Source organism: Arachis hypogaea, chromosome 20 (genome assembly GCF_003086295.3).
Source record: "Arachis hypogaea cultivar Tifrunner chromosome 20, arahy.Tifrunner.gnm2.J5K5, whole genome shotgun sequence".
Lineage (NCBI taxonomy): Eukaryota > Viridiplantae > Streptophyta > Magnoliopsida > Fabales > Fabaceae > Arachis > Arachis hypogaea.
Genome location: NC_092055.1, coordinates 63,266,124 through 63,338,212, shown reverse-complemented (window position 1 = coordinate 63,338,212; position 72,089 = coordinate 63,266,124). Strand labels below are relative to the sequence as shown.

Here is a 72,089-nt window from a genome sequence, read left to right as displayed (position 1 = left end):
ATTCGTCTTAAATTTTTAAAAAAAATAGGATATATTTGATGCAAATCGAAAATTTCTGGGACAAAATTGAAACAAAATAAAACTTAGGGATATTTTTGAAACTTTTGTCAAACTTCACGGACAAAAAATATACTTTACCCAAAAAAATAATATATATATATATATATATATATATATATATATATATATATGTGTGTGTGTGTGTGTGTGTGTGTGTGTGTGTGTGTGTGTGTGTGTGTGTGTGTGTGTGTGTGATAAAAAAAAAGAAAAGAAAGAAATAAAAAGCAGAAAAAGCCAATATCTCTTTAAACCAAAAGGCAAGAGCAAAAAGCCAATAACCCTTTAAACCAAAAGGCAAGGGTAAAGGATCCAAGGCTTTGAGCATCAATGATTAGGAGGGCCTACAAGGAATAAAAATCCTGGCATAAGCGGTTCAACCAAGCTGTCCCTAACCATATGCTTATGGTGTGAAGGTGTCAAGTGTAAAGCTTGAGACTTAGCAGTTAAAGTCGTGATCCAAAGCAAAAAGAGTGTGCTTAAGAACTCTGGACACCTCTATCTGGGGATTCTAGCAAAGCTAAATCACAATCCTAAAGGGTTCACCCAGTTAAAGTGTATGTGGCATTATGTATCAGGTGGTAATACAGGAAAATAAAGTGCTTAGGGTCACGGCCAAGACTCTAAAAGCTGTGTTCAAGAATCAAAAGGAACTAAACTAGGAGAGTCAATAATATCATCTGGATTCTAAGTTCCTAAAGAAACTAACACTTCTGAGTTTCAATGGATAGTGAGATGCCAAAACTATTCAGAAGCAAAAAGCTACTAAGTCCCGCTCATCTAATTGAAACTGAGCTTCATTAGAAATTCTGAGATTCATTGTATCTTACTTTTCTTTCTCTCCCACTTTTTTTTTTAGTTGCTTGGGGACAAGCAACAGTTTAAGTTTGGTGTTCTGATGAGCGGATATTTTATACACTTTTTGGCATCATTTTCATATAGTTTTTAGTATGTTTTGTTTAAGTTTTATTATGTTTTCATAGGTTTTAGTGTAAAATTCACATTTTTCGATTCTACTTTGAGTTTATGTGTTTTTAAGCAATTTCAGGTATTTTCTGGCTGAAATTGAGGAGATAGAGCAAAAGTCTGATTCAGAGGCAGAGAAAACACTGCAGATGCTGTCCGGATCTGACCTCCTTGCACTCGAAAGAACTTTTCTGGAGCTACAGAAGTCTAAATGGAGCATTCTTAATGACTATGGAAAGCTATCTTCTAGAGATTTCCAGAAATATATAATAGTCTGTACTTTGCTTCAGAATTGAAGGCCCAAAACGTGTGTCCAACGCCAGCCTCCTGCCCTATTCTGGCGTCCAGCGCCCAAAGGAGAAGAGACCAGCGTCCAACACCCATAAAGGACCCCCTAGCCAGTGTTCAATGCCCTAGAGGCCTCCTAGCACGTGGATCTCATCAAAGCTCATCCCAAACACTCACCAAGTGGGCCCCGAAAGTGGATTTTAGCACTAAAAGACTCTTTTACCCTTTTTATGTAATGCTTAGTCATTCGTTTAGTATTAAAAGTGAAGACCACACTTGTTTAAGATCTCTTTCAGCATATTTCAAATTTTACATTGTGTTTTTCTATCAGTATAAGTTTCTAAACCTCCTAGGTTGCGGGGAGGAGCTCTGCTGAGTTTTATGAATCAATAAAAGTATTACTGTTTCTCTTTAATCCGTGTTTGTTTCTCGATTCTATGATGTATCTTCATTCTTCATCATTATCAATGCATTGAACTGGAACAAGGTTATCTCATTCTACATGGGTTCAGAGTGCATCGGACAATGATGAACCACTTGCTTGATTATACATCTCTTAGACGGCTAATCCACGACATCGTTGGTGACTTCTCGAAACATCAGTTCAGCCGAGGTATGGGAAGATTAGAGTCTTTATGGTAGAGGCTAGAACCTAAAGGCGCAGCATTCTCTGATCCAGAAGATTCGACCTTCTCTATGGCATTTTAAGTATGATCATTAAGGAGAATGGACTGTAGGAGCTTCACCCTCAATCAGAATGGATCCACACTACCCCTGGGGTTCAAATCTGGAGGAGTATTGGTGACCTCTCAACCGGTGTTGATCACATACAGCCTGCCGTAGAAGAAATCATTCATAGTTGAAGAAGACAGTAAAACCAGAGTTATTCAGAAGAACAAAGCATCTCCAAGCCATAACAATCTTCTTATCATTGCAAACATATCATCCTAGTTAAGTTCTCTTTATTTTCTTTTATGCACTTTAAACAACAAACCTACCTCTTCTATTTTCCTGACTAAGATCTACAAGATAACCATAGCTTGCTTCAAACCACAATCCTCGTGGGATTGACCCTGACTCGCTCAGGTATTACTTGGACGATCTAGTGAACTTGCTGGTTTAGTTGTACGAAGTGTGGGAATTTGTGCCACTAAGTTTTTGGCGCCGTTGCCGGGGATTGTTCGAGTTTGGACAATTAACGGATTATTTTATTGCTTAGATTAGGTATTGTCTTTAATTTTGTTAGAGTCTTTTATTTTCTTCCTTTTTTTCGAAAAAAAATTTCAAAAACATTTTCTTTTCTTTATTAATCTTGATTTTGGTTTGAGTCTTTTATTTTTATTCTTGTTGAATTTTTGAATTTCTTTGAATCTTTTCCTAAAAATGTTCAAAAATAGTGTCTTTTGTTTGAATCTTGTGTCAATTTTTAAGTTTGGTGTCTTCTTGTGTTTTTTTTTTTATAATTTTCGAAAATTGTGTCTTTGGTTTTCAAAAATTTTTAAGTTTGGTGTCTTTTGCATGTTCTTGTTTTCTTTGAATTTTTTGAGTTTTGTTCTTGGTGTTCTTTTTTATCTTCAAAGTGTTCTTGTTTTTCTCTTTATTTTTATCTTAAAATTTTTAAAGTTTGCTATATATCTCTGAGTTTTTCTTTTAAATTTTTGCATAGTAGGTGTCTTAGATCTAAAAATTTTAAGTTTGATGTCTTTTTGTTGTTTTTCTCTTTCTTCATTAAATTCAAAAATAAAAAATATCTTTTCTATCTTTATTTTAATTAATTTTCAAAAATTTCAAATAAAATTTCAGATTTTAATTTCAAATTATTATCTTATCTTATCTTAATTTTAAATTTCAAAATTCAAATCATTTTAAATCATATCTTTTTCAAATTCCTATCTTATCTTTCTATCTTTCTTTAAAATTCAAAAATCTTATCTTATCTTATTTCAAATTCAAATTTTAAAATTCAATTTCAAAATTTAAAATTTAAAAATTCAAATTTTAAATTTCAAAATAAAATCTTTTTAAAAAATCAAATTTCAAATCTTTTCTTTTAAAATTTGATTCTTCCTTATCTTATCTTTCTTACCTAACTTACCTTATCTTTAATTTAAAATCTTTTCTATCTTATCTTCTTTTAAATTTTAAAAATAAATATTTTTTAAATCTTTTTCAATTCTTTTAAATTCTTATCTTCTTTTCTATCTTTATTTTTCAAATATTTTCAAAATTAAATCTTTTCTAATCTTCTATCTTATCTTGTTTTCAAATCTTTTCTTAATTAGTTAGTTGTTTTTTCTCTTCTTTTTCAAAACCTCCTAACTAATTATTCTCTCTCCTATTTTCAAAAATTCTCTTCTATCTCTCTCTTCTATTTTCGAAACTTCATCAATTAATTTTTAAATCTTTTTAATTAATTAGCTTCTATTTTTGAATTGTATTAATAAATATAATAAAAATAAAAATATTTTAATTCTTGTTTCTCTTTTTACTTCTAATTTTCGAATTCTTCTCTTCTCCTTATTCGAATTCTTCTTCTCCTTCTTCTATCTTCATTGTTCTTTCCTTTCTTCTTCACATCTCACGGGGAGTCTTCTGTTTTTGAACATAGAACTCCCATTCTCCTTCTTTCTTGGTTCCTTTTTCTTGTTTATGACCAGGAATAGAGACAGAGAACCTCTCTTTAATCCTGATCCTGAACCTGAGAGGACTCTAAGGAAGTGTTTGCAACAAGCTAAAGCACAACACTCTGGAAGAAACCTCTCAGAAAATCTCGAACAAGAGGCAGAAAACATGGCAGCCGAACCTAATCATGAAAGAGAGGTAAGAAAGGTTCTTGATGACTTTACCATGCCTACCTCTGATTTTTATGGCAGAAGCATCTCTGTACCTGGCATTGGAGCTAACAACTTTGACCTTAAACCTCAGTTAGTCTCTCATTTGCAACAGAATTGCAAGTTCCATGGACTTCCACTGGATGATCCACATCAATTCCTGTCAAAATTCTTGCAAATCTACGATATTGTTAAAACCAATGGAGTGGATCCTGAGGTCTACAGACTTATGCTCTTTCCCTTTGCTGTTAGAGAAAGAGCTAAGATATGGTTGGATTCTCAACCTAAAGAGAGCCTAGACTCTTGGAAAAAGCTGGTCAATACTTTCTTGGCTAAATTCTTTCCTCTTCAAAGGATGAACAAAATCAGAGTGGAAGTTCAAACCTTCAAACAAAGAGAAGGTGAATCCCTCTATGAAGCTTAGGAAAGATACAAGCAACTGATTAGGAGGTGTCCTCCTGACATGCGCTCAGAATGGTCTATCCTAGGTATCTTCTATGATTGTCTGTCTAAGATGTCCAAAATATCATTTGACAGCTCTATAGGTGGATCACTCTACTTGAGGAAAACGCCTACAGAGGCAAGAGAACTCATTGAGATGGTTGCAAACAACCAATCCATGTACACCTCTAAGAGAAATCCTGTGAACAATGGGGTATCTCAGAAGAATGGAGTTCTTGAAGTTGACACTCTGAATGCCATATTGGCTCAGAACAAGATCTTGACCCAGCAGGTCAATATGATCTCTTAGCATTTGACTGAAATACAAGCTGCAGCTAGCAGCACTCAAGAAGCTTCTTCTGAAGTAAAGGCTTATGATCCTAATCAACCCACCATGGAGGAGGTGAATTACATGGTAGAACCCTAAGAAAACACCTACAACCCTTCATGGAGGAATCATGCTAATCTCTTATGGAAGGATCAACAGAAACCTCTGCAAGGTTTCAATAATAATCAAGGTGGAAGAACCCATAATAGGTTCAACAACAGGCCACCATTACCATATTCTCAAGGGAATATGGATACTCCTAAGCAGAGCCTTTCTGACTTAGCCATTCTAGTCTCTGATGAGAAGACTTTTGATGGTTTAGAATTCTCAAATGAAATCTCGTTGCAATATAGTTTCTAAACCAACAATAGTCCTTTCATACAAAAATTATTTTTGTCACAAGTAACAAACCCCTAAATTTATAAACCGAAGTATTGAACCTCGGGTCGTTCTCCCTAGGAATTACAATGAAGTGTCTTATTATTGGTTATGGAGCATGTTTTGGGGTTTTTGATAAGAGACATGAAATGTAAATGGCAATGAAAATAAACTAATAACTAAAAAGACCTTGGCAAGGTTTGGTGGTCAAGGATCTCTATCCTAATCACTAACCACAACATGAGAATTGGCAAGGATCAACCCTACTAAGTCATCCTCTAACTAATAAAGGAAAGTCAAGTGAGCTATGTCAATCCAAGACCATAAGTCCTAGTTCTCCACCAAATCAATTAGTGAGATCTAGAGTTAATGGCTCCCAATCGTCAATCACTTGGACATTAGTGACTCAAGAGTTCTTAAGTTACCTTCCCAAGCCAAGAGCACTAAAATCTACTCTAAAATCCAACCAAGAATTTTATCAAACACTTGGAAGGCATAAAAGGAAAGAATAGTAAAATTTCATGGAAAGTAAATCTACACTACTCAATTGCAAGGAATTAAACAACAATAAATCAAATGAACAATAAAGGAACATGAATCATAAATTGCATTAAAGGAAAATGGAAGAACAAAAATGCATCAACATAAAATTAAAAAATTACAAGAATTAAAAGCAAAACTAGAGAGAAAAGGTAGAAGGAGAAGAATTACAAAGAGAAAAGTAAATCTAAGCATGAAATTAACCTAGATATAAGAATTCTTAATCTAGATCTAAAACCTACTCCTAATCCTAGAGAGAAGTGAGAGCTTCTCTCTCTAAAACTAACTTTCCTTCCAAAACTAAAGTAATGATCAAAAGTATGTTAATTCCCCTTCAATACTTGGATTAAATAGCATCAGAAATGAGTTGGATTGGGCCCACAAGGCTTCTAAAATTGCTGGCCACGAGTTGCATTAAGTAAATTATGTGGCACCATCGGCGTGAGGGCGTACTGTGCACGTGCGCATCCCTATGCAAAATGCAACCATAGCAAATCTTATATCATTTCGAAGCCCTGGATGTTAGCTTTCCAACGCAGCTAGAACCGCGTCATTTGGACCTCTGTAGCTCAAGTTATGATCGATTAAGTGCAAAGAGGTCGGCTTGACAACTTTTGCGATTCCTTCATTTCTTCATGAGTTCTCCATTTTTACATGCTTTTCGTTCATTCCCTTGATCCAATCTTTGCCTCCTAAATCTGAAATCACTTAACAAATATATCAAGGCATCTAATGGAATCAAAGGTAAATCAAGATTAAACAATTAAGGACCTAAAAAGCATGTTTTCACTCTTAAGCACAATTAAAGGAGAATTTACAAAACCATGCTATTTCATTGGATAAATAGGAGAAAGGTTGACAAAACCCTCTAAATTTAACACAAGATAAACCCTAAATATGGGGTTTATCAGTCTCCAGCCTATCTAAGACCATTCTTAGTTTCATAACTGAAACAAGATCCTCCATCAGAAATTTGGAGATACAAATTGGTCAACTGAGCAAGAAAATCCCTGACACTCCTCCTGACACTCTTCCTAATAACATTTGGTAGGGAACCTAGCATTGAACACTAGGAAGGAGGTCCCTCCTGGGCGTTCAACGCCCAACTTGGCAAAGAAACTGGCATTAAACGCCAGTGATGGCACACCTCCCAAATGTTCATTACCTACTGCAAAAACTCCTATCCAAGAACTAAAAGAAGCCAATGCTCATACAGAGACCATAAAGGTTCCCTTGCATACACTCCTGCAGTGCATGAGTTCTGATGAATACTCATTCTCTGATGAGGATGAAGACACTAGGGAAGAGCAAGTTGTTCAGTACCTAGTAGCTCTCATGAAGTTGAATGCCAAGTTGTTTGGTATAAAGCATTTGGAAGAAGAACCTCCAGTTCTTACCAAAGAACTCCATGCTTTGGCTCAGCTGAAGCTACCTCAGAAGCTTTCGGATCCCAGACGCTACATAATCCCTTGCACCATAGGCACCATGACCTTTGAGAAGGCTCTATGTGACCTAGGGTCAAGTATAAACCTCATGCCACTCTCTGTAATGGAGAAGTTGGGCATCTTTGAGGTACAAGCTGCAAACATCTCAATAGAGATGGCAAACAAATCAATGAAGAAAGCATATGGCTCAGTAGAGGATGTATTGGTCAAGGTTGAAAACCTTTACATCCCTGCAAACTTCATTATCTTAGATACTGGGGAAGATGAGGATGAATCCTCATCCTTGGAAGACCTTTCCTAGCCACTGCCAATGCTATTATTGATGTAGCTAAGGGAGAACTAATTTTATAACTAGGGGAGGATCACATCTTGTTCAAGATGCCTCACCCCAACTCTCCCTCTAAAAAAGAGAGATAACTGTGAAACACTTAGTGTTCCAATAATATCTTTCAATGCAAAGCTGTACTAAGGTGTTGGGCAGCCATTAACAATCACTATGAACAAAGGTACTAAAAAGAAAGTACCTAAAGGCTAGACGGACAAGAAAGTCCCCACTGAAGGCCTCTCACCTGGCATGAGTTGTCTTCACCAAGAAGCCAGTCATACCGCATACAGTGAGTCATGTCCTATCTCTAGAGCATGTGGAGCTCATTCATGAGAAGACAGGAAGAAAATTCACTGTAAGGGGCGAAATTTTGAGCCCATATCAATCTCCGTAAGGAGCTAATCGTCAAGCTAATGACGTTAAAAGAGCACTTATTGGGAGGCAACCCAATCCTAATTAATTATTTCTATTTCTTTTAATTCCTTAATTTTGTTTTTCTTTAATTCATTTATATAGGTTCATGATCATGTGCAGCAGTCAAAACAGAGACACAAAAGTTCAGTAGTAAAAACAGAACACTCTGGATGGAGTATTGCTGGCGTCGAACGCCAGCCAGGGAGCACTAGCTGGGCGTTTAATGCCCTAAATGGCAACAAAGCTGGCGTTGAACGCCAGCTATGGGCATAGCCCTGGGTGTTCAATGCCCATGAAGAGGGCAGGGAATCTGAATTTCCTAGCTTCTTAGGACTAGTGGGTTCCACAGCATCTTTACCTACCCCACTTTTTCCCTCTTCTTTTTCACACTTCCCCATACACTCTTCCCTATAAACCCTAGCCCAATCACATCCATATCACTTCCCCAAAACCATTATAACTCCCACCAACCCTCACCCAGTTCAAAATCAAATTTCCCTTCCATTTACCCCACCCATGACCGAACTTTAACCTAGCCCACTCCTATAAATACCCATCCCTCTAACCATTCATACACACACCTTTCATACACATCAAAGCCCCTTGGCCGAATTTCTTTCTCCCTCCTTCTTCTTCTATTTTCTTTTTCTTCTACTCTATTCTTTTCTTTTCTTTGTTTTTGCTCGAGGATGAGCAAAGCTTTTAAGTTTGGTGTTGGAAAAGCGTTGCTTTTTGCTTTCCATTCCCACTTATCGCACCCAAGGTTGGAGAACCCTCTAGAAAGAGGAATGGAAAAACAGTAGCCACCACCTCCGAATCTTGGGAGATAAAAAGATTCATCACCAAAGCCTACCAAGACCACTTCTATGAAGTAGTGATAGAGAAGAAGGTGATCCCTGAGGTCCCTTTTAGGTTCAAGAAGAATGAGTATCCAGAAATCTGAAGAGAGATCCAAAGAAGAGGTTGGGAAGTCCTAACCAATCCCATCCAAGAGGTTAGAATCTTAATGGTGCAAGAGTTCTATGCTAATGCATGGGTCACGAAAAACCATGACATTTGTGTGAACCCAAATCCCAAGAATTGGAGCACCATGGTCTAAGGGAGAATCTTAGATTTTAGCCTGGAAAGTACGAGGTTGGCGTTCAATATGCCTCTGATGCAAGGAGACCCACATTCTTACACTTGGAGAGTCAATTTTAATCAGAGACTGGATCAAGTGCTCTCAGACATCTGTGTGGAAGGAGCACAGTGGAAAAGGGATTCCCAAGGCAAGCCTATTCAACTAAGAAGGCTTGACATCAAGCCCATAGTTAGAGGATGGTTGGAATTCATCCAACGCTCTATCATATCCACTAGCAACTGGTCAGAAGTGACTATTGAAAGAGCCATCATGATCCATTGCATCATGATTGGAAGTGAGGTGGAAGTACATGAGGTGATTCCTCAAGAGCTGTACAAGATAGTTGAGAAGCCTTCCACCAAAGCAAGGCTTGCTTTCTCTCATCTCATCTGTCACCTATGCAATTCAGCTGGAATTGTTATAGAAGGAGACATCTTCATTGAGGAAGACAAGCCCATCACTAAGAAGAGGATGGAGCAAACTAGAGAGCATGCACAAGAGCCTGTGCAACCGCCTCAACATAAAATCCCTGAGATACCTCAAGGGATGCAATTCCCTCCTCAAGGCTATTGAGACTAATTGCATAATTCTCTTGGAGAATTAAACACTAATATGGAGCAATTGAGGTTGGAGCATCAAGAGCATTCCCACATCCTCAATGAAATAAGGGAAGACCAAAGGGCCATGAGAGAAGATCAAAGGGCAATGAGAGAAGAACAACAGATACATGGGCGCGACATTGAAAAGATCAAGCACTACATTAGATCCTCAAGGAGGAGTAGTAGCCGCCATCACTAAGGTGGATTCGTTCTCTTAATCCCCTTTTCTTATTTTATTTTTCTGTTTTCTGTTGTGTTGTATTATTTGTTCTCTTGTTCTTATTGCATGATCATTTCCGTCTACGCCTTTAAGCTATAAAATGTTCCATATGTCTCTCACCATTACTTAAAAGATAATTTTATTTGAAAAGAGTTGAGAGATACATAAATTTCAAGTTATATAATAAGAATAGTTTAATTATTTTGATGAAATGGCATTGCTTTAGTTTTCTAAATGTATGACTAAACAGTGCATATTTGAAATTGAAATTAAGAATGTTGGCTCTTGAAAGAATGATGAAAAAAGAAAAGTATTATTGGGAATCTGAAAAATCTAAAAATTGATTCTTGAAGCAAGAAAAAGCAGCAAAAAGAAAAAGAAAAAGATGTTGCAAAAGAAAAATAATAAATAAATAAATATATATATATATATGCATGCAAAAAAAAGAAAAGAAAAAAATAAAAAGGAGAAAAAGCCAACAACTCTTTAAACCAAAAGGCAAGAGCAAAAAGCCAATAACCCTTTAAACCAAAAGGCAAGGGTAAAAGGATCCAAGGCTTTGAGCATTAATGGTTAGGAGGGCCTACAAGAAATAAAAATCATGGCCTAAGCGACTCAACCAAGTTGTTCCTAACCATATGCTTGTGGTGAAGGTGTCAAGTGAAAAGCTTGAGACTGAGCAGTTAAAGTTGTGATCCAAAGCAAAAAGAGTGTGCTTAAGAACTTTGGACACCTCTATCTGGGAATTCTAGCAAAGCTGAATCAAATCCTAAGGGGTTCACCCAGTTAAAGTATCTGTGGCATTTATGTATCCGGTGGTAATACTGGAAAACAAGGTGCTTAGGGTCACGGCCAATACTCTAAAAGTTCTGTTCAAGAATCAAAAGGAACTAAACTAGGAGAGTCAATAATATCATCTGCATTCCAAGTTCCTAAAGAGACTAACACTTCTGAGTTTCAACGGATAGTGAGATGCCAAAACTATTCAGAAGCAAAAAGCTACTAAGTCCTGCTCATCTAATTGAAACTGAGCTTTATTAGAAACTCTGAGATTTATTGTATCTTACTCTTCTTTCTATCCCACTTTGTTTTTTTTAGTTGCTTGGGGACAAGCAACAGTTTAAGTTTGGTGTTCTGATGAGCGGATATTTTATACGCTTTTTGGCATCATTTTCATATAGTTTTTAGTATGTCTTGTTTAAGTTTTATTATGTTTTCATAGGTTTTAGTGTAAAATTCACATTTTTGGATTCTACTTTGAGTTTGTGTGTTTTTAGGCAATTTCAGGTATTTTCTGGCTGAAATTGTGGAGCTAGAGCAACAGTCTAATTCAGAGGCAGAGAAAGCACTGCAGATGCTGTCCGGATCTGACCTTCTTACACTCTAAAGAGCTTTTTTGGAGCTACAGAAGTCCAAATGGAGCGTTCACAACGGCTATAGAAATCTAACTTTCAGAGATTTCCAGAAAATAGTTCATACTTTGCTTCAGAATTGAAGGCCCAAAACTGGCATCCAACGCCAGCCTCCTGCCCTATTCTCGCTCAAGTATTACTTGGACGACCTAGTGCACTTCCTGATTCAGTTGTACGAAGTGTAGGAATTCGTGCCACCAACACGCTACACCAAGAACAATACAAATAACCATTTGGGTACCAATAGAAATAACCATCCGCTAGCCTATTGAATCGAACATCCAACCTAACCTACCTATAACTAATTATACACACCACACCAATACCATTACAAAATAACCATCCGGGTGCCTAGTGAAATGAATATTTTGAGTCCCTCAAATGGAAACTAGTTAAACCAAAAGCAATTAAACAATTACAAAAGCTAATATTAGGGTAACCATCCGCACACATACGGAGTTGAATATCCAGGCATCTTCAGCCATTGTTAAATGTAGTCAAGTCAAACTAGTCAACATGAATAACCATCTAGTTCAGGAACAAAATAACCATCTACAACCCTAATCTGTTGAACATCCGGATTATGTAACAAGTAATTTCGTAATAAAGAAAGTAATCACTAATGTATTATTCCAATAACTTGAACACAACATGAATTCATTCAACATTAGCCTACGAAAAGTCAAAATACATAATAAATAGAAACACGTCGGCCACGTGCACGTAGCAAGAAGCCAAAATCACAGAATACCAGTTTCATAGACATTTGACCATCAACAACTCAGACTACAAAATAACCATCAAACATACATATTGAGTTGGAACACCTAACAAAAAGGACCTCTAATATAACATAGCAGATTCTGTATCCAAAACAGTCTAGGTATTGCCGAAAGAGTTTAACAGAGACATGAATCCACTAACTCCTTGCGAAATAATATGCCGAGCGGGAGCATCCAAATCTATATTTTCACAAGATTCTACACGATTATCCTAAAAGAAACAAACTCAAACGAAAACAAGTCACTATCGACATAATCAACTAAAAACTAAAGGTGAAGCTTTAAATTAATTACGATACCTATCTGGCCTGAACTCTTCCGCATTCTCTGCATGGATTTCTTGATCCATTTCTCCAACTCATATTCAAGCCGTTTACCTTTTGGCCGACCCTTTGTGGTTATCTTTGATGGACATTGAATGTCCTCTGTGCCCACCACAGATCAAGTCTCTGTGGTGATGCTAGTGTGTGCATCAGCGACATTCTTATTCCGCGACCTGGCACGGTAATCAACTAGCTTGACCCTTGCATCGTCCAGAGCAGCATGCAACATGTCTGCTTCATCGTCACCATTCACAAATTCCTGTGCAATATTGTAGAAGTGTGCACACAACCCTCTGAATAAGTTGTGGCTCTCATCCAAACGTCTCATGTCGTGATTACTTAATGTAGGTGTGCTTGCGCTTTATGTTCTTGCTCTAACGAGGGAGAACATAGCAGGAAGGCACTTTATTCACTTTGTAAAAGGAAAACACTACAAGACAGTGGCAACACAGTATACCTGTACTCTCGAACAAGTTGTACTCACATCGAACCTCGTGAGTCGAATGGTCAAAATGGACGTTATAAGTAACATACCGGATCTTCTCATAGGCTAGTATTTCCTCTTCCACTTTCACCCAAGCCGAGTCACCCTGTTCATAAACGGCACGAATATTGCAATCAGCCTTCTTACCAAACTCCATTTGGACATCCTTGAACATGTCATTGGTGTACACTTGTTAAAATTGTCTCTCAACGGCTGAGCTAGTTGCACATTGGATTACTCCTCTCGAGTCTGCAACATCGTCCTCCAGTTCCTTCTACTCCTTGTTTCCAAGCACATTGTCGAACTCATGGATGAACTGAAGTAAGCTAGTCTTGAAATGTAAGAACCCAGCAAAAAATACGTGCATACTCTCACTCCTTTACGTACTTCGCATAACAGCCCAAAATTGACCCTTGAAAATAATCGGCACTCACATGCGTTGGTCCTCAAACAGGTCTACACAAAACAAAACACCCAAAAATAGAACCCCGCATAAGGAACAGATTTCCAGAACAGAATACAAGAACATGACAACATCTAAGCAATTACGATACATGATTTAACTTAAAAGACACGAACCTGATAGCCATGTGTTGTGATGTAGGTTGAACTCATCAATGAATTCAGCCCAACCATCTTCGAAATCCTCAACCGACCGAGAGTTCCTTATAATGTGATTCAGCTCAGCATTCAACTCTTTGAACCTAGCATAACCTTCGAACTTATACGGTATCTTTGTCCTTATATTCCAGATGCACCAACGGTGGCGTGTATTGGATAAAACCTTCCTAATTGTACCAAACATGGACCTACACTAGTCTGTAATGATGCCCTACGGTGCAGTTTCTATGCACTTCAGCCATTACATGAACACCCACTCAAAACTCGGGATCTCCTTGCTGCCTAGCAGAGCACAGCCTAGCAAAGTGGACTTACCATGGTGGTTCACACCGACAAAAGAGGCGAACATTAAGCCATGCCTAAAGGAAAAACAACCACATTTAGGAACATCCAACTAATACAAAATAACAAAAAAAGTAAAGAACGTCAACGTAAATAAATTTTACCGATTTGTGCTTATGTGGTATCAAATAACACCACGTCTCCATAGTATTCATAAGACGCCCTGCACCTTGCATCCACCCAACTGCACTCCTAAACTTATAATCGTTGTCCACATTCACTGCATAGAAGAAGTTTGGATTTATCTCCTTCATTCGCATGAAGTAATTCAGCATCTCATTGACATCTATGTTGATATTAGTGGGTCAAAGTCTTGAGGGAATGGATCCTCTCAATTTTTTTTAACAATTGAAGGAGTAAAGTGTGATCTCACACCATTAATTTTATAAATGGGACCAAGAATAAATATGAGAGAGAGAGAGAGAGAGCAATGAAGGGTTAGAGATCACACTTTACACTCATTTTTTTAAACAATTGAGAAGATCCATTCCCGAGTCTTGATGAGATGTAATTCCTGACATCCTTCTCTGAAAAGCCCAGGTTCAATGGGCCACTAACCTCATTAGCCAATGCTAGAAATATCTTGTTGGGCCGAATGCCTGCAGTTGAACATGGGTGCGAGTGCCTCAAATCAACCTTCACCAAGACCCAATCTTGCTTCTCCCTGTCAAACTTTGCATATATCCTTGCTCTGCATCCCACGGCTGCAACCAAGTTCTTCCGTGTGGGTGCTTTGACACGAGACCCACGGAAACCCTCCCGATTACAATGAATAGATTGGTTACTCGGTTTGACGTTAGGATTTTTTGCCAGTAAAGAAGTTCAAAAAAAATAGTCACGTTGTAGATATAGTCTCTAAACCGACAGAAATCCCTTCGTACAAACGTTTTGGGTGTCACAAGTAACAAACCCCTTTAAAAATTGTTAACCGAGTATTCAAACCTCGGGTCATCTTCTCAAGGAACTGCAAGGAAGTATGATCTTATTATTGGCTATAAAGGTTGTAATCGGGGTTTAGAAGGTGAGAAGCAAGTGATTTAAATGACAAGTAAAGTAGATGGCAATTAAAATAAATAAATACTATAAAGCAAACTTCTGGCATGGTAAGAGAAATTGGAAGTCTAACTTAGTTATCTCTCTTAACAATAATGAAAGTTGAATCTAAATTCCACTTAGTTAACCTTTACTAAAGCAAAGGAAAGTCAAGGGACTAATTAGTTTGACCTTCGAATCCTATTTAATTCCTAAGAAAAAGTTGGGATTATTGAAGTTTAGTTCAATTAGCAAGATGGCGATTATCAGTTATGTTGAGTTTGATAATGTTGAGTTACTGATTTCTTAACCAAGATCAAAAGGGGAAAAAGTAAAATTGTTGGAATGAAAAAATGTCCTTAGATGGAAAGCAATGGTAACACAAATTAAAGAGAAAGCAATCAATAACTAAAATACCTCAAATAATCATTAATTCAAATCATAACATGGAATAATTCATAAGCCAAATTGGCAACATTTATAGATACGAATAAAAGCATTAAAGTAAAAGTAGCATGGAAACATAAATTAAAGTAAATACTAAACCTGGATCGAGAGTTACTCTTAAAAACTAAGAGAAGTCCTAAATCCTAATCCTAAGAGAGAGAGGAGAGAACCTCTCTCAAACTAAATCTAAATCATGGAAAGTGAAAATTGACGAGCTTCCTTTGAATGGATGCATTCCTACACTTTATAGCCTCTAATCTGTGTGTTCTGTACTTGGATCTGGGCCAAAAGGGCTTTAGAAATTGCTGGGGGTGTATTCTGTGAATTCTGGTACGTAGCCTCTGTCACGCGTCCGTGTGGGTCATGCGGTCGCGTCATTCGGAGCATTTTCTTGCCACGCAATCGCGTCAGTCATGCGTCCGCGTCCTATGCGTTCTACTTAAGGCGCGCGGTCGCGTCAGTCATGCGGCCGCGTCGCTGCTTCTTCGCTTCTGGCACGCGATCGCGTCGTCCATGCGATCGCGTGGATGCCAGTTTCTTCAAAACTCCGTTCGCACTTTCCTTCCATTTTTGTACGTTTTCTTTTCCATCCTTTAAGTCATTCTGCCATAGAAAATCTGAAACTACTCAACACACTAATCACGGCATCGAATGGAAGTAAAGGTAATTAAAATAATTAATTTTCAAGCTTAGGAAACATGTTTTTCACATACATCACATAATAAGGAAGGAAAAGTAAAACCATGAAATTAATATGAATAAGTGGGTGAAGGATTGAATAAATCACTCAAACTAAGCACAAAATAACTCATGAAATATGGGTTTATCAACCTCCCCACACTTAAACAATAGCATGTCCTCATGCTAAATCCAAGGTAAAGAATAAGGTAAGGTTAAAGTGGTGGAATGTTATGCAATGCAACCTATTCTAAATGTATCTACCTAAATGAGTCATGCAATTCCAATTTATCCACTCCTATATAAAGCTTACACATAGTCAATTTAATTCACATTCTCAAGGAGTCATATATATATATATAGCCAACCCTTAAATGATAAAGAATTTTTGCAAATGAGATGGGAAATAAAAAAATTGTACAAACTTGCAAAACAATTAGTAAATTAAGCACAGATATATGTTGATGAGTTATTGAACCCTCACTGGATTTTTGTGTTTACCCTCTAGTCACTCAGTGTTTATTGGGTTTATTCACTCTACTTTTCTTTTTATTCTTACTTTCTATAACTTTGTTCTTCATCTAACCAATCAACAATTATAGAGTACAGTCATACCAAAAGTCATGAGGTCTTTAATTAAGGTTGTAATGGGGCCAAGGTAAAGGTAAGGATATATGTATAAGGCTAAGTAAGCTAATAAGTGAATCCTTAACTAGACTAAGATCTCACCTAACATACATATTTAGTAGAACAAACTTCTTTACCAATTTTTCCATATTATCCCACTTGTTGTTACATGCTCATGTTTTAATTTTATTTTTATCTCATGTGCATTGCTTTTATTGGGGAATTCTTTTGTATCCCCTTTTATTAAATGCTGAAAAAAATAACTTTTCTCTTTTTTTTTAATGCACATGGTAATTGAATCACTTTGATTTCTCATGAGCATGCTTCCCAAATTTTCGGAGTTATTTTATTTCTTTCAACTTTTCTACCTTTTGTTTCTATCATCCATGTTCCCAATAGGTTTTCCATATTTTAATCTATTCATAATTTTCTATCTTAAGCTAACCAAGGATTCAACTTGGGATTTTATCTTGTTTTTCTGCTTAAGGCTAGTAGTGTGGCTAAATAGAATAAAAGGGATTTTAAAGGCTCAAGGGGGCTAACAAGGGTGATGTGAAAGGTAGGTTATTTTGGGATAATTGAGCTAAAATCAAATGATGGACTCAATCATTCTTTTGGTATGTATCTATATTCTATATTCTATAATTGGACATATAGATTAAAGCAAAGTAAAGAACATCAGAATAAAAAGAAGCGAAACACACAAGAATGAAATTATGGTTTGAATGCAACCATACAATTAAGCTCAAGACTCACAGGCTGTGTGTTCTCTAACTCAAGCATCATATATCATTCATATATGTTATGCAGGTTTAGTTAAAAATTCCCATTATTCTCAAAAAAAAAAATTATTTAGGGTATCCTTTAAAGTTTTAATGTTCCTCCTTGATGAAATGTTGTCAACTTAACTATATGATGTAATGCTATATATACAAGGTTTATGGATTTAAATCTGTTATGTTCAATTTCCTAGCTTACTTCCTTTTTATATTTTTCAATTTAAACTATGCTATCTTATCCTAAAAAGGGTAAACTATACTAATTAATCCACTAATAAGTCAGAATTGCAAACTGAACTAAATAACTAAAAATATGAACTAAAAATGCAAAATGCAGAAATAGAGTAAAAATACATAAAAGTAGCAATGTATAAGTACTCAGAAAATAACAGTAAAAAGAAAAATACAGAAAAATATCCAAAATAAAAGAAAAAAAGAGATGTAGTGGTTCACCAAAATAAAACGCCAGAGATGGCGACCTCCCCACACTTAAAATGAAGCATCGTCCCTGATGCTCAGTCAAGCCGGGTGTGAATGGGTGTCATCACTGGTAGGGATGGTAGCTGGAGGCTCTGTGGTGGTGGTGGGCTGAGCGTCTGGCTGCTGTAGAGGTGGTGCTGACTGGATCGAAATCTCCGGATCTGCAGCCTCGATCTGATGCGTAACCTCCTGATGTGGTGCAGCCTGCTCTGTGCCTGCCTGCGGATGGGTCTCCTCCTGGGGCTCATCTTCCTCCTCCTCTGATGGCTCTGATGGTGTGTCGGGCTCGGAGGGGATGTCACCACCCTGTCGGATCATCAGCTTTAGATGCGAATAGCGTCGCTGGCTGCGCCGCTCCAATCTCTCATACCGGCGCCGGTTACAGCGCTCCATCTGATCAAGCTGTCAGAATAGGCGGTGCACGAGGCGGTATACGGGCTCAGAGACAGGTAGAGGTGCAGAGGTGGCAGCAGGGATAGCAGGGGTAGCCATGGATGAAGAGGGTCCAACAGACGGTGGGGCTGTCTCATCAGTAGCAGCGAAGGGTGGTGGTCTGTAGCCCAAAGCTAGGAAGTTCCTGCTGTGAGGAATGATCTTCCTGCAGTCCGCCGCTGGTGGTCTCTCATCGACATCCTCCCATGGCACGTCAGCTCGACGGCCTAGCCGTGTAACCAGATACGGAAAAGGGAGGGTGCCTCGGACGTGGACCCTGGCCATATAATGCCGGATAAAGCGTGGCAGATAAAGGTCCTTACCCTCCATCACACACCATAGAAGGGTGATCATAGCAGCTGGGATCTCCGTCTCATGAGTACTCGGCATCACATAGTTGCTCAAGATCTGGTGCCATAACTGAGCCTCATCATTTAAGTACGCCCTCTTGATCCCTCTAGGCATGGTGGTGTCCTGACCCATCTCCCAAGGAACCGTCGGGTCGAGAGCTATCCGTGCCTTCACAGCATCCCAATCAAACTGCATCAGGCGCATGTCCTCCTCAGCCTTTGTATAAACATGAGGCTGATCGGACTTGGCTGGGATCCGGAGAATGTCTTCTATGGCCTCCTCAGTGACCAGAATCTGCTTTCCTCTCAGGTTCACTGCATCGAGGGTGGTGATAAAGTAGTTGCAGTAGAATTTCCTGACCCAAGATGTATTGACCTCTGTCAGTGCTCTCTCCAGAAAGAACCAGCCTCTTTGCTTGATTTGCTCAGTGGTGTACTGCTGGAGTGCTTCTGGAATCCTCAGAGTTCTCTCCAGGTATAGATTCCTGGAGTTTGCAAATGCCGGATACTTCAGCTCACAGTATCGGTTTGCAAATTTTATTGATTCATTTGCAGGGAGCAGCTGGTCAGCTTTTTCCTGCTGTGTAAAGTTCTTCTCCCGCTATGAGGAATCATGCATTAGGTCAATGATGGACCGGGAGGAATCTCCTCTCTTGCGCTTGCCAGTAGCCTTGCCTTTTCCTTTCCTCTGTAAGGCAGACATCCTGAAAAATGGAAAACCAGGATATGGATAAAAATATAGAAGCAAATAGGCAATTAAACAAAGAAAACTCAAAGCGGGAAAGGAGAATGGGAAATAGGTAAATGAGTTAAGTAATGGTGTATTAAGGATTGTATAGTAGTTTAAAAAATTGGAAAGGAAGAATTTACAATCCAAAATGTATCAGAATTCAAGTTAAATAGAAAAAGTGTCATTATGCCATGGTTAGAAAGTTAGAGGAAAGTGAAAAAAAAATCAGAAAAGAGATTTTTGAAAAGGTTAGTATGGTTAGAATTTGAAAGAGGAGTTAGTAAATTAAAATTGGTGAGTCAGTAAAAAGTGGGCTAAGGTAAGTGGCATAAAGAAAATATTCCATGTAACAAGGATTCACATGTAGGAACTATAGTGACTCATAACCAAACAAGAAAAACAAGTAGATGCTGATTCAAATAGATATAAAGAAAGCAAAAATTAGAATCAAAACATCACAAATGCTGTTTATAAACTAGGAAATCAAAAAGGATAAGAAAGCATGCCCTGGCAATTATGAAATGGTTAGGTTAAAGCAGTGGAAAACAGAGTTCAAATTGCCAAACCGAAATATGAATGAAAACATTTTTATAGAAATTTGGGTAGCATTCCAGCTAAAGTTGGATTATCCCAGAAAATAAACAACAAACAAGGCAGTTCATATGAATTAAAAAGTCAAGCTGCAGGTACATATATATAATATAAACATGAAAATTCAATGTAAAGAGCAGCAATATACAAGAAATACAGCATATGAACAAGATTACAGCAACAGCAGATGTGCAAAAATGATAAAACAGAAGCAAGAACAGTGCAAATAAACAGACCTAGAGCCACTAACCATAACCTAATCTACCTAACAACCTAAAATTCACTACAACATGCAAGACTATCTATCCTAATTATGAACAGAAACGGAAAAAAATAAGAAGAACTACGAACGGATAAAAGAGATTGCGTATTGCGGAACCTGAAAGGCTGAATAAGGAGAGTAGGCAGGAAGGTGGTTGGGTGGTGGTGATGGTGGCGTCCGGTGGTTGGCACGGTGGCTGGCGGTGACGTCCGGCGCGGCGGCTGGCAGCGTTGGGCACGGCGGTTGCTGCTGTTAGGGGGTAGGGGCTTTGGGAAGGGTAATGGGTGAAATAGGGGAGGGGGTTGGATAGAGGAGAGGGGGTGGCGCGGCTGGGATGGCCGGCGGTGGTGGGTGGTGGTTCACGGAGGGCAGTGGCGGGAAAGGGGGTGGAGGAGTAAAAAAGAAGAAGAAAGAAGGGGAGGGGAAGGAAGGGTGTAGGTGGCGGTGGCGTCTGGGGGCGGTGGTCGGGGCGGTGGCAATGGTGGCTGGGTGGTGGTTGAGAGTAGAAGAAGAAGAGAGGGAGAAGAGGGTTGGGGGCTGCGCGACTGATAGGGTTCGCGTGGCTGGGGGGGTTATATTTTCAAATCTACGCGATCGCGTGGGGGACGCGGTCGCGTGGTGGGGGTGATAATGGGGTGATGCGATCGCGTGGTCGCACGATCGCATGAAAGGGGTGGAAGAGGGGATGACGCGATCGCGTGGGTCGCGCGATCGCGTCGCTAGAAATTGTGCTAAACGCACGACTCCAGCACCGTTTCAGCGCAACTCTCTGTCTCCTTCTGGGGTGATGTACAATCCATGCGACACGATTGCGTCGCTCACGCGGTCGCGTGGGATTGGTATTGTGCAAGTGACGCGATCGCATGGGGCATGCGATCGCGTGGGCCAATTTGTGCAAAACGCACAAGGGCCGCACGATTCCAGCCTAACTTTCTGGACGTTGGATATTTACGCCGATCTCCAGGTCACGCGGCCGCGTGGATGACGCGGTCGCGTGGATAGTGTTTTCGCAATATGACGCGATCGCATGGGGCATGCAGTCGCGTCGTGCATCCCCCTTTTTTTATGTAAGATAAATGCAGAATGCAATGATTAATATGAATGCTATGCATGATTCCAGGTTCAATAAAGTAAAATGAAAAGAAAATAAAAATGAAAGCAATTAACAAGAATTAAATTGAAAAAGAAGCGACCATACCATGGTGGGTTGTCTCCCACCTAGCACTTTTAGTTAAAGTCCTTAAGTTGGACATTGGAGGAGCTTCCTGCTATGGCGGCATATGTTTAAATTCATCCAAAAATCTCCACCAGTGCTTGGAATGCCAATAGCCTCCGGGATCCCAAACTAGGCATGCAAAGCTTCTGAACAGCTTTAAACAGATTGTTAGGCTCCCGGGGTGACAAACGTCAGAATAAACTCCAGGATCCCAAGCCTTGCTTTTAAATCCGCCTCCGTCTTGATCTACATGTCTCCATCCGAGTGGTTTAAAGAGTAGAATCTCACCATGGTGACCAAACGTTCTCTGTGATCCATGCAATTGAGCATGATACCAATCCGTGTACTTCGAGGTGAAGCGTGGAACCTTATTGAACCTTGTGCACCAACTCTGAGTACGAGCCATTTCCCTCTTACTCTTAAAGCCGCAAAGAGCTCTAAGCTGGCCATCTGTTTCAAGCAAACTATATTCAAGTGAATAAGTAAAGTTATAGGTTAAGGATTGTACCCACTTGAAGCTTGTATTAGGTGGTAATGGCCTTGGGATAGGTGTTTCCAGTGGTTCTGTAAGTTCTACTCCCTTGTGCTCTTCTGTGAATTCCTCCACTTCCTTGCAAGGTTCTACAATTATATCTGTGTCCTGGTCAAAGTCTTCTATGTCTTCCTCATCACTTGAGTCATAGATTGGAGGTTGAGAGAAATCTACCGCCGCATCGTCTTCATATTCACTTGGGGAAGATTCTTCGACCTCAGAGAATTCACTTGCGGATGCCAGTTCGTTACTAAGAGAATTTGACTTGTGACTATCATCATCAAGGGAATTTGTGTCCTGGGTTATTCCCTCTGATTCTTCATAAACAACTTGCCTTGGAGATTGTACAATATCCTCCTTAGCATCAACTGTAGCGTCCTTGATGGAGTTCTCCTCAGTTCTGGATTCCCATGGAGGTTTAGCATCTCCTAGATCTTCAACCAACTCTTCTTCTTGAACAATGACAGCTTCTTCTACTTGTTCTAGTATGAATTCATTCTCTGTCTTGTCCACTGGAGTTTCTGGTATCTCTTTCATACTACGCTCTTCGTTAGACTGTTCACATGGGGCTGTGGTTGATCCTTGTGTATTTGAGCGCCTAGAAACCCATTGAATTACTACTTGCTCCAGTTGTCGAATGGTTGTTTGAAGTTTATTTACTGTTTCCTTTAGGCGATCCTCTGCTTCTCGGGTTGCCGGATTTGGACATGATACATAGGAAAGTGGCGGTGATTGGGAGTGATTGGATTGGTACTAGGGTAGGGAAGGATCATATGATGGCGAATGGTGAAGAGAAGCTTGTGAGTGTGGTGGTTCGAGGTTATGTTGAAAGGATGGTTTATATGCACGGGGTGGGGCTTGTTGGTAGTTACAAGGTTGTCCACCATATCTTTCAGTTGGGTATGCACGGTAGAATGGTCTTTGTCTAGGATATCTCGGAGGGTGTTGCTGCCTAAAGGGTTGATTAGATCCTATTAGCTCCATCCATCCTTGATTGGTCTGACCTTGATGCATATTCCTGCTGTAACTTCTATTTCCTTCAACAAAGTTAAAACCAAACTCAAAGCGAGAGGGGTGAGAGTTCATGGTAGCAAATAAAGATAAAAAGGAAAAACAAAAATAAATAAACAAGCAAAAGAAAAATATTTACAATAACCAATAATAAGGCACACGTTAGCAGTTCCCCGGCAACGGCGCCATTTTGACGTTAGGATTTTTTGCTAGTAAAGAAGTTCAAAAAAAACAGTCGCATTGTAGATATAGTCTCTAAACCGACAGAAATCCCTTCGTACAAACGTTTTGGGTGTCACAAGTAACAAACCCCTTTAAAAATTGTTAACCGAGTATTCAAACCTCGGGTCGTCTTCTCAAGAAACTGCAAGGAAGTATGTTCTTATTATTGGCTATAAAGGTTGTAATCGGGGTTTAGAAGGTGAGAAGCAAGTGATTTAAATGACAAGTAAAGTATATGGCAATTAAAATAAATAAATACTGTAAAGCAAACTTCTGGCAAGGTAAGAGAAATTGGAAGTCCAACTTAGTTATCTCTCTCAACAATAATGAAAGTTGAATCTAAATTCCACTTAGTTAACCGTTACTAAAGCAAAGGAAAGTCAAGGGACTAATTAGTTTGACCTTCGAATCCTATTTAATTCCTAAGAAAAAGTTGGGATTATTGAAGTTCAGTTCAATTAGCAAGATGGCGATTATCAGTTATGTTGAGTTTGATAATGTTGAGTTACTGATTTCTTAACCAAGACCAAAAGGGGAAAAAGTAAAATTGTTGGAATGAAAAAATGTCCTTAGATGGAAAGCAATGGTAACACAAATTAAAGAGAAAGCAATCAATAACTGAAATACCTCAAATAATCATTAATTCAAATTATAACATGGAATAATTCATAAGCCAAATTGGCAACATTTATAGATACGAATAAAAGCATTAAAGTAAAAGTAGCATGGAAACATAAATTAAAGTAAATACTAAACCTGGATCGAGAGTTACTCTTAAAAACTAAGAGAAGTCCTAAATCCTAATCCTAAGAGAGAGAGGAGAGAACCTCTCTCAAACTAAATCTAAATCATGGAAAGTGAAAATTGATGAGCTCCCTTTGAATGGATGCATTCCTACACTTTATAGCCTCTAATCTGTGTGTTCTGTACTTGGATCTGGGCCAAAAGGGCTTCAAAAATTGCTGGGGGCGTATTCTGTGAATTCTGGTACGTGGCCTCTGTCACGCGTCCGCGTGGGTCACGCGGTCGCGTCATTCGGAGCATTTCCTTGCCACGCGGTCGCGTCAGTCACGCGTCCGCGTCCTATGCGTTTTACTTAAGGCGCGCGGTCGCGTCAGTCATGCGGCCGCGTCGCTGCTTCTTCGCTTCTGGCACGCGATCGCGTCGTCCATGCGATCGCGTGGATGCCAGTTTCTTCAAAACTCCGTTTTGCACTTTCCTTCCATTTTTGTACGTTTTCTTTTCCATCCTTTTAGTCATTCGGCCTTAGAAAATCTGAAACTACTCAACACACTAATCACGGCATCGAATGGAAGTAAAGGTAATTAAAATAATTAATTTTAAAGCTTAGGAAACATGTTTTTCACATACATCACATAATAAGGAAGGGAAAGTAAAACCATGCAATTAATATGAATAAGTGGGTGAAAGATTGAATAAATTACTCAAACTAAGCACAAAATAACTCATGAAATATGGGTTTATCACGGTTCCTTTGTCATCCTGTCAAAATTTGTATTCCATATCTTACTTATGAAATTGACTTTCTTTGCATAGCTCGCATAAAAATCCTGGGCCAGCTTCAAATGCTCAAACCGCATCTCAACTATTGGTATTTCGTCTTTGGCAAGAAAACTGTGATCTGGTAATTGTAAAATAGTTCAAAACAGACATCATTCGATGAACATGAGGATTAATGGTCGATTCAAACATGAGGTTCACGAAAAAACAACAATAAACTAAAGTCCAAACCTCATGAACAAGATCCGTGTCATCACTTCCAGACTCAGTAATATCCGTACATTCTATGGCCTACAATCAAACATACCCAAACAAACAAACTAATTAGATACCGTACTATTAAATAAATATCAACTAAAAAGATTTTACTAATACTTTTTCTAAGAATATCATTAAAAATTTATTACTGTACATGAATTAAAAGAAATCATAACAATGAGATGTCTACTCATAAAAAGTCTCACCTATCTAATTAGTCTTATATTAATTATTTATATAGAGCATGCATAGGTCCACCACATCTGAAGTATACCTACACAACCTAAAAGCAGTCTTCTTCTATATTTTGAAAAGTAAAAAAACTCATTATTAACTGCTGTATTTTCCTTACATATGTAGCCATATTTGTTTATGCATGCATGGCATGGGAGCATTGGGATGGGGATTCTAAACATTCTAATGGCAACCATGTGTAATATTTTCTCCGTTAACACTAAACATATATTGAACCAATTTCAGTATAACATATTAAAAAGGTAACATAATAGTTTATCGGCTCAAGTAAATAAATGTTCATCTTCATCTTCTTTAGAACTTGATCACTGATTTATTACCCTTTAACTAAGTACTATATTGACGGACCAAAACACCTAACAAAATATTCTGAATGAATATCATCATGATTTAAGAATGATGGGTTTAGAATTACCATGTCATTTATGTGAAAAATAAACATACTTCCCAATGCACCAACATACATTACTTACCTTGTTAGACTTTTTACCTTCCACATCACAAGAATTGAGATGGTTGCCACTTGAATGCGTGGTATTGTCGTCGGTGAAGGAAGCTGGGACATGACAAACCGGTTCAGCCAAATTAAACTCCATTGAAGTGGCTCTGAGAGGTCACGTACGTATGAAACGGCAGCCGCAACTCTCCCCTGTATTGGGGTGGATCAGTCGGAGACGAAGAGGCGGTGACGGTGGACACGGTAGGCTGCGGGGGGCTTCACGGTGCGTGGTTTCCTGGGATACGGGAAAAAAAAACTTCAGCGTATGGCGGTCTGCTCGGACGTTGGTGTGGAGGGAGGCGGCGTTGGCTGCGCTGCGATGGCTGGCTTCCAGGGCGGGAAAACTCCAACGAGAGTAAGAAAAGATCAGCGGCTAGTTGCAGAATCTCAATTCACCAATGAAGCATGTGCTGCTATAGGTAATGAAACGTGTAACTGTACAATGTGCAAACCCTAATTTTTTAAAATTTAAAATATAATTATTATTATAAATTAATTAATCATACTATTAATTAAATTTAAGATTAATTTATTTTTTTAATCCTATTCACATTGTCAAGTAATATTATTGTCTATCTGTACTTTTTCTTTAATTAAATTATTTAAAGTGCAACAAAAAAACCAATTCGTGACGAATAGAAGCTACATTTTAAATGTGGGGAGTAATGAATGGCTGCATACACTACACATCTTGAGCGCTGTTTTTGGGTATCACTTTTTTGGGTCTGAATTCTGAAAGAGAGTGAAAATATCAAGAGAATATAAGCAAACCCACCCAAACCCGTAATTTCTTTCCTCTTTCAACTCTTCTTGCTGTCTCCGAACCAGGTTTCTCATCTCCCGTTTCTTCTTGCCTGGGTTTTGCATCTTCTTATTGGGACAAAACAATGATCATCATTGATTGAGATTCATTGTTTGATCGTTCAATTTAATTATTTGTATCAGGGTTTCAATTAGATCTTCACTTTCCCAAGGATTCACCTCCTCTGATTCAATTATTCTCCTACTCAACTCACCTCAATCATTCTCCTACTTAATTGGTACTCTCTCTTGTTATTTTCTTATTTTATTTTATTTAGTTACCTACCTACATCTTTTCGCTTATAGTTTATGCGTGTTCAGTTATGTTCTTTTCCCAGCAAAGCTTAATTCTTTTCGTCTTGCTGGTTATTACAATTTCTGTTCAAGAACAGAATTTAAAAGGAAAAAAGGATTAATATTTCTCTTACGCGTTACTTTTCATTCTTGATTTGGTTTTGGATTTGCAGAACTTCTTAATTTGACTGCCAGATTTTCGTGTGGATTAAGTTCTACTAGACCTTAGAAGTTGCATAAAGTAAAGTCTTTTTGTTGTGGGGAATGGAGACGGTTAATCTAGGTCTTATCCAATTTATGTATAATGTTGTTCATTGTGAGGGTTGGGATATTCAATGTGGAGTTGGTTTCGTCATAGTGTTCTAATTGATATTCCGTGATTATATATATGCTTGAACTGAACTAATGGCATACATATGAGTGTTGCTGTGTTGGTGGGAAATCATTGTAGAAACTTGTTAGTGATCTAGTTTTACTTCCTTAACAGCGATTGATTCGCTTTGTGTTACTTATGATGTATCAATCAGCCTCAGCTTGCTTTGGCACTGTCGCAGCTCTGCTTTTTCACTTTAGTGGTTTTGGTTACAGGGAGGTAGTCTTTGATGATACCGCAGTGCTTACTAGTTTCTACAATTTTCGGATTGTTAACTGTTTTTGGGACTTGGAAAAAGTAAAGTAAAAAAAAACATGTTTTATTTCCTTGTTAACCTTTTGTGCAATGGGGGCATTTGTTTTGGGGGCTTATGCAATGGCCTTTTATATCACTGTGTTCTGATATGTTTATGGTGACTTGTTCTGTTTAATGATATCTCACTGTCTCCATTTTGTGCAGGAACCTCTGATTGCTTTTTCTTTGAAAATGATGGCTACTCCAACTAAACCAATGGCCATAATGTTGTCTGAATCTTTGGAACACAAGGGAAAGGATATCACTGAATTAAATGGTAACATACTTCAATCCCCTATAAGTCAACAGCCCCATAGCTCCTCTGATGGTTCAGTAGCTATTCTTTGGGACATTGAAAACTGTCCTGTTCCGAGTGATGTCCGCCCTGAAGACGTAGCAGGAAATATAAGGATGGCGTTGCAAGTGCATCCAGTAATTCAAGGAACTGTTATGGTATTTTCTGCTTATGGTGACTTCAACGCTTTCCCTAAGCGACTTAGAGAGGGATGTCTAAGAACTGGTGTTAATCTCATTGATGTTCCTAATGGGAGAAAAGATGCTGCTGATAAAGCAATCTTGGTTGACATGTTTTTATTTGCTCTTGACAACCCTCCCCCATCATCTATTATGCTAATATCTGGAGACGTGGACTTTGCCCGAGCACTTCACATTCTTGGACAACGGGGATACACTATAATTCTTGTCATCCCTTCTGGGGTGGGTGTTTCATCTGCTTTATGCAATGCCGGAAAGTTTGTCTGGGATTGGCCTAGCGTTGCTCGTGGAGAAGGATTTGTTCCCCCGGCAAAGGCTTTAGTACCACCTCGTGGAGGTTCAGTTGAGGTTGCTGGATATTTGATGGGGTGCCATATTAATGACAACTTCGAGGGACAAAATGAGGAAGAAGCAATAGTTTATAGAGGGATGTCACAGAGATTATATAACTCAAGGGATTTCTCTATGGTTTCACAATCTCTATCTGAATACAATTGTACCGCATCGAACATGGCTGGCTTACCGACAACTATGAGATCACACAGCCTTCCACCTGGGATGATTGATGTTTCAGGAATATCTATGCCTTCTAGTGACAATAATGAAGGCCAGCTTTGGGGCCCTATGTCTAGCGATTTAAATGTTCTCAAAGGCCAGTTGGTAAGGTTGCTTGAACTTTCTGGAGGGTGCCTGCCTCTGGCTCGAGTTCCAACAGAGTATCAGAAAGCTTATGGAAGAACTCTTTATGTATCTGATTATGGAGCAATTAAGTTAGTCAATCTTTTCAAGAAGATGGGTGATACAATGGCAGTGGAAGGGAAAGGTCAGCGTAAATTTGTGTATCTCAGAAACTTCAAGGTAGGCCCGAGCGCTCCCCCATTGGCTCTAGCAAAGAAAGACAAGAAAGGAAAGGGGCTTCCAGAAGAGAATATGAATACTGTCAACGGTGGTGGCTCTTCAGATGAGTTCTCAGATGAAGAAAGACTAGTCATGGAAGAACATGATGAGAGAAATTGTGTAGGAAAGGGCAGTCAAAGGAGAGCAGCTATCAATGACCGTGCTCTTGAGCAGTTCAAGTTCGAGCTTCAAGAGATTCTAGTCAGCTACTCGTGTCGAATATTCCTAGGTTGTTTTGAGGATATATACCAACAAAGGTACAAGAGACAATTGGAATATCAGAGACTTGGAGTGAACAAGTTGGAGGATTTGTTTGAGAAAGTCAATGATATTGTAGTATTGGTTGAGGAACCAGGAAGCAAGAGGAAGTTCCTTGCTCCAGTGGGGGGTTAGAATGCTAAAGCAAATTGTTGCCATGTGTTTTTAACTTAAAATATTTTTAAAAAAGAAGGAAAACTTGTTCTTTCTAGCAATCCCATCCTTATTCTAGTTTTATTTATTTTCCTTCTACATAGTAAAGATGATACGCTGGGAACATGTGTGTATTTTTTATTGTCACTGTCCCGCATGTATTTTGAATCTGTATTAAAGTTTCCTTGTCTTTAGTTCTTGACTCTGCAACCTACCAGCTACTTGGAAGAAATGTAAAGTAGTATCTTCTGTACTTCCCTTTTCCTATCATTCTCATTATCAACTTAGAATTTGAAGCATGATTCAAGTAGTTCATTTTTCAAGTTGTAGATTGAATTCTATCATAAATTATAAGATTCACAACTGGTCATCAAAGAAAGAATTAACAAGCATAATATATTTATGGTAACCATGAAAGTACTATATTCCTCATCTCCAAAGATTTTATACATGGACCCTTGGAACTAACAAATCCAAACATTTGAAGTTAGTGTGAAGTAAAAATGAGAAATTCCTGTCAACATGATGAAGAGCCCTGATGATTTTTTCTTAAACTGAGAAAATATTTGGCGGCGACTGCGGAGAGCAACTCTCGAGTAAAAAGGTCCTACTGCAATACGATCGAGACGTGCTTGAGGACGAGGCAAGGTATCTTCCATCGCCGCTGTTGAAAATCGCTTCATTCCGGTGCATTTTCCCCTTGCTTCTTCTGCCTCTCTGCTGACTTCCCTGACAGTCTTCATCATCGCCGGATTGTAGGAAACCACTGTGCATTGGTTCTGACGTCTCATAAAGAAGCCGAAGAACCTGTTTTATTGAAGGCCTTGCCCTTCCTTCTCTCTGGGTGCACCATCCTACTATAGACACTACTGTATGGAGTTGATCCAAGTCAAAAGACTCCCTCACGTTGGGATCTACTAACTCCAATAATCTGGTTTCGGATTCCATATACGGTTGCGCCCATTCCACCAAGTTCTTATTATCCTGAATAGCTCGCCTTCCTGTCACGATTTCTAGTAGTAACACCCCGAAACTGTAGATATCGCTTTTCTCGGTAAGCTCTTGAGTAACAACATATTCTGGATCCATATAACCTGGAATGCATGACATCAGTGGGGAAAATATTGAATTTCAGGGACATACAGCCATCTTCTAAAGCATGTAAATGAAAGATGAGGAAGAAAGGTCAGAAGAATTTTATACCTGGAGTTCCTCGGATTTCAGTGTTTAGAGGTTCAAAGCATATCGAACCATTTTTTGATGCCTGTGCAAGGCCAAAATCGGCTATCTGTGAAACGATGTGACACAGGAAAAATAAAAAAAAAGAATCAATTAACGCTTAAAAGGTGTCTATGCTATCTAAATATTACTGCATCATAAAATTTGTGCTGTTTTTGAACTATTCAGTTCTGAAAAAGAGGATGAATAGTTATCCCACCTTAGCAACAAAATTCTCATCCAGCAAAGTGTTGCTAGACTTAATGTCTCTATGGCACAGAGGAGGATCACAATATAAATGAAGGTACTCCTGCATGTGACGATGCAAAGGCAAAGTGTGATTCAACAATAAAAATACCAAACAAGAAGATATTAAAGCTTGATATTAAACTAATCAATCATATGTACCAATGCATTAGCTACGTCAATCGCAATTTGGATTCTAGTTCGCCAACTTAGTGGTGTTCTACCAGGAGCTGCACAAGAAAAAAAGAATGAAATGTAAGATCTGGTTCGTTAGGGGGAACAAGCTAATAGATTGAGCTGCATTCCACAATTCTCTAAGGCTATTATTTTGTTGAATAGATAATTGTTATTAGAAAAAGATGCAGAAGAGCATAATAGTAATATCTTAAAGTGTACTATTATTGAAAACAATATATAGATAGAGGTGTCCTTTTAAATCCAACCAAATAATATTCTTAAATGTACCATTGAAAACAATGTATAGATACTAAGAGGCATACAATGAAGATGATCTTTCAAGCTCCCATTTCCCATGTACTCATACATCAGAAACCTGCCATTAGAGATGCAAAAGAGCTTGATTTACCGATATCTGGTGTTAAGAAACACAAGCAAGCAGATAAAGAGATACCTCTCGTGTTTTTTTATGCAGAAGCCTCTTAAAGAAACAAGATGCCGATGGTGCAGCCGTGCAAGAAGTTCGATTTCTCGGCAGAACTCATCCTCTCCCTGCTCTGACACTCTGTTCATGCGCTTCACTGCTGCCACCAGGCCATCACTAAAATGAGCTTTATACACTGTTCCAAATCCCCCTTGCCCGATGACGGTGCTAAAATCCTCTGTTGCCTTCTTTATCTCCTTGTAGCTAAATTTTCGGAACATAGTTGAAGAACCTGGTAGAAGAATGGAGAACAAGGTAGAGCTGGTTATGATGTGTTTCATAAAGAAAAGTTTCAGAAATGAAGCAGCAGCTTCAAAACATAAACTTACCTTCCTGAAACTTCCATGTTGCAAAAGGAGGCATGGTTTTTGAAGAAGTTTTTCCGAAATCATCAGGATCGTCTAGCTCTCTGCTTTTTTTACGAATTAGAACTATCAAGACTATGAGCATCCCAACAGCAACAGCGGTGACGGCAATAGCAATACCTGGAACTAATGTCAAGTGATATGTATGGTGGTTTCCCTTAAAAGGTGCACCTAACAATAGTTGGCTTGGACTATCAGCAACCACTGGACTTGGAGAAGCCTCGGGACTCGGCAAGGATGGGGACGATGACACTAGCATCGTGTTTGCAAAATATGGTAAGTTTTACTCTATCACAACAGTACACAGACTTCATTGTATATGTTAAATAAATATTTAATAGCAATATAATTGGAATAATATAAGCAGTCATCTGTTGCACATTTTATAAAACTAGCCCTTCTCGAGATTTTTCGAGTCTAATTCAGCTGTGGAATAAGTTTTCCTACAGTTTTCCATTCATCCTTTGACATGCCAACCATAAGGGGATTTTGCAATCATTGCTTATTAAAGTGGGAAGATGAGGAGAATCTAGAATATTGCTTCACAATATATTAAGACTCATATACGTAATTATAGCATTAGCACATGTACAATCTCATGTATTCAAAGAGAGCCAAATGGGGAGAGCATTGCAACTATTCTATTGTAAAAACTTATAATTTAAAAATGTTCATACCAGGAGGCCCAAGAAGTCCTTGAACACCAAAGAAACAGCTTGCAATGTCAGTTGTAGATTGGTGATCAAGTTGGCTTGCAAGTGCAGCAAAAGTTGCATCACGACAAGTACTGAGTGTTATATTATCATTAATTCCCAAATGATGCAGATAACCAAAGCCTGCATTTAAGCACTTCCTACATTTTCTTTCCTCTCCAAGTGACACTTTGCAATTTTTTGTGACCTCCGCGAATCTAGGAGATTGCAGCATTTGCATGACACTAGTCCGTCCCTTACATTCATAATTCACAGGAATTTTGGTCCCAAAACCACAGAAAGCTGTTGCATTTTGTGGAACTCCATTAAGTTGTAACTTATCAGATATAGTTTGGAGGCAGGAAACAGAGTCATTTGGAGGGACCCCCAGGATGCTCGTTGAATTAGCGAAACGAGCAACAGAAATTGCAACATTAGCATTAATGTAGCGGCAACAGTTTCCCCTATCACCTTGGTTAGAACATAGAGAGGAAGCCAGTGTAAAGTTTGAAGCGGAAAAATCCAAAGGGCAATCTGCAAAAGAAGCAGCATATCAGCATATTAGATCACTAAACTGCATTCGGTATTCCTACGACTGTAAAGACAGCGAGCACATTTGAAAGATGAACAAGCATGTTAACTTGTTTTATTTTTTTATCCTTTTATTTTATTTTATTTCAGAACAATCATGCTAAATCAAATTAATATGCAAATGCAGTATTGCCATTGTTCTTAGTTTTGAGCACAAGCTACTTTGATTATCTCTTCTGTTTCCATTCAATAATATATGCAACTTGAACAATTTTATGTAACCTACTCTATTCATAATTCCCATTGGTTGATCTTAAAATATGAGAAAATATTGTAGAAATGTATCTATCTCTAGAAACCAAGTTAAATGACTGGGTTACTAATAAGGTAAGCAAAACTCTAATCCTGATGTTCATAGGCTTATATCTTTTTAGGCCAATAATATATATTGACATAGTTCTCACAAACACTTAAATGAATTGGAAGTTAGCCCATAAGATTGAAATAAACTTATAACATGAAATCTAGATGGCTTTTGAATTTGCTTAAGAACAAATCAAGAGAGTAACGAGGTTCTGAAAATCTTGAGCAATCAAACTGAGGACTAGAAATGGTTTAAATTTCTGACATCCCGCTTCAAAATTTAAATCATGGACAGAACACAATCCCTCTTAGACCTTATTATAAAATTAAAATTTACATAGAATAATGAGGGGAAGCAAGGAACAAACTATAAATTAATAATCATGTTAAGGCCCTTATATGGTTGCAATTCATTCTCTAACCAAATGCCTCAAATTTTACAAGTTTGGAACACTTCCATTTTAATGTAGCGTGTATGACAGTTAAAAAAGTAGTACAAAAGAGCATGGCATGCAGGGTCAATAATAAATGCGGTAAATAAAATGGTCCTGGTTTCTTTTCAGATGGTAACTCAAAGTCAACCACTACTAGAAGACCTAGTTTTTTAGCTGTTACTTTCATTTTTCAACACTGGTTTCTGCAACCAATTTAACTACCATTCTGGTCATAAAAGACTTTGCTATATAGCCAGAAATCCATCACATGCTTCTTCCAGCTGTTTTGCAAGTTAGCAACTTTATTAAGGAAAATATTACTCCATCCGTTCATAATAAATACCCTTTTGACCAAGTCATAAATACAAATTGCCATACCAAACAAACATAACAAACTATATGGAATTAGTTAATGCTACAAAAAACAACTAACAAACACATCATGTAGACCTTAGCTCCACAATTTCTTCAATTTTCCCCAAGATCGAAAAATGCCACAAAATTTGATTTTTTTTTTTTTTTCAACAATGGGTAGCAGACACTACACACAAGGGTAGGAGAATAATGAAAGGGGGGATGGAAGTTAAGAAAGGAAAGAACTTTAAGATAGAAAACTAACCAGCCATTAATGGAGGGAAGTGCATTCCAAGAAAAACCGCAAATCCAAAAAAGAAGGGAAGGCAGCAGAGCATGTTGGTTGAGCAGCTGAGAGAGAAGAAAGACAAGAAGAAGAAGAGAGAGCACAACATGAAATGAAAGAGTGGGTTATGTTTATGTGAGTATGAAATATGATTAATTCGATGATTTGATTAACTGGTTTTGGGAAATGGGAACGGTAAACAACACATACCGTTCACTCGCTCAGAGTCACTGTGGTATATGGTGTGTTTGGATGTCACATTTTGTTTTGAGAAAGACTAGTGGGTCTGAAGAGAGAGAGAGAGAGAGAGAGAGAGGGTTATGTACTTTTGTTTTGCACTGAATAAATGTGCATTGATGAGGAAGAACATTGTATTTTTTTTTAATTTTTGTTTTTAGATGCCTTTGGTGTGGGGTTCATTCATCTATCGCTTCCTTCATATTCCGTAATCCATACAGCATGATCTTGCTTGACCCATTTCAAAGTTTTGGTCATGTGCCATTATTGCTCACAATTTCAACCCTAGTCCTTAGTAATTGGCATCACTTCCTAGTTTGTTTGTGCATTTAGATGAGTAATATATATGTTTAGAATAGATTGTGCATCACTTCACATCAAAAGAGAGAAAGAGAGCTAACAAACAGGGATGGCAAAACTTTTCGAAGTGCAGAAATTTTTGTAGAAATTACTCTAAATGAGAATTTAAATATGAATTTTTTTTGTGAAAATGAAGCTGGGGCCAAAATTTTTCTAGAGACAGATGTGGGATTCAAACAAGGATTTCGGCCCTGTTTTCGTTAATCTTTAAATTATTAAATTTACTTAAATATTTTTAATAATTTATTTTTAATATAAATTTTTAGTCATTTTACATACTCTGTATATATATATATATATATAGAAAAACTTAACTCTAATTTTAAAAGTGTCTTTTCTTTTCTTCATAATATTAATACTTTATCGTCTCACTCTCCAGTCACTTCAAAAAGTTAAAACTCGCAAATTCCAATCTCTCATAACGTCACAATTATACCCCTCGTCACTACTGCTTAGTGCTCATCGTGTCGTCACCCTCTCGTTACCTCATTGTCTTCGATTTCAGTGTCTTTTTTCATTTTCGTCGCTCGTAACTGTATTCTTATATATTGTAATAATATTTTCTGATTTATTTTCTTTAATTTTTTATTAGAACTTTCATATAAATAATTAATATAAGAAGATGAAAGGCCTCGCGGAAAATGAAAATATGCAGAAAATAAGAATGGGAGAAAATATTCTTTTACAACTGGAATTGAAGCAAAAATAGAAAGTAAATCTAAAAGTGGGGATGAGAAACGAAAAGGTATCTTTTACTCTCGTTCCATTACCATCCCTACCAATAAATAAGAGTTGAATTAAAATGGTTTTTAAGAGATCAATAATTACCTTTTAAAAAAAAATTAATTTTTAAAATGTTTGCTCTTTTTAAAATTAATAAGTTGACATGCGTGTAATCTTTTAAGACTATTTTAATTAATAGCCCAAATAAATAATAAAGGGTTAATCATGAGAATCTAACTCAAAATATTCTAACATTGACGAAACAAAATCTAAAGAAGAAAACAGATAAAAAAATGTTTTTCAAAAGATATATAATATTTGCGAAAATAATTAACTGCGAATTATAAATGAGTCTTGTTAATAAATGTGAAGGACTTTAGGTTAATAGAAATTTTTTCTAAAAATACCAAACAAATGCTATTTTTTTTAAAAATTATATCAATTTTTTTAAAAGCCTTTTAATCGATACTTTGAAACATTCTTTAACTAATTTCTTGTTAAATTTAGGACCTAGGAGTCAAGAAAAATGGATTTTTTTTTAAAAGTTTTTACAATAAATAATACATTAAAGAATTTTATTAAGTACGGTAAAATTTTGGTAATTTAATTTTCATCTTTTCAACTAAAATTTTATAGACTTTAAGAGCCCGTTTGAGAAGTAATAGATGCTACTTTTCTTGAATTTTGAATTATCAAAAGTCATAATAAATATGCTTGGCACCATTTTAAAAAAAATTTTTAATTTCTCGAAAAGTTAATTCACAGCTTTTTAAAGAAGTAGAAATGTATGACTTCTTTCCTTTTCGATAAATCATTCTATCACTTCTGTGAAAAAAATTAACTTCAAAACAAAAAAGATCTACTTTCATTCTTGATTCGGTGAAAAATATTTTCTGTTTCTGCTAGAAATACTGGTCCTCCACCACTATTTCTACCAATGTTTTATCTACCGAAAGTATTAGTCCTCTACCACTATTTTTACGTAATAATTTATCTGCTGGAAGTATTTATTATTATCGATTATTTTAATATCCATTCTCTTGTGTAAAAAAATTATATTTTTAAGTTATTTATTCAAATATTACAATTTTAAAATAAATACTTTTATAACTAAAAATCTAAATATAAAATAATTTATTTAAAAACTATTATTAATAAAAATTGTTATACTTTAAACTCTTTTTTCAAAAAAAATTATTTAAATTATTTATCTTAACAGAAGTCATTACCAAGGTTCAAATTTCAAAGTAGCATGCATATAAAAAAGATTTGGATTTTCTAAAGTTTGAATTTTATTTTAAAGAATAAAGTATGATCTTTTATTCTTGAATAATTTTTTTTATAATTATTTTTTATCCCAACTATAAAATAAATAATAAAAAATTACACTTTATTTTTTAAAGTGAAATTCAAATTTTAGAAGATCTAAATTCGTCCAAAAAAATACAGACAATTATATATGCTATCGCATTCACACGTATAAGCATTTATGGGAAGAGCACAATAACAATTATTGCCAGCCTCTATCTTAGATTTCTCTTTATTTTTCTTTTTTATTGACAGGCTAATAATTAATTAGTTATAAATTAAAATATCATTTAAAAATATGTTGTTTAATAAATAAATATATATATAATGAGATTCGAATTTTTAATATTTATTTGAGCGATAAAATAAATTAATTATTTAACAAATTTAAATAATTTTTTTTATTTTTATAATGTGACTTATTAAAGTTCTTTTCTTCCAAACGCTTCCTTCTTTTCAAATTTCAACTATTATTAGAAATTTGATTTTTGGTCAATTTAATTTTACATTGTTAGGTTACATATATTAAAAGTTTTCATAATGAAATTATTCATAGGGTCCATATGTAATTATATATATGGATAGAGAATTGGAGATAGATTCTTTTCTTACAGGTGTAAAAAGCTTATTAATCCTTTACGTGGTTATTGGGGTTTCTTTAATTTGTTTGTGTTTCATTAATTAGAGATTTTAAGACGACGAAAAAAAAAAAAAAAAAAGAGATGTGAGTAAGAGTTACAAAGCGTAACAGCTGATGAGGAGTGTGGACCTCACAGGTCTGCATCAAGCGCCTATAATCCTACAAATTAATACCATGGACTTTGCTGTATTTCCATGTGAGGTTTTGTCGTACTTGTGACATGTTACACGACTAAAATCATTCGAATACTAAATCAATAACCAACAAATTTTCATGTGTCTATGAAGGTTATTCAATCAATTAACACCAAATCATCGATCTTGTCCCCCAAACTCGGAATAATTGTATTTAGGGTGTGTTTGGAAACCGTTGGAAGGGAAGAAGCACGTTTAAGTTTCTTGAAAGCTTCAACTTTTGGTTTGGCAAATTTTTTTCTCTTGAACGCAGAAGTGATTTTGTTGCCAAAACCACATTTATAATAAGCAACTATTTTAGCTTCTGCGTTTTCTTAACGCGCTTTTGGCCATAGATACTAACCTTTTATTTACCTTTTACTAACTTTATCCTTCATATATGTTATTGTATTATTTATAAAATTCTTGTTATTTCTATTTATATGAGTTCTATTTTTCTATTATTTATTATTTTTATTTTTTTCAATTGTTTGTTTGACATTATACACTTTTATAATTGTGATTTTTGTATATTATGTTTGTTATTATCTTTTTATAATATGATTTATTGATTCTATTAGATAAAGTAAATTAAATAAAAAATTAACTGTAAATAATAATAATAGTAAAAAATTATAACATACTAAAAAAAGAGTACTAAAAATACTAAAAATATATTATATATAAAGATCATCAAGAATTTTTAAATTTGTTTCAGTCACTATAAAGTAAATATTTAATTTTTTTTATTATTTTCAGTACTCTCTTTTATAATTGTAATTCTCATATACTATGTTTTAGTGTAATTTTTATAATATAGATTATGATTCCATTAAAAAAGATAAATTAAATAAAAAATTAATGATAGATAATAATAAAATTATAAACGTTGAATTCCAAATTAATATTAAGAATAAGATTATTGAGAGTATTAAAATAAGAGTACGATGTAAAAAAATACTAAAGTAACATTTAATATTTAAAAAATGTAACATATATATATATATATATCTAAAATTTATATTTTTTATTTTTATTTAAAAATATATTTTATCTATTTTTATATGTTATTTTTATTTTAGTAAGTAGATATTAATTTTATTATAAAATTAACTAATAAGATCTATTTAAATATCTAAATTAAAATAATAGAATAATATAAAAAAAATTAAGTTGATGTCTATTTTAGTAATTTTTTATCTAGAAGTGATTTTGAATGGTATAAGCCAAACAATATTTATTTTACTATAATCCATTTTGATACAAAATTACCAAACATAAATCACTTTAACACAAACTTACTTTTGATCAAAATCAAGTTTGCAAAATTAATTCTATACAAACTCCCATTTACAAACTGTAATCCAAACACACACTTAGTAGTTGAGATAAGATAAAAAGAAAAAGGAAAAATATTCTTGATTTTGTATTTATAAAAAAAAATAACGATTTCATTTGAGTGGCAAGTGATTTATTATTTTTAAATAATGTAGGAGACTTTGTAAATACAACTATTTTCATAAGAAGATTCATTTATTATAGCCAATAGGGGTGCACAGACCCGGCCCGGCCCGAAGCCCCGGCCCAGTCCCAAACATTTTAAGGACTAATTTGGTGTGATTTCATCGGGTTTAGGGTCGGGTACGGGTCTCAAAAATAGACCCGGTCATTATTTCGGGTCGGGTCCGGGCCATAGCTCGGGTCACCCGAAGTCGGCCCGGTGGCCCGGTCATCATACACAATTAATATTTTGTGTTATTAGTGATAGATCATGACTATTCTTATGTGGAATTTAAGTATTGTAAACCTTAATATTTTGTGTTATTAGTCATTATAAGACTATAAATTAATGTTTTATGTTTAGAATGCATAAGACTTTAGACTAATACATAAGATTATGTTATTTGTATTGATTTAAATATTTGGTATTATTAGACAATATTAATATTGATTGTGGTTATGCTTTAGTATTGATTGTGGTTATGCTTTAATTTTGAAGAAGGGTTGGTTCTTGTTATATTTTTCTAAGTGAATTTTACCATGTTAACTAATGATTGGAGTCTTGGAAATTTGGATATTTTTACATGCTAGCTTACAAGAAGGTATCAACGTAATGTAATGTTAACGGCCCGGTTTTCACCCGGTTTTTACCCGGTATAATTGTGGCCCGAAAGTGTATTGGTTTCATCGGGTTTAGGGCCGGATTCGGGTCTAATAAATAAACCCGGTGTATATTTCGGACCGAATCTGAGTCACATCAAACCCGACTTCACCCGACCCATGTGCACCCCTAATAGCCAATGCAAATGTGTGGCTCAGGTCGTATCTGAATTAGTGGGAGCAAAAACCTAATATCAAACCGGACAACTAAAAAATCTAAACAATTTTTTATATTATATTTTATCCCATACATTTAACGCAAATATTTATAAACCACCTATCAATATAATTCCTACGACAACAAAGAAAGCACAAAACGTTCCAAACCTTTCAATAACATGTGCCAACCTATATTTTGTCAACACACAAAATATTTACTAATTAGATAATAATATCTCTCAATGTATTATTATTGTTCCTTAATATAAATAACACATTTATAATAATAGTCACGGTATATGTCTATATCCGCGGCCGCAGGTTCGGATGCACAATATTATTTAACGGTAACATAAAATTAATAGTTGAGAGTCGTTAAATAATTTGATAAATTTGATTAAATTATTATTTAATAATTTTTAATTATTAACTTCACATAAAGTTAATTGTACTTAAATTTCTACCTTACTTGACAAACTATTTGATGAGAGAACTCCACTAATTAATGAAATTGTCAAAAATATTTATGACATAAAATTAACCGTATCTTAATTTTTATTTTCTTGCATTTATCATTGTCAACAAAACTTTCAGATAAACTTATTTTCAACTTTATAAATTATTACTAACGATTATAAACATAACATTACACTAACAATCCAACTGCAGATAGAATTTCTTCCGATCAAAACACAACCACTCATTTAGGTTATTAGTCAGCGGTTAAATACTCCGAATACATGACAATTAATTGACACTTAAAATTTTGTATGAACTAGTATTCTTGCCTACTGTAAAAAGTGCGTAATGAAAATAAATAGAATAAATGACTATTTGTATTAAAAAAATAAAATTGACATTGTACTTTTGAAATATGGGTTCCAGTTGAAAAAATTGTCACAATCCTAAAATAATAGTATACAAAATTCACAAACTACATTTCTAACCTAATTCAAACTCTAACCCTACGCACCCAAAATTCCAATCCTTTACCATCGTCACCCCAACCCACTTGCAACCACCGCCACCACACTGCCAATCTCCGATGTCCTGATATGGGTAAGATGGAGCAGTTGCTGGAAGATATAGTGTTGCAAACATTGAGATTAATGAGGCAGAAAGATGCAACCAAGTTGAGCTGTGTATGTAAGACTTTCAAATGCGTAATTTGTTTTGGACAATCGTTTGTGGGTCTCTCTCTCTCTCTCTCTCTCTCTCTCTTTCTGTGTGTGTGTGTGAATGAACATGCATTCTCTTCTAGAATTTTGACTGTCATCTCATCTTCCACAATTTGACTGTGTCATCTTTTTTTTAGAGCAAATATGATTATACGTTAGGCCGATCAACAATGTTTTGGTAACAATTTTGTTGGATTTGTTTACTGCAAGTGGTGGTGACTACAGGCATGGTGGAATAGTGGTGGTGAATATTGAAGATTAAGGGTGAGTTTGGGTTAGAATTTAGTGTTAGTTGGATCGGGTAGAAGGATAGATTAAAAATTTTAGATATCTTTTTAGAATTTCAATAGTTTTCTTAATTAGATTTTATTTTTTATGGATATAACTTTAAAATTAATTTTTCGTAAATAATTTATCAGCATTCTAAATTTTTTTTAATATAAATGATAATTTATTTGCATAATTAGACAAAAAGTATAGAGAACTCATCATTATATTGGGAGATTTATCTTTTACTAATGAATTTATTAAAAACTTTTCTTGTTTGGTAATATTAGCATATTGACCAATGTAATCAAAATTGTTTAGGAACCTAACTTTTTTTGGTATTGGCCAAACAAAATTCCTTTATGGCAAAGCGAAGAATATTAAGACTGAGAGAGGCACTAAATAAGAAAAAAAAACTTCTAACATGAGGAAAGAATTTTTTGGCTCTTGAAGGACCAGAGTAGTTTATAGAATTTTAAAAAATTTGGTGACTCATTTTTAATATTGCAATTTATCATAAACTTCCATTTAAAGTTGACGTAGTTTGTTAATCATAATTTAAATGTCCAATTAGTATCAACATGACCATAATTAGTAAAAAACGGAGCAAATAAAGAGAGTTACCTTATTTATTAAAAATTGGAAAGACGAGAGAGATAAAGAAATTGGAGAATCTCACACGGCGATTATAACAGTGGAAAGGAGGTCATCCAAAAATTCTCAATAGTTGATTTTACGTAATTTATATAAACCAAGCAACGATTCTATGACAAAAATTACAACGATAAGGTAGAATGTAGGTTACATTAGGGTTTAGGGAATTCCGATAAGATCGATTGTGGTTAATGATGTAGGTTATAATTGTTGACCCCAGTTGTGGTGTTGTGCGCTACTTAATTTGACCATTGCTGATGTGCATTTGATTGGGCTATTTTGTGTCTATCTCCATGTTTTTTTGTTGTTATGAATGGACGGGGTGAAAGGGAAAGGGTAGCAAACTGGTAGTGTATGATGGCTGGAATTTGCTTTTAGTTGTGTAACCAAACCATATTTTTCATTGATTATTCTGGGTCTAGTATGATGTAGTAGTTGTTGCGACCGTTTCTTTTTTTTTATTGTTTTAAATAAATTGAACTATCGTGTTTGTTGCAGGGTGACGATGGGATGGAAGCTAAGGAAGCTATGCCGTATCTTCTAATTTTTGAAGAGCGCCTCTAGTACAGGTGATGTTTTGGTGTGTGTTTTTAACTTAGTTGTGGGTTTTAGCAGTTGTTTAGTAGAATTGGCAGTTGTGATGGATGCTTTTTCATGTAATATGGCGGAATATGTGATCACAAGTGAGACCATCTTTGCGGAAGATGAAGAAATGAGGTTCGATGAGGATGAAGAAATCGACCTTGGTGAGGACATACAAGAGCAAAAAGAGTCGGTAATCATTCTAGACGGTATTGGCTAATTCGACGCAATAAATTTTACATCGTTGACATCAGACCATATATAGGGAATTGAGTTTGTGGACTTGCAGACAGCTTATGAATTCTACAATATATTTATTATTAAATTAATAAGTTTTATTTAATTTTTAATATTTTATCCTTAATCATTAAATATGTTGAAAATTTAAAATTTAAAATTTTGTAACAAATCAAAATATTAAACATAAATTAAAATTATTATATTCGTAATAATAATAAAAATTATATATATATATATCGACTAAAGTATATGTTATTTAATTTTTATGGGACAAAAATATACATTATAAAAATGACATTTTCTATGTGTTGAAATTTAGCGAAGTACTCTAGTTTTATATAAATAAAGATTCTAATTTTATTACACACGTTAATCAAATTATTTTATTTTTTACTATTATATTTATTAAATTATTAAACTTTTTTTTTCTTTTGGGTAGAAGTATTAAACTTTTATTATTATTATTATTATTATTATTATTATTATTATTATTATTATTATTATTAATCTATGCAGACAGGCCCATCCCAACACTCTAACCTATTAAACCTAATTTTTTCGACAGAAAATCATTTAAACCCCACCCACCTAGGCCCAAACCAACCTAAAGCTCCACTAACATTAAACATTTTTTTCTCATTTATTTCATTTCAAATCCAACTCTCAGCTTCAAATAAATACCCAGTCCGCTACAACTTTTCAATCAAAGCTCAACATCTTCACTGTCCACACTAACAATATCCAGCTCAACATACTTGTATTTCTTGACCAAAAAAAGAACACATACTTGTATTTAATCTCCTGGACATGTTTTCAATTATTTAAAAAAATGGGTAGAATGGAAAATCTCTGCCTCTACTGTACGGATCTCATCCTCATCACTGAATTAGCATCTTCTAATAAAGATCTTGCAGCACCATGCTCAACTTTTCTCACCATAACTAATTCCATAAGAAAACATCAATATTGATGGAAGCTTTTATAGTGGGGAAAGTATATTATGGTTCTTGAAGGACCAGAATTGCTTTTTAAATTCTGAAGAAATTGGGGTCAATTTAAAATATAGCAATTATACATTAACCTTTGCTTCTGAATGACGTGGCAAAAAAATTGCAACACTAAGCCAACTTAGCGTTAAGTCTAGAGAAAACATTGAAAGTAACGGAGTTTGGTGGAGAGAGAGTGAGAGACAAAGGCGAAGTTGCTGCTGCTTGGGGCATCTCTTGAGGCGGAGGGATCGTTGAATGCGTATGTCTTAGCACCAATATTGCGGCAAATCCGGTGACAATTTGAGCAAGATTAACTACCCAACCCAGCGAAGAATACAATGACGGAACTCGCGATCGAGGTATGTTTTGCCTGTGACCCTGTTTTCGGTTGGTGTTTAGGGTACTCAAATGAGATCCATTGTTGAAGTTGATGTGTGATTCGTTTGTGTTAGATTTAGGGTTGTTGCGTCCTTTACTTAATGAAATTAGTTTTGATGTCCATGATTGGTTTTGCGGTTGTTAGTTTTGAACTGAATCGTGTTGGATTAGTTGTGGCCCTTTTGATTGGGGGATCTGGGAAGATTATCGGTGAGTATAATGTGGGGAGAAACATTGGATATTAACAAATGGACAAGAAAATTGAAGAGTCTGTGTGTATAAGGTGTAGAGAAACATTGGCTCTTAACATATGATTTTTCCATTTGAGTGGCTACCGCAGGGATAATGTTATTAATTAAGTACCTCACGCAAAGTTTTATCACAGTTCTAATAATATGGATGCACGTAGCTTAAAATATATGCATTCTGAAGTATGATGTGGTGGTTGTTGCAACCGTTTCATTTTTTTTAAATAAATTGTAGTATGCTGTTTGTTCCAGGGTGAGGGTGGGGCGGAAGGAAGCTATGCGGTATCTTCTAATTTTGGAAGAGCGCTTAAAGCATGGGTGAGGCCTTGGTTTGTGTTTTTAAGTTAGAGTTGGTTTGATTTAACTCTAATGAAAAGGTACACCATGTGAAATTTTTTTTGTATGTGTCAGTTATCAGGTGTTTACATTATGCAATAATTAACCACTAATTAAATCAGGGTATGGTATTATAAAATATGCCACTCATTTTGCTTGTATCAGTTAGTTTCATTTGTATGATATCCCTTTTGCATCAGTACTTGTTATCAAATTCAAAGGTGATGAGATATATCAGTGTTTGTTATCAGTACTTGTTATCATTACTAGGCCTTCTGATATTCCTTTTTCATATATCTTCTTAAGCAATATTACATAAGAGACTTTTTAAGGTGATGAGATATAAATGAAGATAGATGCAAATTGAAAAAAATATTTTAACCTGGAAAGGGAAAAGAAGAAATGATTTCCTAGAATTTAATTAAAGTTGTGCTTCTATTGATGTTCAATACTGTTGTTTATCATCTCAACAAGCTAGCACTTTAGAGAACGGAACAAAAACTATATTCTGAAAATGGAGAATCAAATGTAAATTTAACTCAGAAGATTATATTTATTTGAAAAGCCCCCACCATTATTTATATATATATGATGACGTTTACTTATACAAATCAATACATTTAGTGTTCCAATTTTTTTTAAATTCTAAATAAACAAAGCCTAGTAGTACATGCTGAAGAAATTCAAAAATATAGCTAATGTATGGCCATAGAGTAATTTCTCTCAGCTTCTGTTTTGATCATTCTTACCCTTTACTCCTTTAGATGACCACATTTTGTGCTTTCACTTTTCAGGCTCCATGTAACTCGTTTTTTTTCCTCTTGAAGCGTACAAGGACAGTAATAATAATAGCTACACAAGTGTCTATTTCAAAATTCATAGTTTTTTTTCCTATTTTTAAAATTTATTTTGCCGTTGAAACATTTAGCACAAATTTCCAGTTAAGACTAATATCCATAAACAAATCATAACTAACTAAGTTGTTTATTATTCTAAGAGTAGCATGCATCTTCTTATAGTAATTACATGTATGGGACTATAGTACAATGTTGAATAGATAAAGACTCTATCAGATGATAAATTTGGTTACATTTGAACTAAGATAGTAGAAAAATAACTATGTTCCAAAAAGAAGAGGGATAATAGAATTGGCAGTTATGATTTATGCTGTTTCATGTAATATGGTGGAACAGGTGATCACAAGCGAGACCATGTTTGCGGAAGATGACGGAATAGAATCTGGTGAGGAAGAAGAAATCGACATTGGTGAGGACACACATGGGAAGAAGAGTCAAAAATCATTCTAGACGGTATTGGCTCATTCGACGTAATCGATTTTACATCGCTGACGTCGGACCAAATGCAGGGATTTGAGTTTGTAGACTTGCAGATGACTTATGACTTCTACAATGAGTATGGGCGCATCAAAGGGTTCTCGGTTCGGCGGTCTAAAGTTGGGCAAAGCATGAAGGTTGGGTCGGAGGGAGAAATGCTGTGGCAAATCTTTGTGTGTTCGAGACAAGGCGAGTGAGAGGGTAAACACACCCATCGAGTTGATAGGAAAATGGTTCCTAGACCAATCACACAATGTGGGTGTTATGCATGTATAAAGGTTCACCTTGACTAAACAACCGGGTGATGGTTCGTTGAATTCTTTTCTGACCAACACAACCATGACATGTTGGATGCAAGGTTCTGAGGATTGCTGCGTTCTCATCGAGCAATTAAGGAAGGGGAACTACACCAAATTAACTACATGAGAAGAGCTGGGATACGGGTTCCAACCATATTTCGTGCATTTGCCAACCAATTCGGTGGATTTGAGACAGTTGGATTTGAAATGAAAGACATATATAATGCTAAAGAGAAGCAAAGAAGAGCTAGAGCAACAGATAGGGGAGTGTGCTCTTAAGTATTTGTTATGCTTAAAGAGCAACGCTGGAAGTACCTTTTGGAAGTACTCATTGGATGATGAGAGAAGGTTGCAGATCATATTATGGTGCAACAGAACTAGTCGTTATGACCATAGTGTTTTCAGGGACGTTCTGGGATTTGATACGACGTATGGAAGAAATCGGTACAAGTGCCCGTTGGTGATATTCTTAGGAGTGGACCATCGTATGCGGACATTGGTTATCGGGTGCGCTATTCTTAGTAATGAGTCTTAGGATAGTTATGTGTGGTTGTTGCGGGCATTTCTTGAAGCAATGAATGGCAAGGAACCAAAGTTAGTGATAACAGACAGCGATCTCGCAATGAAAAATGCAATTAGTATGGTTTTTCCAAGTGCTCATCATAGGCTTTACAGTTGGCACCTGCTACGAAATGCAACTGCCAAGGTTTCTTAGCAAGTTTCGTTTATGCCTTATGGGAGATCTTGAGATTGATGAATTTGAGAATTTATAGAGTCAGACGGTGGAAGAGTTTGGGTTGGAGCATAACGCATGGGTTACTGACCTCTATGAACAAAAGCACATCTGGTCCAATGCATATATTCGGGAAAAATTCTTTGCTGGCCTAAAGACTAAATCTCAATGTGAGGCACTTAATATGCAGATAGGGAAATTTATTGGCAACAGTTACAACCTTAGGGAATTCATTGAGCATTTTCAGCACTACCTGGAGTTCATGAGAAGGAGAGACCTGGTTGCAGATTACAAGTCTGCGTATAGCGAACCTTTGGTGAAAACCAAGCTGGAGGTGTTGGAAAGGTATGCAGCGACAATTTACACGAAGGAGGTATTCCTTCTTTTCAGAGAGGTTCTTCTATTTTCTAGTAACGTTAGGGTAGTTTCCAGAAAAAAGACAACCTCATGCACCCTATTTGAAGTTACGATGTACTGCCAGCAAAGGTGCTGGAATGTTGCATGGGCAAAAACCGAAGAGGAATTTACTTGCTCATGCTTGCACATAGAGTCTTTTGGCATTCCATGTGTTTACATAGTAGGTGTCTTGGTGTATCTGAACATTACCATTATCCCTGCTATGCTCATATTAGAAAGGTGGACAAAGAGAGCTAAACAACCGACGCTAAACACTGTTACACGTGTTGGAGAGATTCCGGACGCTGCTTACATGAGCATGCATGCAGCAATGTTTGATGATTGCAGAGACCTGATTAGATTGTCATGTCGACACTTTGAATATTATTTTGAGCTCAAGACTAGGATTGCAAATGAAAGGGCAGCTTTAAGAGAAAAGCATCGCTTACGAGCCGGGACTGTCGACGTGGGTGAAAGGCTTGGTGTTAGAGATCCTTTGTGCGCAAGGTACAAACGATGCGGTCGACGTGCAGTGACGTCAAGGGGAAAGAGTCGGAGGGTGCAACGGTGCCGCAAGTGTGGCAACGCTGGGCACAACTCTCGCAAGTGCAGAAGTTTGTTTGTTGATGGCAGCCGGGATGCTTCAGCGGCCACCTCAGATTGGCAAAACGTGGATGTGGTCCAGGAGGAGGACGACATGCTTGAAGCAAATGTAAGTCCGTAAAAGTGATTGTCGTCCATGTTGTACATAGTCATAGCTTATGAATGGCTAATAGTTGCTTGATGTGTGTATTTAATTTTCTGATATCAGGATGCTGATGAATTTAACTTATAAGGGGAACTTCAGTGTATCATTTTCAGAGGATGCTGCATACAGTGTGGTTACCCCAGGACAACTAGCATTATCATGCATGAGTCATTCGTAGACATATAATTGGTATTAGATGTTTATGGTGCTACTGAAACTAATTTATATTCGTGTTGTTTGATCCATGCATTTAAGCTTAGACTTGTAGACTTAGTAATTATGGATGTCTTACTATTTACTGTCTCGTTAGTGCTAAAAGTTGACAGGCTTTTGCATTGTTGTTCCCCAGAGGGACTAATGTATGAGACACTGAAATTGTATCTGTGACCATACTATTATTGAGGATAGTTATATCTAATTATGACTATTTGGGGTTTCAAAGTAAGGAATCCATGTAGAAGTTTGTTGAATTCGATTTTCATTTTTCTTAATTTTTGTCAGCAACAATTATCAAAGTATGGGTTAATTATCCTTAACTACATTTATGTATCCAATGTATCCATGTGGAAGTATGTTGAATTTGATTTTCATTGTGGTTAGTATCTGCCATCAACGGCATTCTCATGTATGGCTTACTTATGCTTACCTACAATTTCAATTTACGGTCTCCATGTGGAAGTATGTTGCATTTTACCTTGATTGTGATAAATATCTAGCAGCAACGCTATTTGAACAATGTCTAAATTAATTGAAGGTTGATAAAGTAGATATAGATTAATTAGGTCACGGTTGAAAGCCTAACTTTTGGTGAAAAGTTTCAATGTGAAGCCTTTCCCTTAATACACATCACACAATACATTTATCTAACACGAATAGAGTTTAGCTAAAAATTAGTAAATAGTTATTATTCATAATAGGGTGCAAAATACAAACAATCAAAAGTTCCCCTGGATACACAACTTTGTCATGTGCATGCCTCGTTTTAGATCGTGATGAGTTGATGATCTGACCAAAAAATGCATGCATGCACGTTTGGATGTTCATCATCCTCGTAGACCCAAAGTAAAGTGTCTGGAGGAATCCCATGAGCTGAAAGGGGTGAGTAACTAACAAAATAGCACCCGCCCTTCAAGGTTATGGGTTTTCTTCGAATTCCTCCAAAATGCCGGACACACAAAAAATGTACAATGCCACTTATGTACTACCATCAGCCTCCACCCATACCTCTACCTAGTTCAACGCTGGACACTCAAAAAAGTATGGTGCTACTACATAGCTGGCTACTAATAACATTACAGATAACAAAGTCAACATGTCTTCATGGCAGAATTTCAGCCATGGTCCACTTGCTGTTCTAGTCCACCATAGTACTCTGGAAAAATTCATCCTTCATATGGTTGAAGTGCTCTGTGGCAAAGCCTAAAACAGTGTCGATGCAGATCTTATCCCCAAGAAGGTCTATGTTGTTGTTCTGACAAAGCATCGAGTGAGGAAACACGACACATTAGTTCTACCGAAGTATGAGATGCCATAAGAAGTAATTAATGTTTAGATCAAGAGATGACACAAACCTTCTTCTGTCAAGGAGGGTTCAGCGTGAAGGCTTGTTCCATCGGTAGCCATAGAAAGATCCATAACTTATCCTTGTAGCTGGTACAGAAGTACAAGTCAAAGTTTAAATGAAAACAGTATTTAATAGCCTTAATTTTACACCAAATTAACTAAGTACTTAGTTCGAAAATGTCATTACCAGTTGCCCATATTAGGAACTCCAAGAACAAATTTAGGATTCCATTCCGCAAGGGGAGGTCTGCGTCCCAAGAGATTTAACTCAGGGAACTTGACCTTCAAGAGGTTGTCCAAAGTCCTAGCCTGTAGAGTCATCAGAATTTGCACAATTTATACCTAAAGAATCACAACAAAAACATCTTTCCTTCGATCCATTAAAATAAGATTGTAATGCTAATTTAATAACGGACAAATACAAGCAGCAGTTACTCGAATATAAAAACAATAACAAAGATCAATTTTTAATACAAATTAATACTATGCACAAGTAAAACAAAATAGTATTGGGAGTTGCATCATTATAGTTACCAAAGATCGTAAAATTGATTTGTGACACACCTACATTAGGACCTGTGAAAAGGTCATGAAAGAGGTAACGAAATAAAGAGAAAATGATTGAATACTCAACGAGAATTGCACAACTTAAGTGAGAGGAGAAAAAGACGAGAATAGGTGCTGAGAGGGTCAGATAAGAAAAGGTTTGGAGCCCCTTTTAGGGTTTGGCCACCTTTTCCAGAAGGTCTTTTAGGTAGCACCACTGATGGGTGAAAATTAGATTTCCACACAAACTTACCGGCAAGTGTATTGGGCCACATCAAGTAGTAATAACTCACAAGAGTGAAGTCGATCCCACAGGAATTGATGGATCAAGCAACTTTAGTGAGTGATTAGTCTAGTCAAGCTAACAGTGGTGAATTGGATGAAATTGAAGCAACAGAATATAAATTGTAGGAATTGTAGAATACAGAAAGTAAAGTGACTGAAACTTAAAAAGCAAGAAAAGTAAATTGCAGTAAATGTAAAGGGAATTGGGTGCTGGAAAATTAAATGAAGCAGTAAATTAGAACTTAGAGCAATTGCAGAAAATTAAACTTGCATGAAAGTAAATTGGAAGCAATAGTAACAGAAAGTTAAAATTGCAGAAAAGAAAATTGTAACAGATGATTATCAGAAACTGAAATTGTATAAGCCAAATTGAATTCAATACTTGAGATGCAAAAGTGTAGAAAAATAAAAGTGTATCAAAGAGAGCTTTCTATTCTATCATATTCCTACTCCTACTGCTGCCTACTACTATTGCAGCCTAATAGCTCTGTGTCTTATGAAATGCAACTGATGCCTTTATATAGGGTTTACAAAATGAAAATGAAATTACAAACAAATTACAAATCAAATGAAATTCCTATTCTAACTATCTCTTGTGCCTTAGAGTGATGATACTGGGCTCTGCTTGCTTTGAATTTTCAATTGGGCTTGGAATCAGACAAATTGAGCAGAGTTGCAGCTTCCAGGAGAGCATAGCGTTCATTTAGAGAACGGAGCATTCCGGCACCCACGCGTACGCGTCCCTCACGTGTGCGCGTGCTTTTGCATTTTTCTCCCATCGACGCGTACGCGTCATTATCAATCTTCAGCTCCCAAAGCTCGCGCGCTCCTTTCACGCATACGCGTCGTCGATAGCGTTTTCTTATCGAGCGCTACGTTAGCTTAATGAACGCTACTCCACACGTGCACATCATGTATGCGTGCGCATGGGTAGCAAAATCTCAATTCAGGCTTCTGCGCCAGCCACGCATGCGCATGCTTTGTCCCAGGTGCACCATCGACGCGTGCGCGTCAAGTACGCGTGTGCGTCGTTTGCAAAACTTTGCGTCCAAATTTTAACTTGCCCAAAATTGCTGGCTTAGTTAACGTAGCGCTCTCTTTTGAAAACGAGCGCCAAACACGTCCACGCGTACGCGTGGATCTTCGAAAATTGCTAATGACGCGTAGGCGTCCCGTGCGCATGCGCGTCGCTTACTGAGCGTGGTGTTCTTTGTTTGAACGCAGCGGGTTAGACCGGGCCCAAGTGGGCCCAAGTCCAACATATGTATGACCTAACTAATGAGCTTTGAGCTCATTTTCCATCATAAAGAGAGAGAGAGAGAGAGGCACTAATGAGAAGAGAGAAGAGAAGGGTTGGGGTTTCACTATTCACCCCAACCTTGTTTTGATCATATCTTGAGCTACGGAGCTCCGATTGACGAGCCGTTTGCGGCCACGCAAAACTCTTGTTGAGTTCTTCGTTTCTATTTAAGAAAATCTGGTAAGAACTCGAAACTCACACCCCAGTTTCCTTCCCTAACTTTCTACATTTTTTGGGATTTGGTTTTTGAGTAAGTTTTGTGGTTTTGGTTGTTTAGGTGATCTCTAGTAGCGGGTAATTGATGGATTTTACGTCTAATCTCATTGGGTAAGGTAAGTCTCTTCAAACTCTTGTGGTTTAATGTTTTGGTTAACCATAGTGTTGATTTTTGGTATGTTATGTGTATAGCTTGATAGTTGATGAGTTTTGGAGGTGGTGTTGGTCCTTGAGGCTTGTTGATCTTGTTGGAATCAAGCTTTGGGTGTTTGTACATATTGGGAATCGGCCAAGGTATGGTTTCGGTTTCCTTTATGTAATATGTAATGTTTCTAGACACTTAGGCTAGTTGACCTTAAGATAGGATTGAATGTTTGGGTGTATGTTTAATTGTATATAAATGTATGCTTGGTGATGGTTTGGATGTAGGATGAATGGGTTTGAATGTGATGATATACATATTGTTAGATGATGATTATTGATTAGTGGTGTTGGTGGGTGTTGAGATTTGAAGATGGATGTTGATGATGATTTTGATTGTTGGTTATTGGTGCTGATGAGTTTTATGATGGATTTGGTTAATGTTAGATATTGTTTGGTAATGATTACTAGAATTGATGAGGATTTGTTTTGGTTGTTGAGGTTGTTGTTAGTTGATGATGATTATGAGCGTGGATTTATGATTGAATTGGAAATTATGGATTGGTAGTGATATATGGTGTAATGGTTGAATAATTTAGGTGTGAAATTAAGGAGAATGATATGAAATGGTAACATGTTGGGTGTGGTAGTGTTTTATCATGATTGAGCAGGTTTTGAATTGAGAGTTGGTTAAAATTGAGGTTTTGAGGTTTTTGGTAAAAACGGATTTTTGGTGAACTTTGACGGATCTTAACTTGAGCCTCAGTTTTCAAAATTTGTTGGAATTTACTTTAAATTAAAGTTCATGGAAAAATATTTAATTGGATGTAAAGTTTGTAGGAAATGAATTCTTGTAGAGGAAGTTATGATCATTCAAAGTTTGGTGTCAAAATCTGAAATTCTGTGCATGCTGCAGAATTTGTGATTTTTGGCTTGTGTGCGCACGCACAACCCTGTGAGTTTTTGAATCTGTGTGCACGCACAGTCTTGTGTGCATGCACACACAGGGGAAGGCTTGCTGTTGAGAGCGCTAGCATGACCTGTGCGCGCACACAACCAACGAAGTTTTGCAACCTGTGCGCACACACACGTTGGAAGGTGCACTCTGTTGAGGGCGTTCGCACGCCTTGTGCAGATGAAAAAAGTTGAAAATTTTACTACCTATGCGTATGCACACCTCTATGTGTACGCACATATTAAAGGTTTCCTAGGCGTGCAAACACACACCCTTGTGCGTACGCACATGCCCTGTTTTTTAACTAAAATATTGTTTTTAACTGTTTCACCTTGCCAACAAGCTTGTAAACTTCTGTGACACCTATTTAAGACTCTTTGGCTTATTTTTCAGTTATCAAAATATGAGAAAGGTCCTAGTAGATTTAATTTGGGTATTACTTTGAAAAGATAAAGAACGGAGGTGTAGGTTTCTGGTGTATTGGGGATGAGTTTGGTTGAGAGAGAAGGAAGAGTAGTGAACTTGGTGATTACTGACAATGAATTGAGAAACTGATGAACTAACGAGTTCGAAATGGAATTAAGAACTGATGATGGTTATTACGAGCCTGATGGATGTTGGATGTGGAAAGTGTGCCAGGCACTATATTCTTGTGATGACTTGCATCATCTACCCCTTTCTCTTATATAAAAGGGCCATAGAAATAGTGAAATCTCATTCAATCAATGTAATTTCATGAACTAAATGATGAATTTTATGGTACATTGATTTGAAATGAGTTTTGTTTGAATTTTAGGTGAAAAGAGCAACAAAAGAAGAAGGAAACAAGAAAGGGGAGTTGGGCGTGTGTGCTGGGCCCCACTTGGTGCAAACGCCAACAAAATGAATGGGCGTGGGACGCCAGCTAGTAGGCGTGGCACGCCAGTTATCAAGCTCAGAGAAGAAGTCCATGAAGCTTTCAATGGGCGTGGCACACTAACGCCAAGCATGGCATGCCAAGGAGATGAAGCATAAGGGGCATGGCACGCCTAGGCCAGGCGTGGCACGCCTAGGCCAGGCGTGGCACGCCAACTATAAACTCCAGAGAAGGGACAACAAGCTTCAGTATGAGTGTGGCACGCCAAAGCCAGGCAAGGCACGCCAACTATAAATTCCAGAGAGCATTAGTGAAGACCCATAAGGGGTGTGGCACGCCAGGCTGGGCGTGGCACGCCAACTCCATCATCTACAAGTGGCGTGCCACTTGAGGTCGAACGCGTGGCACGCGAAGGCATTTGACCAGAGGAGCATGGAGGAAGCACCAACAAGGGCGTGCCACTTGAGACTTGAGGCGTGGCACGCCAAGTCAAAGAATGGATGGGTGTGCCACTTGAGTTCTAGGCATGGCACGCCAAGCTTGAAGAGCTCAATACCATAATGGGCGTGCCACTTGAGCTCGAAGGTGTGGCACGCCAACCTTGTTCATACCCTGGGCATGCCACTTGAGTTTGAAGGTGTGGCACGCCAGTTCATTGGTTCAGAGAGGAAGGATGCAGCCCCCACCAAGGGCGTGCCACTTGAGATCAAAAGCGTGCATGCCAACACAAGCCTCCAAAGAAGAAGATCAATGGGCGTGCCACTTGGGACTTTAGGCGTGGCACGCCAAGTTAAAATGATAATGGGCGTGCCACTTGATGATTGAGGCATGGCACGCCAATGTCACTCGCAGCAAGGGCGTGCCACTTGAGTCCTAGGTGTGGCACGCCAGTGTAGTTGACCAGAGAAGAGAATGAAGTCCTTATCAAGGGCGTGGCACGCCAGCTACTGGGCATGGCATGCTAGTTCAACATTCCAGAGAAGAAGGATGAAGAGTTCACTAAGGGTATGGCACGTCAGACCTGGGCGTGCCACGCTAGTTCAAGTCTCCAGAGGAGGATGACCATGCTTTATTGAGGGCGTGCCATGCCAGTTCTAATTTCTAGAAAGGAAGGAAGGAAAAACCACAATGGGCGTGCCACTTGAGCTCGAAGGCGTGGCACGCCAAGCTAGCTGCAAGAAGGGAGCATGCCACTTGGGAGTAGGCATGGCACACCAAGCCAAGCTGAGGAGCTGGGCGTGGCACGCCGCCCAAACACCACTCACACGCCAGGCACATGGTTCATTTTATTAGAGTTTTCCTTTTCTTTTCAACTATAATTTTCTTTCCCTTTTTGTAATTTTTTTCTAGTAATAGGAGTAGTATAAATACCCCCTATGAGTATTGAAAAAGAGGTTAGAAAGTTGAATTGGTTGATTAGTTTTACTTTTACACTTCATTTCATCTTCTTCCATCTCTTGTACTTTTCTCTAAGCTATGAGTAGCTAAACTCCCTCTCATTGGGAGAGGGAGGTCTGCTGTACTTGATGGATTAATGATAGTGAATTTCTTCTTCTCTTCATCTCTCTTTGATTTGCTAGAAGGAATTTCGTTCTTCATGCTTTGTATTCAATCATCTTGGAAAAGAGGTTGAATGCAAAATGGGTTTCATGGGAACCTTGGAAAAGGAAACATGAAACCATGCTTGAAATCCCTTCTCACACTTGAGTAGATCTGAGTTTTGGGATTTGGATATGGTGACATGAAATCCACCCACAATTTGGATCTATGAGAATGTGTTGGTATAATCAGGGACCAAGCTTATCTCTCTTCATGAGCAATTAGAGCAAGGAATTGGCTGATTATCAAGATTTGAGAGATTGAATCACCAAGGAATTGGGGTTCAATCAATCATGATTGCCAAGAGGTCAATGAGTTGCATGATTGAAGAAGAGATGATCTAGATCTAATCCAAAGAGAACAACATCTCCTGATCCCAATGAATTCCCCCTATTCTTATCTTCCCCATTCTTTATAGCTTTCTTTAATTTTTGTCATTACCCATTTCCCATTTATTATTCAGTCATTTATGTTCCAGCACTTTACATTCTTGTCATTTACTTTTCTGCACTTTATTGCTTTCCTTTATTTTTAAGTCATTTACATTTCTGCTACATAGAATTTTGCACTCAACAATTTCTATTGATTAGCTTGACTAAATTCACCCATTAATTAAAGTTGCTCAATCAATCAATCTCTGTGGGATTCGACCTCACTCAAAGTGAGTTATTACTTGACAATAATTTGGTGCGCTTGCCAAAGAACGGATTGATTATATTCATCAATATAGTGAGTGAAATCCGGTCATCACCTTGGAATGTTGAAAAATGATAATTGAAAGTGGATTGAGAATAGAGAACACTTATGATGAATTTGAAAAGATGGAAACCAGTGATGGGATGGTTATGATGAGTTGAGAACTTGGAGAGGAATGATGAAATCATTGGATTATATGAGAGTGTGCATGGCTATACATAAGAATCGCGAATTAATTAACCGATTAATTAACGTAAAATAATAATTTAATTGCCCGAAATAGGTTCAAAATTTTAGAATATTAATTAGAAAATATAAATATGATTTTTGAATTCAATAGATTTTTCTGAGTTGGAAAATGTAATTTTCTTCGAAAAATTGCGTAAAAATGCGTATCGGTAAATTAATTGTAGTACCGGCTTAAGTTTGTCTGGTACTATGCGAGAATAATAAAAACAGTAGAAAACCTTAGATAAATATTTAGAATTGAAAATTGGGCACTAATTTTAAAGGTTTGGCCCAAAGTTGGGCCAAATGGGCCAAAAATACTAATGGGTTGGACCGGGCCCAAGTTGGGCCCAAGCCCAACAATATATAAGATCATTAATGAAGCTCATTCAGCACATAATATCACAAAACCCAAGTTTGCATGCTGAAATGAGTTGAGAGGAGAAAGGAGCAAGGTTACTATTCACATACAACTTCCGGTGGCCATAACTCGAGCTACGATGCTCCAATTCGCGTGCCGTCAGCGTCTACGCGAAACTGTTGCCGAGCCTGTTAGTTATATCCCACTTCTGTAGGTAAGAAGTCGAAATTCCCTGCCCAGTTTTGTGCCCTTGTGAAATTCAAATTTTGGGATTTTGGTTTTGAGTAAAATCTTGTGTTTTGGGTGTTTAGGTACACTTTAGCACTTGGTTTCCAGTGGGTTTTGTCCTAATCAATTGTGGGTAAGGTAGGCTCACTCTTATCCCATGTGAAATTGAATAATTAAGAACCCTAGGTATTAATTGGTGGTACATTAATGTGTATAGCTTGGACTATTGATTGTTAATGCTTGTTGGAGATTGATTGGTGGCTTGATTGAGTTTGAAAGCTTCTGGAAGCTTGGTTAAGGTCAATTTGATGATTTAGTGCATATTGAAAATCGGCCAAGGCATGGTTTCAGTTTTTTCTATGTAATATATAATATTTCTAGACACTTAGGCTAGTTGACCATAGGATAAGATTGAAATTGATTGTTGATAATTGTGATGTTTGATGATTTTGATGATTGTGTTAAGTGTGGTAAATAATGATGTTGTTGAATTATGAAATTGGGTGGAATAATGATGATGGTGTGGGATGATAATGAAATTTTATGTGTGTTGATGTTGGAATATGCTTGTGAGTAATGAGATTTTTATAAAGTTGGTGATAGTGGAATATTGATGTGCAAATTGTAGAGTTGTTGAGTTCATGAAGGAGGAATTGATTGGTATAGGTGTTGAGTTGGTTGAATTATGATGGAAAGGTAAAGTATAGTATTTGGTTGTGTTTTATGGTGAAATTGAATAGGCTTTGAATTGGTTTGGGAGAGAATTTTAGAGGTTTAATAACTTAGTAAACTTTGGTAAAAACCAGTTTTTGATGAACTTCAACGGATCATATCTTGAGCTACTGTTTTGAAAATTAATGCATTTTATATCAAATGAAAGATAATTTAACAAGCTTTAAAATGGTTTAAATGTTTTGGAAATATGAATTTTGTAGAAAAAGATATAATAGTTGAAAGTTTGGTGTTAAAATCTGAATTCTATGAATGTTGCAGAATTTGTGATTTCTGGTTTGTGTGCGCACGCACAGCCTTGTGCGCACGCACATCCTGTGTGTTTGAAAGTGTGTGAATGCACAGTCTTGTGTGCATGCACACACAGGGGAAGGCTTGCTCATGAAAGCGTTAGCACGCCCTATGCACACACACAAACAACGAAGTTTTGCAAGCTGTGCGCACGCACACGTTAGAAGGTGCAATCTGTTGGAGACATTCGCACGCCTTGTGTGGATGAACAGAGTTGAAATTTTTACTCTCTGTGCATATGCACACCTCTATGTGTACGCACACATTTTGAAATTCCTCCTGGGCGTGCGCGCGCACACTCCTGTGCGTATGCACATGCCCTGTTTTTCAACTAAAATCTTGTTTTTAACTGTTTCACCTTCCTGACAAGCTTGTAAACTTCTGTGACACTTATTTAAGAATTTTTGGCTCGTTTTTGGATGTTAAAACATAGAGAAGGTCTTAGGTGAAATTATTTGGGTATTACCTTGCAAAGTTAGAAAATAGAGGCTTAGGTTTCTGGTGTATTGAGGATGAGTTTGGTTGAGAGAGATGGAAGAGTAGTGAATTTGGTGATTACTGGCAATGAATTGAGAAACTGATGAAATAATGAGTTCGAAATGGAAATTATGAATTGGAAGTGGTTGAGATGAGTCTGGAACTCGAGATGGAATGATGGATCTATAATATATTGAAAAATAATTTTTGAAAACCACTGAATCATTGTTTTATACTGAGATTATTGAGACGCTATGCGCCCGGCAGGGACGGTTTGGTTGGATCCCACCTGTCGAGGTAGCGACGACGGCGTAAGGGCGCTGGTTCATCCTGCTTATGTTGAGATGTGAGGACCGTGGCAATAGTATCCCGCTCGCATCCCTTCGGATCACTAGAGTGTGCAGGCACAAAATCCTGGAAGGTGTTCCGAGCACCATATCTCGGGGGTTCCCATTATGATTCCGAAGGGTGACATCTCCATGGGGATGTATCGGGTTAGCAGTTGAACCGACAATGTGATATCACAGCATATAGGACAGGCATTCATCATGTGCATCTTCTATCTGTTTGATTGCTTTGTCGACTTGTATTGCTTGCCTAATTGTATAACATGCCTAATTGCCTAATTGAATTACTTGACATATATGCCTATACTTGTGTTTTACTTGTATTGTATTAATTGTGTATTCTACTGGGATTGAGGAGGTTCGGAAGTCGGTGGCGATAGGATCACATGGAGGATAGGTTGGTGAAGGTTGTGGGATAGCAGAGAACTATTAGATTAGAAAATCCCCAAAGTTAGATTACCCCTTTATTATGTTATGGTTTTAAGTTATGCTTTAATGTTTTAGTTATGCTTTAAGATGAATCTTGTGATGGATATGAAGTTCTAGGATTGCCTCTGGCGTCCCGGAGTCTTATATTTTATATCACTGGGCATTGTTACCATACTAAGAACCTCCGGCTCGCAAACCATATTCTGTTGTTGTTTTTCAGAAGCAGATCGCATCCCACCCCGGTGAGTTGCTTTGATGGTGACAGAGCAGAGGATCCTAGATATACGTTTGAAGTCTTTTTGGATTATTTTGTTTATTTCTCTCACCTTTTTATTTAATTTTGCCTAAAAGCTTACACTTTGAGAGAAAGTTTGTATAAGCTATTTTATCTGTTTAAAACTCTATAAGTCAGTATTTAACTAATCGACCCAAACTCCGTGGTCTGTAACTAGTATCTTACAATCATTATACTCTTATATTTTGTTATCTTATACCTTTATCTTGTGCCTTAAGTTTGTAGCTTCGTGTGAACGTTCGCGCTTTGTAATTCCGTATTTGAGTTTATTTTCTTCATCGGGCTTCTATATATATATATATATAAGCCTTAGAATTGACGTAACCTTTGATTAACCTTTGCTTTACGGCATGAGGTAAGGCTTACGGTACTTAGGGTGTTACACTATATCCTTGGCGTAGCAGATCTCTCTGCTGCATGAGCAGATGTTGTTGAGAGTGTGCAGGGCCTATATCCCTCGCGTAGCAGATTTTTCTGCTGCATGATTTGTTGTGGTTGTTTCCTTCTGCTGCATGAAGTGTGCGGGGCCTATATCGCTGGCGTGGTAGACTCCCTACTACATGAGTGTGCAGGGCACTATATCTCTGACGTAGCAGATTCGCTGGTGCATGAGTATGCAGGGTACTATATCTCTGGCGTAGCAGAAAAGGCTACATCCGGGGGGATGTGTTGAGTTGGCATTTACGGACCGACAAGCGATATCATGAGCTAATAGGACAGGCATTCATCATATACATCTCTTATGTGTTTGTTTGCTTTGATTACTTGAGTTTGCCTAATTGTATAGTATATCTACTTGCTTCTTGAATTTACTTGTTATATATGAATACTATCTGTGTTTTACTTGCTTGTATTACCTGTGATTGTCTGGTGCTGAGGAGGTAGGTAGGCGGTGGCGATGGGATCGCACGGAGGTTAGGTTGGCAAAGGCTGTAGGATACAGCGGTGTGATTAGTATTAGTTAGAATTTCCCTAAGTTTAGATAACCCGGTTTGGGTTTTAAGTTCTTTATTTATTTATTTTATTCTAAGCTTGAATATCCGTATTTGATGTGAAGCTCTAGGATTGCCTTCTGCGTCCCGGAGCCTTACATCTTACATATTGAGCACTATTACCATACTGAAAACCTCCGGTTCTCATTCCATACTTTGTTGTTGTTTTTCAGATGTAGGTTGTAATTCCCCTCGTTTGAAATTACGGACATGGTGGTAGAGCGGAGTATGGTTTCTTCCTGGTTTAATTATGTATTATTTTGTTGTAGTACTTTCTCTCACCCTTTTTGTTTGACTTTATGGCCTTAGAGGCTTACTTGAGAGATGAGTTGTATAAGCTGTTTTAATTCCAAAAATTCTGTATTTTTCTGTTTATAACTAGTCGGCTTAAACTCCGCAAGCTGCGTCTAGTTTCCTATGATTATTATACTCTCATATCTATATATGTTCTATTCTCTTGCATCTATACTTTATGTCATGAGAGTGATAATGAGGAATCGTCGTGTCGGTCTAGAATTTCTCTTATAGAAATAAGACTTCGTTGTAAGCATAGCTCCAAACCAACAAACAATTCTCACATAAAAAATTTGAGTTGTCACAAGTACAAACCCCAATAAAAATTAACCGAAGTATTTAAACCTCGGGTCGTCTTACAAGGAATTGCAATGAAGTGATAAATTATTGGCTATGAAGGAACAAGGGGTTTGATTTGTAATTGGCAAGGAAATATAAAAGCAAGAAAGTAAACAACAAGAACTAATAAAATAAAGGAAAGAACTCTTGGCTAGACATAGGTAATTCAGATCACCATCCTTGTCTACAAACCATACATTGATAATTATGAGGGACCAACCTATTAAGTCTACTCCTATGCTTGAAGTAAGTATAATGTCTACCTCAACGCATTAAGTACGTCAAATAGGCTTGATCAACATCAACCATAAGTCCTAACCTAGCTATTAATTAGCTTAATAGTAGTTTAGTGTCAATGGACATCAAATTGACCACATAGAGTTCTCAAATCACCAATTCAATGAGACCCAATGACTTAAGGTCACTCAATTCCCTTAGCCTAGGCCGAGAGTCAAGAAAATTACTCAAAAACTAGAGAAAATATTTCATCAAACACCTAGAGTGCAATAAAAGTAAACATCACAAAATGCAAAAATTAACAAAATCCATAACTATCATAAGCAAGAAATCAAAAATAGCAATGAAGGAAAACATAAAAGAAGACATGGAAACATAACATTGCATTAGAAGAAATCAAGATCAAACAATTGTTCATCAACATAAAAGAGAGCAAAATAAGAAATTAACAAGAGAAACTAAGAAGATTAAGACAATAAAACATTAAAATGTAAAGAGAATTGAAATCAAAACAAGAATTAAAAGAGAAATTTGAGAGAGATTAACCTAACTTTATCCTAATTTATATCCTAAATCTAGAGAGAGGAGAGAGCCTCTCCCTCTCTAGAATTCTACCCTAAAACATGATAAAAACTAAACTATGATTACTTGGTTCATTCTCCCTTCAATTCTTGGGTTCAATAGCATCAGAAATGAGTTGGATTGGGCCCAAAATGCCTCAGAAATCACTGGCCACGAGTTGCTCAAGATGGCCCACGCTGATCCTGTAATGCGCACATATGGGGGACGCGTGCGTGCTGCCTAACTGCAAGGCAACTATGATAAATTTTATATCATTTTGAAGCCTTGGATGTTAGCTTTCCAACGCAACTGAAACCGCCTCATTTGGACCTCTGTAGCTCAAGTTATGATCGTTTTAGTATGAAGAGGTCAGGATTGACAACTTAGCGATTCCTTCATTTCTTCATGAGTTCTCCCACTTTGCATGCTTTTCCTTCATTCTTTCAATCCAATCTTTGCCTTCTAAACCTGAAATCACTTAATAAACATATCAAGGTATCGAATGGAATTAAAGTGAATTAAATTTAGCTATTTTAAGGCCTAAAAAGCATGTTTTTACACTTAAGCACAAATTAAGGGAGAATTACAAAACCATGCTATTTCATTGAATAAATGTAAGAAAAGTTGATAAAATCTCCTAAATTAAGCACAAGATAAACCACAAAATTGGGGTTTATCAAAGCTCCCCACACTTAAACCAAGCATGTCCTCATGCTAAGAATAAAGAAGGACAAGAAAAGGGGTATGAACATTTATTCAATGCAAATAAGCTATATGCATCTATCTATATAAATACAACTAGATGTAAAATGCATCTATATACTTGGTTAAAAGTAAATCAATCTCCAAGAACATATATGAACAAGTAGGGCTAAGATCATATGACGATTCATGAATCCCATGAATTCAAATATCACAATGAAGTTCAAATAGACTTGCAAGAAGAAAGCTCATGAAAGCCGAGAATAAGGAATTGAGCATCGAACCCTCACCGGAAATGTATCCGCTCTAGTCGCTCAAGTGTATAGGGTCGATTCACTCAATTCTCTTCTACTCATGCTTTCCAAGATTTGTTTTTCTTCTAACAATCGACAATTATTCGATGCATGCATACATTCATCATGAGGACTTATTCATAGGTTGTAATGGGGCTAGGGTAAAGGTAAGGATGTATATGGTCAAGTGAGCTTGAAATTTGAATCTTTGATTAACCTAAAGTCTCACCAAACACATATAACAACCTATACAATTCTAATACAATGCCTAGCTACCCATGATTCTCACTAATTTTTTTTAGTATTTATTTATTTATTTTTATTTATTAATTTTTTTTAAGAGAGGGAAAAGAAGAAAGTAAGAAAGGAAGAAGAGAGAAGAAGAAAGGTAGAAAAAAAGAAGAAGAAAAGAAGAAGGAAAAAGAAAGAAAGGAGAAAGGAGAAAAATAGGGTGCAATCCACGCCTAAGCGTCGCCCATGCTTAAGCATGGATTGCAGCAGGGACAATCGACGCGTAAGCGTCACCCATGCTTACGCGTGGATTGCAGCAGGGACAATCTACGCATAAGCGTGACCCATGCTTATGCGTGGATTGCAGCACAACTCTAGCACAACTTTAGCACAACTCTCTTGTTTTTGTACCAGGAGTCCTCATATGGCAATCCACGCATAAGCATGGTCCACACTTAAGCATGGATTGACACTTTTTTTTAAAGAAGTCAAAAACAGAATTTAACACTCTCCTAACCTATAAACATTCTAAATCACCCAAAATTCAAATTTAACAACAAATCTTTTGGTTTTTGAAAAATTTTCAAATACAAAACTTACACTACAAGTGAAATACAATCTAACAACAACTATTCTAATCAAAACATGAATTTAACAAATAATTTATCAATAAGAGCAAAATGTATAGGAGTATAGAAAATAAGAAAAGCTACCTACAATGGTAACTCAATTTATTCATTGATTATATATACAAGAGAATGGAAAGAGTTTACCATGATGGGGTGTCTCCCACCTAGCACTTTTAGTTTAAGTCCTTAAGTTGGACATTTAGGAGGCTCCTTGTCATGGTGGCTTATGCTTGTACTCATCTTTGAACCTCCAAGAATGCTTGTTCCTCAAATGGTTGTTAGAATTTTCAACCGCCTTTACCAAGCTTGGGTGAGGTTCTTCCCAAGATATGAGCTCCCAAAATTGGTCTTCATGTTGCGATCCGGGATCCCATATCTTATTTTCATACCCATCTTCTAATTGATCATCATGGTTCCACTTGGGTGGTAGACAAGCCGAATTCTCAATGAAGCCACCAAACAACTTCCTAGACCTATGCAATTTGGTTCTACACCAACCATTACTATTCAACTTTGAGCATGCTACCATCATGAACTTAGAGTGATGTTTCCAATCATCACACAACTCTCTCCTACTCTTAACTCCACAAAGAGCTCTAAGTTGACCATCATTTCAATCAAACCATATTCAAGTGAGAAAGCAAGGCTTAGGGATAAGAATTTTACCCACTTGAATGTTGTGTAGGATGGTGACTTAGGAAGGGGTAGTTCTAATGATCTTGCAAGTTTTATTCCCTTATGCTCTTCTTCAACTACCTCCACCTCTTTGTAAGCTTCCTCAATTTCAACCTCTTCCTCTTGGTAGCTCTCTTCCAATTTAATCTCTTCTTCATTGCTTACCAAGGGCATGGGAGGTTGTGCATCTTCTTCTTTGATCTCAATTTCATGTCCAATGGGGGAGGATTCAATTGTAGATAGGAATTTTTCAATGATTGAATCCATCTCTTGATCAACTTCTTCAAAGTTTTCCACCATGATATGCTTTGGAGGTTGCTCACCCTCCTCAACATCAATGTCAAGCTTCTTGGAAGAGGGATCTATGATGCTACATTCCCATGGACTTCCAACATCTCCTAGATCTTCAACCACTTTTTCTGGCTCAATTATCTTAACCTCCTCTCCTTGTGACAATTCTTGCTTCAACTCCCCTTCTTCACCTTGAAGCTCCAAATTCTCCTTCTCATTGTGCTCTTCAACTAATCCTCCACATCTCACAATAAGGGTGTCTTTGATAGTTGAGCAAATGATGCCATTTGGTTCATCGCTTCGGTTAAGTTAGCCAACACCTCTCCTTGCTTTTGGCAACGAATTAGAAGTTCTTGTTGTTCTTGCCATAGTGGTTGGAGAGGTTGGTCCAATGAAGGTGGTGGTGGAAGAGAGGGTTCATTATTTGGGGAAAAGGGTTTATAATTGGAAGGTGGTTCATCTTAGTAAGGGTATGGAGATGGTTTATATGGAGGTGGTTCTTGGGAGTAGTTGTATTGGAATTGTTGTGGTTTTATGTATGGTTTATATGGATCAAAAGGTGGTTGGTATGGTAGATAAGGATTAAGGTCATATGGAGGTGTTTGGTGATAAGGGGCTTGTGAGTGTGGTCATTCAAAACCATGTTAAGGAGGTAGTTCATAGGCATATGGTGGTGGTTGTTGACAATCACAATAAGGGTCACAACGTCCATTAGATTGATATGCATTAGGATTGGAATTATACCTATAAGAAACCGGAGGTTGTTGTTGCCAAGAAGGGTGATCAATCCCTTGAGGCTCCTCCCGTCCTTGATTGTTCCATCCTTGATGCATGTTGCCATTGTAGTTCCCATTTTCTACAACATAATTTGAACCAAACTCATAGCCAAAGGGATGAGAATTCATAGTGGCAAACAAAAAACAAAAGCTAACAAAATAAGCAACAAAGTCCTAAACCTAACAAAAACTAACAAATAAGAAAAAGGCAAACATATTCACATATTCACAATAGCCAATAACATAACACCATTGCAATTCCCCGGCAACAGCACCATTTTGATAATGAGGAATCGTCGTGTCGGTCTAGAATTTCTCTTGTAGAAATAAGACTTCGTTGTAAGCATAGCTCCAAACCAACAAACAATTCTCACATAGAAAATTTGAGTTGTCACAAGTACAAACCCCAATAAAAATTAACCGAAGTATTTAAACATCGGGTCGTCTCACAAGGAATTGCAATGAAGTGATAAATTATTGGCTATGAAGGAACAAGGGGGTTTGATTTGTAATTGGCAAGGAAATATAAAAGCAAGAAAGTAAACAACAAGAACTAATAAAATAAAGGAAAGAACTCTTGGCTAGATATAGGTAATTCAGATCACCATCCTTGTCTACAAACCATACATTGATACTTATGAGGGAAACCCATTAAGTCTACTCCTATGCTTGAAGTAAGTATAATGTCTACCTCAATGCATTAAGTACGTCAAATAGGCTTAATCAACATCAACCACAAGTCCTAACCTAGCTATGCTTAATAGTAGGTTAGTGTCAATGGACATCAGATTGACCACATAGGATTCTCAAATCACCAATTCAATGAGATCCAATGACTCAAGGTCACTCAATTCCCTTAGCCTAGGCCAAGAGTCAAGAAAATTACTCAAAAACTAGAGAAAACATTTCATCAAACACCTAGAGTGCAATAAAAGTAAACATCACAAAAAGCAAGAATTAACAAAACCCATAACTATCATAAGCAAGAAATCAAAAATAGCAATGAAGGTAAACATAAAAGAAGACATGGAAACATAACATTGCATTAGAAGAAATCAAGATCAAACAATTGTTCATTGATGAGAGAACTTTTGCGTGGTTTAGAAATTTGCGGATAAATCCTCGTTGCAAGTATAGTTTCTAAACCTTCAAAAGTCCTTTCATACAAACATTTTGGTTGTCACAAGTAACAAACCCCTTAAAAATTGTTAACCGAGTATTCAAACCTCGGGTCGTCTTCTCAAGGAACTGCAGGGAAGTATGTTCTTATTATTGGTTATGGAGGTTGTAAAATTGGGGTTGAGAGTGAAGAGTAGATATGACAAATAATTTAAATGGCAATTTAAAATAAATAAATACTATAAAGCAATCTTTTGGCAAGGTAAGAGAAATTGGAAGTCCAACTTAGTTATCTCTCTCAACAATAATGAAAGTTGAATCTAAATTCCACTTAGTTAACCTTTACTAAAGTAAAGGAAAGTCAAGGGACTAATTAGTTTGACCTTCGAATCCTATTTATTTCCTAAGAAAAAGTTAGGATTATTGAAGTTCAGTTCAATTAGCAAGATAACGATTATCAATTATGCTAAGTTTAATAATGTTGAGTTACTGATTTCTTAACCAAGACCAAAAGGGGAAAAGTAAAATTGTTGGAATAAAAATGTCCTTAGATGGAAAGTAATGGTAACACAAATCAAGGAGAAAGCAATCAATAACTGAAATACCTCAAATAATCATTAATTCAAATCATAACATGGAAAGGGTTCATAAGTCAAGTTGGCAACATTTATAGATACGAATAAAAGCATTAAAGTAAATATTAAACCTGGATCAAGAGTCACTCTTACAAACTAAGAGAAGTCCTAAATCCTAATCTTAATCCTAAGAGAGAGAGGAGAGAACCTCTCTCAAACTAAATCTAAATCATGGAAAGTGAAAATTGGCGAGCTCCCCTTGAATGGATGCATTCCCTCACTTTGTAACATCTGGTCTATGCCTTCTGGACTTGGATTTGGGCCAAAAAGGGCTTCAGAATTTGCTATGAGCGTTTTCTACAATTTCTGGTGCGTGGCCTCTATCACGCGTCCGCGTGGGTCACGCGGTCGCGTCATTCGGAGCATTTCCTTGCCACGCGGTCGCGTCAGTCATGCGACCGCATCATGTGCGTTCGGCTTAAGGCGCGCGGTCGCGTCAGTCATGCGGCCGCGTCGCTGCTGATTCGCGCTTGGCACGCGATCGCTTCATCCATGCGATCGCGTGGATGCCAGTTTCTTTAGGAGCTCCGTTTTGTGCTTTCCTTCCATTTTTGTATGTTTCCTTTCCATCCTTTAAGTCATTCCTACCTTAGAAGATCTGAAACTACTCAACACACTAATCACGGCATCGAATGGAAATAAAGGTAATTAAAATAGTTAATATTAAAGCATAGGAAACATGTTTTTCACATACATCACATAATAAGGAAAGGAAAGTAAAACCATGCAATTAATATGAATAAGTGGGTGAAGGATTGAATAAATCACTCAAATTAAGCACAAAATATATCATAAAATATGGGTTTATCAACCTCCCCACACTTAAACAATAGCATGTCCTCATGCTAAATCCAAAGTAAAAAGTAAGGTTAAAGTGGTGGAATGTTATGCAATGCAACCTATTCTGAATGCATCTACCTAAATGAGTCATGCAATCCCAATTTATCCACTCATATATAAAGCTTACATGTAGTCAAATTAATTTACATTCTCAAGGAGTCATATATATATATATATATAGCTAACCCTTAAATAATAAAGCATTTTAGCAAATGAGATGGGAAATAAAAATATTGTACAAGCTTGCAAAACAATTAGTAAATTAAACATAGAGTTATTGAACCCTCACTGGATTTTGTGTTTACTCTCTTATCACTCAGTGTTTATTGGGTTTATTCACTCTACTTTTCTTTTTATTCTTACTTTCGATAACTTTGTTCTTCATCTAACCAATCAACAATTATAGAGTACAGTCATACCAAAAGTCATGAGGTCTTTAACTAAGGTTGTAATGGGGCCAAGGTAAAGGTAGGGATATATGTATAAGGCTAAGTGAGCTAATAAGTGAATCCTTAATTAGACTAAGATCTCACCTAACATACATATTTAGTAGAACAAGCTTCTTTACCAATTTTTTCATATTATCCCACTTGTTGTTACATGCTCATGTTTCAATTTTATTTTTATCCCATGTACATTGCTTTTATTTTGCATTGGGGAATTCTTTTGTATCCCCTTTTATTAAATGCTGAAAAATAACTCTCTTTTTTAATGCACATGGTAATTGATCACTTTGATTTCTCATGAGCATGTTTCCCAAATTTTCTGAGTTATTTTATTTCTTTCAACTTTTCTACCTTTTGTTTCTATCATCCATGTTCCCAATAGATTTCCCACATTTTAATCTATTCATAATTTTCTATCTTAAACTAACCAAGGATTCAACTTGGGATTTTATTTTGTTTTTCTGCTTAAGGCTAGTAGTGTGGCTAAATAGAATAAAAGGGATTTTAAAGGCTCAAGGGGGCTAACAAGGGTGATGTGAAAGGTAGGTTATTTTGGGGTAAGTGAGCTAAAATCAAATGATGGCTACAATCATTCTTTTCGTATGTATCTATATTCTATAATTGGACATATAGATTAAAGCAAAGTAAAGAACATCAGAATAAAAAGAAGCGAAACACACAGGAATGAAATTATGGTTTGAATGCAACCATACAATTAAGCTCCATACTCACAGGCTGTGTGTTCTCTAACTCAAGCATCATATATTATTCACTATATGTTATGCAGGTTTAGTTAAAAATTCCCATTATTCTCATAAAAAAATTATTTAGGGTAGCCTTTAAAGTTTTAATGTTCCTCCTTGATTAAAGGTTGTCAACTTAACTATATGATGTAATGCTATATATACAAGGTTTACGGATTTAAATCTGTTATGTTCAATTTCCTAGCTTACTTCCTTTTTATATTTTTCAATTTAACTATGCTATCTTATGCTAAAAAGGGTAAACTATACTAATTAATCCACTAATAAGTCAGAATTGCAAAGTAAACTAAATAACTAAAAATATGAACTAAAAATGCAAAATGCAAAAATAGAATAAAAATACATAAAAGCAGCAATGTATAAGTACTCAGAAAAAAGAAAAATACAAAAAAATATCCAAAATAAAAGAAAAAGAGATGTAGTGGTTCACCAAAATAAAACGCCAGAGATGGCGACCTCCCCACACTTAAAATGAAGCATCGTCCCTGATGCTCAGTCAAACCGGGTGTGAAGGAGTGTCATCACTGGTAGGGATGGTAGCTGGAGGCTCTGTGGTGGTGGTGGGCTGAGGGAAGAAGAGGAAGAGAGGGAGAAGAGGGTTGGGCGGGGGGCTGCGCGACTGATAGGGTTCGCGTGGCTGAGGGGGTTATATTTTCAAATCCACGCGATCGCGTGGGGGATGCGGTCGCGTGGGGGATATGGTCGCGTGGTGGGGGTAATAATGGGGTGACGCGATCGCGTAGGTCGCGCGATCGCGTGAGAGGGGTAGGAGAGGGGGTGACGCGATCGCGTGGGTCGCACGATCGCGTCGCTGGAAATTGTGCTAAACGCACGACTCCAACACCGTTTCAGCGCAACTCTCTGTCTCGTCCTAGGGTGTTGTGCAATCCATGTGATGCGATCGCGTCGCTCACGCGGTCGCGTGGGATTGGTTTTGTGCAAGTGACGCGATCGCATGGGGCATGCGATCGCGTGGGCCAATTTGTGCAAAACGCACAAGGGCCGCACGATTCCAGCCTAACTCTCTGGACGTTAAATTTTTGACGTCGATCTCCAAGGCACGCGGCCGCGTGGATGACGCGGTCGTGTGGATAGTGTATTCGCAGTATGACGCGATCGCATGGAGCATGCGGTCGCATCATGCATCCTTTTTTTTTTTTTGAAATGAATGCAGGATGCAATGCTTAATGTGAATGCTATGCATGATTCCAGGTTTAATAAAATAGAAATAAAATTCAAAAACAAACAAAACGAAATAAAATTAAAATTGCAAAAGGAACGATCATACCATGGTGGGTTGTCTCCCACCTAGCACTTTTAGTTAAAGTCCTTAAGTTGGACATCGGAGGAGCCTCTTGTTATGGCGGCTTATGTTTAAATTCGTCCAAAAATCTCCACCAGTGCTTGGAATGCCAATATCCTCCGGGATCCCATACTAGGCATGTAAAGCTTCTGAACAGCTTCAGACAAATTTTCAGGCTCCCGGGGTGACGAATGTCAGAATAGATTCCAGGATCCCAAGCTTTGCTATTAAATCCGCCTCCGTCTTGATCTACATGTTTCCATCCGGGCGATTTAAAAAGTAGAATCTCACCATGGTGACCAAACATTCTCCGTGATCCATGCAATGGAGCATGATACCAATTCGTGTACTTCGAGGTGAAGCGTGGATCCTTATTGAACCTTGTGCACCAACTCTGAGTACGAGCCATTTCCCTCTTACTCTTAAAGCTGCAAAGAGCTCTAAGCTGGCCATCTGTTTCAAGCAAACCATATTCAAGTGAATAAGTAAAGTTATAGGTTAAGGATTGTACCCACTTGAAGCTTGTATTAGGTGGTAATGGTCTTGGGATAGGTGTTTCTGGTGGTTCTGTAAGTTCTACTCCCTTGTGCTCTTCTGTGAATTTCTCCACTTCCTTGCAAGGTTCTACAATTGTATCTGTGTCCTGGTCAAAGTCTTCTATGTCTTCCTCATCACTTGAGTCATAGATTGGAGGTTGAGAGAAATCTACCTCCGCATCATCT

The 72,089-nt window shown here is 37.1% G+C and overlaps 3 protein-coding genes and 1 long non-coding RNA gene across 9 annotated transcripts; 3 read left to right on the top strand and 1 right to left on the bottom strand.

Moving 5' to 3' along the window:
- The first annotated feature begins 26,461 nt into the window (after positions 1 to 26,461).
- Positions 26,462 to 29,656, top strand: LOC112785271 (uncharacterized). 2 transcript variants are annotated; one of them, XM_025828730.3, is made up of 3 exons: positions 26,462 to 26,666; positions 26,784 to 26,878; positions 27,766 to 29,656. In XM_025828730.3, the coding sequence occupies exon 3, from the start codon at positions 27,793 to 27,795 to the stop codon at positions 29,383 to 29,385; it is 1,593 nt and encodes a 530-aa protein (XP_025684515.1). In that variant the 5' UTR covers positions 26,462 to 26,666; positions 26,784 to 26,878; positions 27,766 to 27,792; the 3' UTR covers positions 29,386 to 29,656. The 2 variants fall into 2 exon arrangements, with proteins under 2 accessions (XP_025684515.1, XP_025684514.1); XM_025828729.3 differs by having other exon boundaries at positions 26,462 to 26,878.
- A 117-nt stretch (positions 29,657 to 29,773) lies between these two features.
- LOC112785270 (probable receptor-like protein kinase At1g49730) lies at positions 29,774 to 35,007 on the bottom strand. 2 transcript variants are annotated; one of them, XM_029296071.2, is made up of 10 exons: positions 34,764 to 35,007; positions 34,533 to 34,618; positions 32,571 to 33,119; positions 31,858 to 32,145; positions 31,499 to 31,760; positions 31,368 to 31,420; positions 31,030 to 31,097; positions 30,842 to 30,931; positions 30,607 to 30,691; positions 29,774 to 30,497 (listed from the first exon to the last, which is right to left on the bottom strand). In XM_029296071.2, exons 2-10 carry the CDS (start codon positions 34,603 to 34,605, stop codon positions 29,953 to 29,955), a joined length of 2,013 nt encoding a protein of 670 aa, XP_029151904.1. In that variant the 5' UTR covers positions 34,606 to 34,618; positions 34,764 to 35,007; the 3' UTR covers positions 29,774 to 29,952. The 2 variants fall into 2 exon arrangements, with proteins under 2 accessions (XP_029151904.1, XP_025684512.1); XM_025828727.3 differs by having other exon boundaries at positions 34,533 to 34,964.
- Positions 35,008 to 41,168: 6,161 nt separating this feature from the next.
- LOC112786880 (uncharacterized) lies at positions 41,169 to 43,344 on the top strand. Its single transcript, XR_003194357.3, has 2 exons — positions 41,169 to 41,455; positions 42,911 to 43,344. It is a non-coding gene; the product is annotated as an uncharacterized lncRNA (long non-coding RNA).
- Positions 43,345 to 43,936: 592 nt separating this feature from the next.
- On the top strand, positions 43,937 to 49,165 carry LOC112782882 (uncharacterized). Of its 4 annotated transcripts, none has more exons than XM_029296246.2 (4): positions 43,937 to 44,582; positions 45,102 to 45,226; positions 46,379 to 48,659; positions 48,759 to 49,165. In XM_029296246.2, the coding sequence occupies exons 3-4, from the start codon at positions 47,736 to 47,738 to the stop codon at positions 48,780 to 48,782; spliced, it is 948 nt and encodes a 315-aa protein (XP_029152079.1). In that variant the 5' UTR covers positions 43,937 to 44,582; positions 45,102 to 45,226; positions 46,379 to 47,735; the 3' UTR covers positions 48,783 to 49,165. The 4 variants fall into 4 exon arrangements, with proteins under 4 accessions (XP_029152079.1, XP_029152078.1, XP_025681319.1 ...); XM_029296245.2 differs by having other exon boundaries at positions 43,940 to 44,582; positions 45,102 to 45,167; XM_029296247.2 differs by having other exon boundaries at positions 44,395 to 44,582; positions 45,085 to 45,167.
- The last annotated feature ends 22,924 nt before the right edge of the window (positions 49,166 to 72,089 follow it).

Coding starts and splice junctions, on each gene's coding strand:
- LOC112785270 (XM_025828727.3), bottom strand. CDS start 34,662: ATGTTGTGCTCTCTCTTCTTCTTCTTGTCTTTCTTCTCTCTCAGCTGC. Junction 33,120..34,532: donor CTTCCCTCCATTAATGGCTG/GTTAGTTTTCTA, acceptor CTTCTTTTGCAG/ATTGCCCTTTGGATTTTTCC. Junction 30,498..30,606: donor TGAAATCCGAGGAACTCCAG/GTATAAAATTCT, acceptor CATGCATTCCAG/GTTATATGGATCCAGAATAT.
- LOC112782882 (XM_029296246.2), top strand. CDS start 47,736: ATGCAGATAGGGAAATTTATTGGCAACAGTTACAACCTTAGGGAATTC. Junction 48,660..48,758: donor ACGACATGCTTGAAGCAAAT/GTAAGTCCGTAA, acceptor TTCTGATATCAG/GATGCTGATGAATTTAACTT.
- LOC112785271 (XM_025828730.3), top strand. CDS start 27,793: ATGATGGCTACTCCAACTAAACCAATGGCCATAATGTTGTCTGAATCT.